The 72089-nt window shown below is 42.1% G+C and overlaps 2 protein-coding genes and 1 non-coding gene across 6 annotated transcripts; 2 read left to right on the top strand and 1 right to left on the bottom strand.

Annotated features, from left to right (window-relative positions):
- The first annotated feature begins 6955 nt into the window (after nt 1-6955).
- On the top strand, nt 6956-7037 carry trnal-aag (transfer RNA leucine (anticodon AAG)). Its single transcript has one exon. It is a non-coding gene; the product is annotated as a tRNA-Leu (tRNA).
- A 27106-nt stretch (nt 7038-34143) lies between these two features.
- LOC137594512 (voltage-dependent calcium channel subunit alpha-2/delta-4-like) lies at nt 34144-66406 on the top strand. 4 transcript variants are annotated; one of them, XM_068314043.1, is made up of 39 exons: nt 34144-34749; nt 36433-36514; nt 37657-37773; nt 38058-38117; nt 39059-39221; nt 39295-39426; nt 39549-39609; nt 40176-40326; nt 40597-40671; nt 41132-41221; nt 41309-41422; nt 41625-41703; nt 41833-41966; nt 42195-42212; nt 42379-42456; nt 42666-42746; nt 42838-42912; nt 43138-43224; nt 43469-43540; nt 43641-43702; nt 43781-43848; nt 44001-44046; nt 44606-44703; nt 44799-44889; nt 45063-45155; nt 45228-45349; nt 45431-45499; nt 56702-56763; nt 58901-58915; nt 59269-59313; nt 59399-59461; nt 62982-63052; nt 63444-63522; nt 63796-63848; nt 64006-64061; nt 64345-64365; nt 64499-64616; nt 64729-65222; nt 65605-66406. In XM_068314043.1, exons 1-38 carry the CDS (start codon nt 34637-34639, stop codon nt 65018-65020), a joined length of 3306 nt encoding a protein of 1101 aa, XP_068170144.1. In that variant the 5' UTR covers nt 34144-34636; the 3' UTR covers nt 65021-65222; nt 65605-66406. The 4 variants fall into 4 exon arrangements, with proteins under 4 accessions (XP_068170144.1, XP_068170145.1, XP_068170146.1 ...); XM_068314044.1 differs by lacking the exon at nt 42195-42212; XM_068314045.1 differs by lacking the exon at nt 64345-64365.
- LOC137593378 (leucine-rich repeat and transmembrane domain-containing protein 2-like) lies at nt 46842-48969 on the bottom strand. The gene is made up of 3 exons (XM_068312036.1): nt 48924-48969; nt 47645-48328; nt 46842-47323 (listed from the first exon to the last, which is right to left on the bottom strand). Exons 1-3 carry the CDS (start codon nt 48967-48969, stop codon nt 46842-46844), a joined length of 1212 nt encoding a protein of 403 aa, XP_068168137.1.
- Nucleotides 66407-72089: the final 5683 nt, after the last annotated feature.

Here is a 72089-nt window from a genome sequence, read left to right as displayed (position 1 = left end):
AGCCAAACAAAGGTCTTCAAGTAGCAGCGGGTCGAGGCAGGACGGACACATGAAAGTTGGAGAGCGCTGGTGGCTCTCAGAGAGACGAAACACAAGCTCGTGTTATTCCAAAACAAAATTATGGAAGGGTGAAAAAAAAAGAAGGAAAGAATGGAAGTGCGAGAGATTTGATGCAACAAAGCCGTGTGTGTGTGTGTGTGTGTGTGTGTGTGTGTGTGTGTGTGTGTGTGTGTGTGTGTGTGTGTGTGGCAGAGGAAGTCAAACCAGTTGGCTGTCAGCTCCATTTGGCTCCTGTCACACTCTCACCATTTCTCATAGAGAGCCATAAGGAAGGCCTCACCATGACCAGTTCCCAGAATGCCTCGGTGCAGTTCCCAACGGCAGCCATTCATCTCCTCTCTCAACCCCACCACGTCCCGCTTCACCCCCCCCACCCCCACCACTCCCCTGAGCCCTCATTTAAACCCATTTAAACCTCACATACGATGGGGATCAAGTGTCCTGTGCAGCTCGACAGGCAGAAAGCAAGGCAGTCTGACTGCCAGGGTTGAGAGTTTGATTCCCACTGGGGATGCAAACACTGCAAACACTCATGCTTAACCTATTGCAGCGTGCTTTACACTGTAAATGTCAGACAATACGTTATGTAACAGAATGAACGGCTCGTCTTACAGGGAGAGATTTTCATGTCATCTCAGCACCTGAGGAACGTGGAACTAGAAAGGTTGAATACAAACGACAGATCATATATTATTGCATCTGGCATGGATGCAGTCTGGCATGCAAACAATTACCTGTGAACCTACAGCTGAGGCAAATTAATTATTTTTCAGTTATATGATTTATATGGTGATAAAATTCAAATTGTATGAATAGTCGATGGAGCTCCTGGGTGTAAAAAATAAAACCGGTTTTAAAACTGCCTTTTGTCTAGTGGCCAGCAGGGGGCAGCATCATTGGTACGACAAAGGAGTCACATTGTAGTGAAACTGAAGGGAAAAATAAGGAAATCGTCTTTAAAATGACTTTTAAGAGACGGATTGATGTTATTTTTATAAATGTTGGTTTTATTCAAAATGCTAACAGTATAAAATAGATGATAAGTAAGAGTATGCTTTAGGATGTGCTTCTTCACTGTCAAGGAAGTCTCTTGGGTTCTTGAAAATTGTCCCCTGTTGTCAAGCATAGCTTTTTTTTTTCTTCCAAACAATATTGGACAATTGAAATTTGACCAGACTTCACATAATATCAGTAAGATTCAACTTCTGAGAACCTTGAATAACTAAAAACTCTGCTGACAGTGTTGAAAAAGTATTAATATCGTAGCAGCATTGGAAGAAGAGTTAAAAATCACTGGAGTTAAGCCACACAGCAATCCAATTCAAGCTGTTATAATTTATATATTTATATATTTTAATGAAGTCAAACAAAGTTACATCTCTGGTCAATGATACATTGAACTGTTTATATCATTAAAATGTTTGAGTTTCGATATCATAAAGCTACACCTGCTGCAGTCAGTGCCCGTTGCTCGGCTCTCTAGCAGCTGAATACCTCAAACGTTTGGTAATGGTGTTTCAGGCTCTTAATCAGACATCAGCCTCAGAAAACAGCAGTGAGAGATTTTCTTTTCCCTGGGTCAGTGGATTTAGACAAACCGCAGGATATAATCCCATTTTCCAGTCACAGACGAAGCTATGAACCCGGCGAATTTTGCCCTCTAAGTAGTGGAGGCGCCGTCCTGCCCTCTGCAGTCCGGCACTCAGCCAGGGCAGGGTGGGGGGTCCCTGGCTTGAACCAACCAGTAACAGCAGGAACAGACCATCAGGCTATCTGAGACTGAGTGTAAGTGCAAGCAGAGAGAGAAGGAGAGTAGTGTGTGGGGTCCAAATGATGAAAGAGAAGAAGAAGCTGGGAGAACCGCTCCAATCGACAGGTTTAGGAATATGTGGACTATTTAAGGCAACAGAATTATCTAACTATCACTTATAGATTATAGCTTCATACTGCAGTTTTATTCGAAGCAGAATGTAAATGGATGAATTTACATTGACAGCCCAGTTAAACTGGTCAGAACCATGAGCTCTGATGTGCTTCTGCCATTCACCTGCTGTCCCAACATCATGTGGTTCGACACTGATTTTGGGTGAAGAAGACTGGATCACAGTTGGTGTTCCAGGTCACCATACAGGTGTGGTTCTGTACAAGACAATCCAATTCCTCACCACCATGAATAGAACATAATTTTCATGTGGAACAACTTCATTCATTAGAACTCTGACTCTGTAATGAGTCAAACGCAAATTGTTGTCAAAAAGATACAAGAACACTACAATCTGATCCTGGAGGCTTCAGAGTTGCTTTCATTGGAAACAAGTAGCCCAAACCCATGGAAACAAAGCCCAGAACTAAACCACCACAAGATACTGGACAGCTGTGTTCAAAGTGAACCAGATCACAATTTGTTTGTGATCTGGTTTCTAATGTCAAGGTAGGTTTTCCAGTCAAATGATGTGAAGTTTTATATACTTGCAAGAAAAACTTCTCTCTCCTCACACATTGAGTCTGATGCATTTCACAGCCCTGCTTCCTGCTGGTCATTTTATACACAGACTGAATGTTACGACTACCAGCAGATATCAAGTTTAATATCTCAACTGTAGGCCTGCTAGGGTGGGGTGTGGGGGTGGGTGGGGGGGGTTTGTTGGTAACACAGGTGGCGTAAGGACTTAGACTGAATGCTGTAATAATTCAGGCTTTTGCAGATCTACAGTATTTAGAAATCTTTATTACTGATACATAGAACTGCTGACAAGAGTAAGTCTCACGTAACGAGGATAAACAAAAAGAACAGTTTTTATTTTTTTTGCGAGAGTTTGTTTTTCCTGCATGCCTCCATTGTGGTGGCACTGGTATGAACTTTTATCCAGTGGCCACTCATAGAAAACACCAACCAAGGGCAGTTTTCATCCAGTAGCCCAACAGGTTTGTAAAAATATAACATCAATACTGGATTCTGGGTAAGCTTAGAAAGTGTGCACATTTTAGTGTAATTGAACCATTTATTCTACATTTTTTTGGACATTCTATTTATAAATTTGAGCATCAAGTGTAAAATGTGATCTTTTCCGCAGCGTTTACAGTCCCAGTCTTTCCCTCGTACTCTACCGTTGTATTAGGTTCCCAGGGAGAGATTGGTCTACCACATTGAGTCTGATGTAAAAAACAAGACTTCCGGGTCGCGTCGTTCCTTTCAGTAACATGGCAGGATCGTTTGTCCCTCGTGAGATTTCCCCCCCAAGACGCTTCCCTCAGTTCCTCAGGCTGACTTGTCCCCCTCAGGTCCTCCACTCTGCAGGGGGTGGAGGTGGATGCTGTGTCAGAAGTGGAAGTGGATGAAGTTTCCAGATGCTCCACTGGTGTTTGGAGTGCTGACACTGCAGCTCTGCTCTCTGTGTGTGTGCGTAAGATTTGTGGTGTGGTTTGACTTCAGGATGTCCTGCTGTCACCTGTCCTCACCAGGGTTCTTCAGACTGTCTTGTCACATGTAATAACCTCCAACGTTTTCTTTTTATTTATTTCTTTCTTTCTTATTCCTTATTATCAGTTTATCAGTTAATCTGATCGATGTTGGGGTTTTTGAATGTGATTTTCCGGCCATGATCAAAGTTTTCTGTCATCTCACCACAATCTCTTGAACCTATAAATGAGCCTTAAGTCCTTAAATTCATGTCAGCTGCAATGATGGAATGTTATTGATTGATTTCATGCACTATACTAACAAACACTTTTAAGGTACGATTACTATTCCCAATTTTGGTGAGTTAACGCTTCTTCTTTTCATTTTGTGGGGACATATCACACGTCACTCCCTGACTTTTAGCTGATAACTTTGAACAGGTTACTAGTTGCCTACCAGTAGCCTACCCCACTGGTCAATATCATTGTCCTTCAGATATTTTGGATTTTTTTTGTTCAGTTTTTTTTACAGATGTAAGTGATCTATTCATCCATAGTTTTCATAAGTAGTCCAGTGTTAGTGCGTCTCCGTGACCTCTGACCTGCTGACTGGGGTACATTTTCCCAGTACAACAGGTGTCTCTCCATCTGTGAAAGAGATAAAAGCTCTGATTCCCTCTGAGCCAGAAATACTCTTTACAAATACTTACATAAACAGCACTGTGATACATTTAATATCTAAAATAACATGGAATGCATTTTTTGATACAGAATAAAAGACTATCAGTAACATCATTAGCATTAAAAACATTTATTACTTTCCTTATGTGCTGATTCGATGCACTCCACTACAGTCTAATAAGATGTATGTTCATACTCATTCAATCACAGCTGTAATGTAAAATTTGTTTAAACTTGAGTAATTCTTTTTTTGCTTTTGGTGACACATTTTAAAGTAAAATGTTCCATTCAGAAACAAAAGTCACTATTTCTTCCCAGGTCCAGAAGGTTCTTGACACCTACATCAGCAAAGACCTCACCTGGTGGCACAATACCCAACAAACCATCAAGAAATCCCAGCAGAGATTGTATTCTCTGAGGAGACGGAGAAAGTTTGGTATGTCAACCAAAACCCTAAGCTACAATATCAAGAGCGCCTCTGTCAAGGTCCAGTACAGAAACAGCACTGCACAAGACAGGAAGGCACCCCAGCGAGAGATCAAGATGTCTGGAGACAGCACACATCCACAACACACACTATTCACACTCCTTCACTGCGCAGTATAACTACATACATGTTTGCTGTGCATAAGACAATAAAACTCTTGAATCTCGAGTTTTGACTCAAAGGAGCGAAACAGCGCCGCCCCACTTGTCATGCTGGTAGACAATAATTGATATCAGTGCTCAAAGGGTGGAAATGCATCATTCAGAGACACCCTGTCACCAAATCAGTAGTGTCCGTCCTTCTGAGGTGAAACCTTCCACCTAGGAGATATATTTGTGTCCTATTGTACTTCAACCTTAACAAATGTGCTGTATGTTACACCACTTAGATTGCAACAATTCATTTATTTATTAAATAAAATCATAAAATCCATTAATCATTTTAAAAATTCAATAATAATAAATATTTTAATGCTCATTAAATGCGTCTTTCTTCTGTGGAATAAGTGAATAACAAGTCCAAAAACTGCTCAACCCTAGTCTTTAATGTCACCGTTCATTTGCTATTGCCCTGAAGAGCTATATTTCTAATTTAAAATGTAGTTATATGATATTCACTAACTGATGTTTGAGTCAAAGATCTTATATGTAACTAATTGTCTAAGTATTTTCAAAAATTGTAAATACTACAAAATAAGTATGTTTTGAGTAATGCTACTGTTCAGTTTAGTGTTTCATATATAAAGCAAGCTTTTTGCCTGCCCTCTCTGGCTGTCTGTTATTATGTAGAAAGAGCTGTCAACTAAAACAGCTAAAACAGCTAAAACAACTAAATATTTAAATTTATATAAATATAAAGATCTTCGTTAATTGTTGTGGATTGTATCCCTCCCTAACAATCATATAGAATCATAATCTGCATGGACAAAGTCTTTATTTTTTTGTCGACACAATATTGTCATTGACCTGGTCATTTTTGTCGTTTCTGATGTTCATTTTATGTCTGAGTTTTGTCAGACATCAAAGCCCTTCCCATAAATGTTATATGGAAGCAACAGTAAGCAGGTCAAAGGTTGGAGTCTCTGTGCATTTCAAGCAGGCATCAAAAATATTCCCGGGTCTCCACTGAGTTCACCGCAACTAAGAAGGAATCGCCAATTAACTGAAGTGTAAATTCCTGCAGAAAGCAGCTCTGCAACCTCAGGACATCTCTTTTCAAGCAGAATGTTATTTTAGGATGGAATCTGGTCCCGGGTCTCAGAGGGCATCCACAGCTCACATTCTCAACCAGAGGCACTCAAGTCTTCAGACTTTATTCTGGGAACAGAATAGTATTTTTGTTTTTCTGACGACTTATTGCGGTGCCGACTCTTCTTTCAGTGAACCGACTCCTCTGGACTTCCTGTTGTGTCATTTTTTTTGTGTCAAGTTGATATCATTATTTATGTTGTACAGACAGAAACCATCTTTTAGAACGTTGTGATGATTCCGCTTTATTTGGCTTCTCCAAATAGTGTTCTTCATTTAAAGCAAGCCACCGTTGTTCCCTTGTTTTTTTTTAATCCAAAAAATGTCTTTCTCTTAGATTTTATGCACTCATTCATGTTTTATACATGTTGCGATTAATTTTGCAGAATCATCATTTTAAATATTCAATAAGGAAATGTGTAAATGTGCACATTAGTGAGGTGTGATTATAGTTGGAACTCAGCCCAGTGACTGAATGCCTCACACATCACAGAAAAATCCTCCAAGATGGCTGACCTGTCAGCAGGCGCCCGACTTCGACCCTGAGTGCTTTGGGCTGTAAGAGGAGAAAATGTGACCCCCTCCTTGATGAAAAGCTCAGTTAAATCTCCGGTGTGCGGTACATATGGCTGCTCCGATTTTAAGAATCTCTCTGTTAACACTTGGCAGAGAAGTGCCTGCGACCGAGTGCTGCCCCGCAAGCTTGGGGTCGCATTATAAATGGGTCCCAGGGGCCCGTTTCCTACTGAGAAGGTCCAAACTTTACCAAAGGGGCCACGACTTCGACTGGCGGGTGCCCTCAAGGGACGTCAGAGTACGAGCCGCCAGGATTCAATCCGGTGAAGAGCTGAAACCCAAGCATCATTGAACGTTTCATCGTCTGTGTGGAGAGTTGTCGCTGTTTGGGAAATGTGATAGTTTAGTGTCAAACAACGGACTAGAGATGTGCAGGAGGACGCCAAGTTCAATGCCAAAGCTGACCAGCAGCAAATAGCCAGAAAAAAGGTCCTGATTTTACCAAAACAAATCAGGCTGAAGCTCCAGCCTTTGTATCATCTTTCTTTGACTGCAGCAAGGAGAAGGTAGTGTGGCCGAGCGGTCTAAGGCGCTGGATTAAGGCTCCAGTCTCTTCGGGGGCGTGGGTTCGAATCCCACCACTGCCAAATTTTTAGGGCTTAACTGATAAGAGGGTCTTCCGCGGTTCGACCACTTAACACTAAATAGTGAAAGAAACTAGTCCATAGAACCTAATTCTTACCAAAAGAGAAAAACTGATGCTTATAACCAATCTTTTGCACCTCATGACTTGCGGTGACGATCCCTGTAAAACAAAAAAGAAGAAGAGAAGAGGACCAAAAAAAACAACAACACACATTCTAATTTCAGCGATTGCTTATAGAGAATACTGTACAACCGCGCTTAATGTCATTTTACCTTTTGAAGCCTCTATTTAGGTTTTTGAATTAAGTTTTGAATGTTGGGCTCACTTGTATCACAAGTCCAATCAGAGATATTTTTTTTATGAAGTATGAAATGTTTTTGAGCCTTAAATGATCACAAATAACTGAAACAGTTTTGTCAGGTTATTGTTCAAACAACAAACTAAACAATGAATCTGTTTGTTTCTGATATCAAATATGGTCACAACAGTTTTACAGCCTTACAAGTTTGGTTGAACTCACTAACTGAGTGGTTTATTGATGAAATCTCTCATCAGCCCTCTTGACCTTCTGATTGAACACGAGCCCAACCGCTTTAAGGTCATGACCCCTTGACCATTTCCGTTGTTTGGCCTTATGGCGTTGATACCACGGAGTCAGCTGGGAATTCAAAGACGCAAAGGAAGAGTCAGCGCAAAAATCACACCAGCAAACTACCTTTTTAGAGCCGTATTTGGGTGAATATTCTGCCTTCATCAGAAAGAGGGATGGAGACTACGATGTGTTAACATTATCCAGCAACTCACATGCTAAATTTGAACTATCGCAGATGAAAGGTGATTGTGAAAGGCGGATTACAAATGGACAGACAGAAAATAATTCCTTGTATTAGAATATAACAAAAACAAGTACCGTCTATCCATAGCAGCTGGGCCTTTTTGGTCCAAGAAGATTAAATTTTCTACTTTGGATTTCATTAAAACATTTCTATCACGGTGTTTACTTTGAATGTCCGGCCATAAAAAAATGTCCGTGGACGTTTCGGACAGACCAACAGAGCCAGCTTGATCAATCCTCTCTGGTGTTTGGCTTTGGTCCGGCTTAAGCAGGTCACGGGCTGACCCGAAGTGAAAGGATCCACTCAGACAGGTCACCAGATAGCACGAGACATAAACACGCCGTCATCATCTGTCTCCTCCTCGTGTGTTTCTCAGTCATTCTGACAGAAATTAGACAGATTTTTAGCATGAATTGTGGGTCGGATTGATACCTGAGCGGTGAGCCTGGACACTGACTCTGTTTATCCTGAGGTGAGGCCAGCAGCCGGACTGAAAGCGATACCCTTACTGACTGTTTACTCAACTGCTGCGTCCTAACCTTAGTACCTACGGTGGCTCCTGACATGATCCACCTTAATACTGACAAATGACTTTCTGACCAGGAAGTCCCGTAAAGGAGAGGGGGTTGTGGGTAATGGATCTCCGAAGACTAGACTAAAGATTTTGGAGAGATCACTGTTAAGTTGAAGTTCAGCAGTCCGCTATCGATAATGACAAAAAAAAAAAAAAAATTCCAATTACGATGTGAGGTTCACCAAATTAAAAGCACTGTGGTTTATTTTGACTTTTACTCAGACGGTTTTTTTCAAATAGCATTCCTTAATCCAGATCAGTGTTTGAAGCAGTGGCAGCTGGTCAGGAAGGGGTGCTAGCTCTGGGGCAATGGAAAAAATCACCCTCAGCAATGGGACTCAGCCAATCAGCAGCTTCATAAACCTACATATGACCTGCACATTAGCCTACTTGACCATTTAAGCTGTCCATGAAACTTCCAAGTAGGACCTGCATTAATGAGTGTGTATCCATTAGGATTTAATTATTATTCCACTTCTGTAAGTTTGCCTCGAGCTCATTTAACAACCTCTCCAGCACTATTTCAATGAAACAGGTGATCTTGTTCACCCTACATGAAACTCCACAAAAGAATTCACATGTTAGATTTCACACCCACATGTCCGATCACCAGCAGAGGAGAAGTGATCAAATATTTTATTTGTCGTCTTCAGAGTCAGTCTCTTGTCCTCTGACACTTTAAAGTCGCTGATCGTCACCTGCCCCTAAAATTTGGATGGTGGCCTTGACCTGGACCTGACCTCCCCCACCTCACTAGTTAGTGTCGGGTTGCTATGTCCAGCTACTGCAAATGAAGCTGGAATAATGGATGAGAACCACATGGAGTGTCTCAAATGATGCCACTGCAGTGTCCATCATCAAAACATTCTTCATTCATTTTCTTATCCCCTTTTTCAGGTTGCTGGTGCCCAACACAACAAACTTACGGGCGAGAAGCAGGGGACACTCTGGGCACGACGCCAGTGCACCGCAGAGCCACATGAAAAACAAACAATCACTCTCGCACACATGAGCAATTTGGAATGATCGTTTCACCTGAAGCGCATGTTTTTGGAGGTGGGAGAAGGCCAGAGAAGAACATGCATGGAAAGAATTTTTTATATTGATCATTTCTATTAGAAGGCTCAGACGTCAGAAAAAGTGTCCAAAATTGATGCACACAGATCAAAAATGCATTAATAATAACATTTAAACTCAACAGTCTGCAGCACAGAGGACACCAACAGTTCAACCTTGAATTTCTGTGGTTGTTTTGCCCACAGTGGGCTGTTTGCTATCTGTGAACATGAATAAACCTCACTGGGAGTGTCAGAGGCATGCACAAATCGAGACGGGGTCACCATTGTTTTCAGTGGATTTGCAACGGTTTAGTGATTTCAGAAGTCCTTCCTGAAAGGTTTGCATTTACAGTTTTTCCATAACAGACCAAACGTGATACGTCACTTCAGGAGATTGACTTCATTCTTTTGCAGCAGTTTTTTTTTTGCGGTTGTTGTGTGTATAAAATAATTTGTGGTTATCGAACCTGACATGAACCCCATAGCTGGCACACTATTGGACTTTAATATAAATGTCACGCCGCAGAATTGACTATTAAGAATATGACCTATTCTTTACATCTCACAATAGACAGATATAGTTTTTGTGACATATACATTTGGACACACAACACAGTTGTGTCCGGTCCCATCAGGCTCTTCACACGTCCAGCTGCTAACTGCAGGATCAGACTCAGAATTGTGTTTCCTTGTTGCTGAATCTATATGGAGTCGTTTCTTCTGCCACAGTGGGAATGAAGGAATGGTGTTTACTGCATAGAGCCAACTGGGCTGCACCACTAACACTCATATAAACACAAGTACACAAACACAAGCCGTACAGTGTGGTGGTTCAGAATCCTCATTTCCCAGGTTACATTAATTTCTGCCTGCATTTGTGAACAAGTAAACCCGACTTAACTTGATCCTCGCAACTAGACATAACCAACTTTTCACTCACACACACACACATAAACACAATGCATATAAACACTTACACACAGGCTAACACCACCCTGCAGCCTCCCCGCCCGCTCCCTCATTGGCCAATTGTGTCGTCACGGAGACAACAGCTGTCTCCAGGATGAAGAAGCTGCTTTGAGGGTGCCAGCCAGTCTGCAGGCCTGCAACTGGAGATTCCCATGGGGTCTCTTATGGCCTTCAAAACACACACACACACACACACACACACACACACACACACACACACACACACACACACACACACACACACACACACACCATGGGAGGATGCCAGGATTAGCGCCCCCTATGGATCTTTTTTTGCTTGTGTAAAGAACATTGTGTTCACGCTTCATGTTTAGTTGTTTGTACATTTACTGACACAAATAGCTTTTATATTAATTGTGTAATAATAGAAGTCACGCTTGAAGGATTTCTTTTTTTTGCACTGAATAAAAATTATTGTTTAGTTGTCTTTCCTTTAATGAATATTGGAAGCATCTTTCATGCAAACAGTCCATGAAATTACATGCCAGAGAAACAAGCAAACACACACACAAGTTCACCATGCAGGAGTCATTGTGAGGTTCAGCGTTGCAACGAAATCCAGCTGAGCTTTGACTGAAACAATACAGGTTTTTTTTTTTTTAAAGTTTTAAAGCCTTTAACGTAAAATAGGAAAACTCTAAATTGAGTTGTTCTTTGTCCTTCATGTGGCTCCACAATGCGCTGGCAACATGTCCGGAGTGTACCCCACCTCTCACCTGTAGTCAGCTGGGATAGGCTCCAGCAACCCCCGTGACCCACAAAGCAGAAAAGTGACTGTAGAAGAGACAATTACAGTCGCCTCTTGTACAAGAAAATGGATGGATGGGAATGAAGGAAGGGTGTTTACTGCATTCAGATTTAATTTTTACTAATAATTAAAACTTTGCAAATTGTAATCCCAGGAAGTAGAATCTGATTTCACTCTTGAACAGTAGGTGGCGGTATGCGCCTCACAATCCACCAGTCTATTAAGAGAAGAAGAGTTTAGGTTTAGGTTTATGTATCAGACAAAGCAGTCAATTAAACAGTTATGCTCCATTGATTTTTCTGCCTTGTAACCAGATGAGTGGTTTTCTCCTCATCTACAATCCAATCAAGCTTCACACGCGCGCTCACTTATCAGGTTATGAAAGGATGGGCTGACATTCTTAAACCACCTGATCGAATGAGACGATACAACAGGATGAAGTAACGTGTTGTGTTCAAAGCTCCGGTTCGACTCACATGTCGACTGCTGAGTCACTGGAGGAGATCTGTGTGCATCGCATGTGTTGTTTTGAGTCGGCCGCAACTGTTGGGACAACGACCCATCTAATCTGCACCTGCTACTGCCCCGGCAAATGTACGTTTAGACACACACACACACACACACACACACACACACACACACACACACACTGAGGCCAATGTAGGAGACAGACGGAGCCGAGAGTCCGGCTGCAGAGCATGCTGGGAAACTGGACATCAGTCATTTTGATAATTTTATCATGGCTGATATGTTCCTCTCTTTATTGTCTCATTCTCTCTCTTCTGTCTTTTCTTTTTTCTCTTCTACTCTTGATGTTCTTTTCTACAAGGATGTGACATCATTTGTAAATTTTACGATTGTTGTATATTTTTATTCTTAAATTAAAAAAAAAAAAATGGAAACACAGGAAGTGACATCATCCATGATAGTTTATTTGATTGCATGACACGTCTTTTTGTTAACATCTTGTGAAGTGAGAGAAAACTGCTGCATTAGTTGTTTAGATCCGACTGTACAACAACCAGACTAGAAATATCAAAAAACCAAATGGACTGGGTTTGTTTGAATGGCCCCTGTCTGTCTGTCTGTCTGTCTGTCTGAGTGTCTGTCTGTCTGAGTGTCTGTCTGTCTGTCTGTCTGTCTGTCTGTCTGTCTGTCTGTCTGTCTGTCTGTCTGTCTGTCTGTCTGTCTGTCTGTCTGTCTGTCTGTCTGTCTGTCTGTCTGTCTGTCTGTCTGTCTGTCTGTCTGAGTGTCTCTCGTCTCATTCACAAAACACACAGACACACTCTCTCACTGTAAGCACACACTCTTGGCTGGATGTTGATTGACAGGCGGGGCAGGTGTGGCTGGTCTGCAGCAGCGTCCCACCTGTTGATCAGTCCCCCTTCGTACCCACAAACACACACACCCCCCTTACCCCAGCACCTCGACCTTTGATCCCGTGACCAACTTCCTATTCCCATGGGCACGGTAACGACCCCTCCTGTTGCCCCTGGCAACCGTGACCCAGGCCGTGGCTGCGACTTCATAAATAAAAGGGAGTCGGTACCGACCCACTGCAGCCCACCACTGCTGTTTACAGCCTCCCGGTCACCAATGACCTTTGACCTGTGAACCCATCTCACCCCCATGCTGACACCGCTGGGGTCCACAGACACTGTTTTTGTACGGTAAAGCGTTCATTTTGTCCTGTAATGATTGAACAACATCATGCAATAATGTAAGTAATGTTTTACCTGCTATAGTTAATAATATTTTGTCTCAGATGTGATAAATGTGATGTCACACTATCACTAACTGAGGTTAAACAGTTGAATATTTATGTTGTTTACCATCTTTTAGAGAGTTTTGGCATTAATCTGTTAAATTTTGTGTCTATCTGTTAATTGAAGACCAATGTTTGTTCTCTACCAACGCCTGATGGAACTGGCTGGTGCTGAATGCTGTTTAGAGAGGTCAGTACTAATAGAGCGATCTGAATATTCCACTTATACCAATGCAGTGATTAGGTCACCTTTTTTTGCGTCAGTAAATATGAAAAATGAAGAAGTCACATAATCTTCGTAAATTAATGAAGCAAAGAGACCTACAGTATGCCTATAGACATAAATATACAAAATATGAGATGAAAAAGATGATAAACTAGAATTTCATTCTGTAAGTGTTTGCTCTGTGAATCTTGTCTATAATGCTGGATCAGAGCTACCAAAACCAATACATATTTTCATCAGAAAACCGAAGCTAAATCCAAAACAGGTGCCAAAATAATCAGGGGTTCTGCCGCCGGCCTCCAGAACCGCCTCGGTGCTCTTTGTCATAGATTTAACAAGCCTCTGGAGGAATGAACAGAGTTGTTGCCCAAAGACAGCAGCGTCATTAATGTCCAGCTCAGATCGTGTCTGTGTTCTGGCTTTGAGTCCAGCTCATAACCGTCCCGACGGTAAAATGGAAAGAATTTCCCTGTGAGCATTAGTCCTCCTCACCGTGCAGAATCGATGAGGTAATTCTTGTTTTTAACAAGCGCTGACTCTACTCTCAAAGCATGAGTCTCTTCTCACAGCGAGTGTAGTAACTGCAGAAAAAAAGAAGCCCCACGGAGAGGCTTTTCCTGGGACTCATGTTCTCAGACTATGATGCTGTCACATACGTATATAGTTCATACAGTGAGGATACATGGAGGCTTACGTTGTTATTCTGTTAGAGCAGCATTAGGGCATTCTCTGGGCCTCAAAGTCAGAAAAACTTTTCATTATTTTTTAGTCAAATGTTCTCCAACCAATCCATAAATTTTATGTTTGGGTCAATTTTAAGTTTTTCCACTTTTGGCCTTTAGTTTCTGTCCTACTTTAATAACTAGTTATTAAAGGTTTATAAACGTTTTTACTAGTGGTCTTATTCAGAGCGAGCTGGTTCAGTTTAAGTCCAGCTGAACGATGTCCATTTCGGTGCCAGGATGGGCAGTAGAACACGATAAAGAGGTAACTAAACTAAGCTCAGCCACACAGCGCTGAACTGCAGAGCTGTTTAAAGTGGTTTGAGTCCAGGGACAAAAACGTCACGGCAGGTTCAGCTCAGTCCCAGAGGGTTAGAGGGCAGTCAGGCATCGGTCCAGACCCGCTTCACCAGACCTGAGCCAGGGTTACAGACAGCCATGACATGCACAAAAATCTCCTCAAACTGTGGGACAATAGGAGAATTCGAGGTCCTAGTCATTCCACCCAAAATCCAGCTAACTATAGAATACAATGAAAGAGATCAAAAAATCCTCGCATCAAGGAAAGTGCAAACAGACCATTAAAGAAATAATATGACTTGATATTCAATGTTTCCTACAAGCTAATCGAAACACCAAATAAAACTCAAATCCTACAGATTCTAGTGCTGGACCCAACCATTTTTGGAGCTAAAAATTGGGAGAGAAGCTTTGGAGAATCTCCATTGTCCAATAATTCCTTTAATTCTATAGCAAGAAATATAATAACACATCAAGAAATGACACATCAGAAGGTTTCCATTATAAAACTGTTGTGTCATAAGTTCAATGATTCTCTAAACTTGATGCTAAAGTAAATACCTTTCAGAGCAGACTCTATCTCTATAAGAACTCACAGAACTCAAAGAACAAAACATTGTAATTCTGGATGAACAATGTAATCTTCAGTCTGTAGTGTATATTTTTGATGTGTAAATATAACTACATTTCTCCCCTCCCGCTGCCACGATCGCACAAATTTCTCCACTGTGGGACAATAAAGGTTTATTATTATTATTATTATATTTTTATTATACATGAAAAAAAATACTGTATACACAAACTAATATTAGCAATTTTATGCACATTAAGGCCATGTTGCCTCCAGTTCCTATCTCTGCTCTAAGTGATGCTGCTGACGGTCACACCATCCTCTCCGAGGAGAGCTTCTGAACATCAAATCTGCAGTTTCAGTGTAAGAACAAAGAAAACACACAGGATGCGGTGTGTTTTTCACCTTTGCTCACATGTTTTTTTCGGGGGTCATGACAATCTCAGTTCGGCACGCTGCGGCCTCGCCGGCCCACAGGCGCTCGACCCTGCGAGGGATTATCCAACCACACCCGGAAAAGACGTGTGAAATTGTGACGGGCACGAAAATAAAATGAAAAAGTTTGCGAGGCTGTGCGTGGAGGAGCGTGTTAGCTGTTGGCACGCACACCGCTGTGTAAGTTGATATGCGAGTGTGTGTGTGTGTGTGTGTGTGTGTGTGTGTGTGTGTAGTTGGGGCTGGTCCTGTCAGTGGACAGTCCAACTGTGAGTCAGTGGGTTTTCAGCCACAGTGATCACGGCTGATAGCAGGTGCTCCGAGCGGGAAACACGATCAGCTCAACACAATGCAGCTGTATGCTTTAATTGATTAGAGTGAGTTTTATGACAGTCAGGCCTCAGGCATGCAGCCGCAGCCGACCATCAGACAGTAGCTCTCAATACCAACATTTGATCACCAAAATCTTCTGGATTGTTCTGAAACAGAAATGATGAAACAACTACGCCGATCATGAAAAGATTTTACTGTCAAATATTAGGAGAAGGTTGCTGAATAATACATGATAATAATAATAATAATAATAATAATACACTTTCAAACAGATGGACGACACCTGCAACGTCAAAAACATTAAGTCCATTGTTAAGAGGTCTACAGATGGACTGACACACATACTCTGAGCGTGGGGTCCCAAAATATGACAGTGCTAGTAACACTAGTGTTTCCTCCTGACTGATGGTGAAACTGGATCAATTACTCTCGTGCAAAACGTTTGAGTTTTTTTTTCTGCTTTTAATGAGGTGTAAAATGGATGTATTCTGGCTGAAAAAGATTATGGTTAATGTGAAACCAAAGCCAGGACAAGGGTGAACATCAGTCAGAAATCTGATTGGTCCAACAATAAAGGTGGACCAATCAGTCTTAAAATATGTAATATATTTTTAAGAAAGCTAGGATACTTCACCGATGATGTTCCAAATGTCTTTGAGGTTTTTCTGCTGCCGTCATCGACGGCAGAAACGATTACAACTTCATCCCCTTGGATCGACGCTGGGAAATAAGAATCTCTCACATCCTCTTAATTCTCCATGAGTCACAACATGCAGCATTACTAGTCAAGAGTCCAGGCACTTCAGAATGTCATCAGTTCATTATGTGTCACCATTCATAACCATATCTTATGTCAGTTCAGTGTACTTTCATCCTCCGAAGTTTGTACTATACACAGGGAAGTCAAAGAAAGAAAAGAAAGAAGGAAAGAAAAAGCACCAAATTCAAAATTTAAGTGTAAACTCAAATTTGACCCTTAGCTCGGTCTCGGGGATACAGTCGTTGCTCGGTCCATCCCTCTGTCCATCTTTCTGGATACATATTTTGTTTCAAACCCCAATTTAATCACAATGAACAACATAAAGTTGTACTAGTTGTGGTGTTATGAGAGTACTGTATGAGCCATCCTCAAAGTTGGACAAGACTGCTTAAAGAAATGTGACAACATGCCAATTTCAGCGACACCGCCACCTGCTGGCAACAGGAAACTTGACTCCTCTTATAAATACCGTAGTTTAACAGTGGTGGTATAGCAGTGACGTACAGTGGTACAGTGGGTAGTGCTGTTGCCTTACAGCAAGAAGGTTCCAGGTTCAATTCCTCATGTTGAATTTGTGTGTCCTTCTCGTGTCTGCGTGGGTTCTCTGAGTTCTCCAGGCTTCTTCCCACCTCCAAAAACAGGTGATATGATCACCCCAAATTGTATGTGTGTGCGAGTCTTTGTATGTGTTTGGTGTGGCACCCCGATGAGCTGGTGTCTTATTTATTAATAGTGTGTGCTGCATCTTGGCTGGATCCAACAGTCTCCATTTGCAGATATTTTGTCCTCCACACGCCATCTTCGTCCTTTGACCCATCACCTCAGTCCAGCTTATCCTGTCCTAATGAAGCTGTACTGGCTGAGGGTCAGCAACCACCTGGAGATGTGATGAGATGCCTCTTTTCCTCCCACTCTCATCTCTCCGTAACCATCTTTTCCTTCTCATTGAACCAATTAGAAGAGCTAAGGAGGACAAACTGTGTTCTGGGACTCAGCTGGACGTGTCAACAGGTCTGTTTTGATCAGGGGATGAGGGCATCTTGGTCACTGAGCTTAAAGGATTCGTGAAGAATGTAAATTCTGCACTAATCTGCCAAGGGGTCAGCGAGGACAAAAAGGAGAGGGGTCATCAAGGGTAAGGTTATGAAGAAAGACTCACCAAAGTCAAGGGTAAAGCCTGATCGAAGAGTAAACCCAATATACATACAGGATATTAAAATCTTCATATACAAATGTAGCAATCGCTTCAGTCTTAAAGCTAGGAAAACAGCGTTCTTGAAGTTCAACCAGTTCCACGCCCACCATGTCATTGATTTGTGTTTTATATAAAAGAATCCTATAGCCTTAAAGTGTTCACCCCTTGACTTGTTACCATGCCGTTACTCTTGCTTCATGACGGCTGACAAACTTTTCCTATGCTGGTAGAAGGTGTCTCTAGATAAAATAAACCCCGAATCTGGCTTTCCACTTGATTTTTTTTTTTAACTTCTGTCTTTCAATGACAAAATCCATTTTTTTAAATCAACTATTCTGTTATTCCGAACATTTACAAACCAAAACTGTCAATAGTCACCCACATAAGTGAGAAAAATCTTTTTTCCCATGTTGTTGCAGGAATGTATGACTTCCAGGGCACAAGTCATAATAAATGTTTCTGATGCACTAGTTTTCTTAAACTCATTGTGAAATATCTTAATTACCTTAATAATTTTTGTTAATTGTAAATTAAATTGTAATTTTTTTTGCAAATGTCTAGCAAAGTGCAAATAGGTTCTTCAAAACACAAAATTGTCCCTGGATTGTCCTGTGTTTTATATTTGCAGGGAGGCCAAAAAATGTTGGCTTTTGATTAACTTCCTTTTGATGAAAGTGTTGAATTTATGTTTGATTCAAACAACTTCTCCAGTCGGTAAACGTGCTGGCGTGCAGGCTGTTAATACTCAGAGGGCCTGTCAGCAGCTTGGGCTTATCCTGCAGGACATCTGCAGTTTATCAAACATACTCGTTCCTCCGTCTTCATCCTCTCTCCGATCTCCTTTCAGCATTAGATAGTGAAAAAATGCACCCTGGTCTACAGCTGGTGGGGAGGACTTGACTTTGAAACGTGAGACAGCTGCGGAGTTGTTTGCGTACCATTTGTGAGTAGTTGGCAGAGTAACATGGGCGACGTTAATTATGGGACGGGTTCAACAAGTGTCCCCAGAGAGCAGGACTTCCTGTTTCACCCGGCCTCTGCTCTGTCTTAACATTCTCAGTGAACCTTTAAAGTGGCTTTAAACTCTGCTGCAGTTGGCCACTGGCTCGACTGGACAGTCATGACCAGACATGCACTTGTTGTTGAGTTACTATCAAATTTGCTGGAATGCACTTTTTTTTGGTGATTCTTGCTTACTTTTTACTCCATTTTTGTAAAAAAAAAAACAGATCAACTGAACTCAAATCATCGACGAGTTATTCAGTAGTTGCATGAAGTCCTTATGGGAAAGACAGACATTGTTGAGGAAATGGCACGGATAATATTTATTATGCTTGATGTAAAAAAGATACACCAACATGTCTTCCCTTACTTAATTTGATCAAGACTAGCAACGTTGTGTTTCCAACAAACAAGCACACGGCCTTATTTATTGCATTTAACCTTATCTAACATCGTCATCACAACCAAATAAAGGAATCCTCAAGTTACTCACAGAATTGTTTCAGCCTTAGGTGGTTTTATAGACTAATTCTACACACAAGATAAGGTTAGACCATTCACCAAGAGTCGCGAGTTGGTTGCATGCTGGTTCAATTCAGAAGATGGCAGCGTCCTGTTGGGGCTGTCAAGAGTTTCAACGTAAAGATGCGTCTATTATTAGGGCTACCACTGATCACAACCGAGTATAGGTTGAGCAAATGTAAGTTCTAGCCATGGAACTCATGTTGAATATCATATACAGTGTCTAGTGCCAGTAAAACAAATTTGAATAAAGGGCCATGCAAACAGTTTGGAGTTTGTTGTAGGTCTACCTGTGTGTGTGAACGGTTGCTCGTCTTTCTATGTTTTGACCCTGTGATGAAGAGGCGACTTGTCTACCTCACTCCTCGCACAGTGACAACTGGGATAGGCTCCAGCGTTCCCTTGACCCAACATGGGTTGAGCTTCTCCAATGGCTACAGGTATAAAAACATGTAAAGAACCCTATTTGTCCTCATTTTTAGTGCAAAAGAAAAATACAACGTTTACTTGTAGTTTTCCTGATTTCTGCCAGGAGAACATCCAGCCAGGAGGCGTTCACCAGCGGCGTGTCAACTGCTGTATGTCATCACTCATCTGAATAACACAGCAGCGTCAGTTCCACACCATCAGAGAGAGAGAACGCCGCTGAGCATGACGCCAATCTCAGTGTGCTGACCTCAGCAGAATGTGGACGCTCTCAGTTTCTTCAGGGTGAATGCTGACGGCGCTGCCAAGCAACAGTCAATATTTTAGCCTCTTAGGCTAATGTTAGCTAGTACACGACTATTGATAGAGGCTGAATCTCACCTCCAGTCTAGCTGGAGTTCATCAGTCACAGCTGCTCCTCCAGAGATCCCCGCAGACCGAGCTACCTCCAGACCCCAATGAAGTCCTGTTATTTTTTAATCTTGTGTTGTGGGCATGTTTGAGGTTAGAGATTGGAGAGAAGTTTCATCTGCATAGATGCTCACTGTGTGAGGGATTAAAAGGACAGTCGGGCCTTAGAAGTCACTGCTGAGCACATCACTGCAAGTTGTTGAGGGTATCTGCTGCAGCAAAATGTTTGCTGGCGGTTCCTTTGCAGCTCTATGAGAATAGATTTCATGATCCTGGTGCACGGATCTGTTTCACCAGTGTGCACCGATGTTTAATGTGTGCGCTCTAGTAGTGCCAAGGTACCACAGCAATGTCACAGGCCCTCTTCCTCCTCCTCCTCCTCCTCCTCTCATTATCCTGTGCAGATGTTCAGCGCCAGGCCCTCACAGTATCAGGTGACCACAAATCTAATTGATATCAAAACTCTGGCGGGGTAAGTCTAAGCCCCTCTACGCTCTCGGGTTACAGGCTGTTATAAGCCTGGCCCGACTTCTGACAGCCACTTTCGGCGTGAAACATGCGCTGTCTTTACTTCAAAGGAGGTGGGCATGGAGAAAAAAGTCCCATCGCCACCTAGGGAGAAGCTCTCTAAAGATTCTACCTCTTTCCAGCACGTTCTGAGCCGTATTAGACTAGATGAGATGAATTACACTCTTAACTTGTATCTGCTAGGGTGGAGGGCATTTGTCTTGGCGCACCATAACAAAAGCATTAATAAGCTCATCGGCAAACAGCGACTTTAATATGGGAAAGTGATCCAAGGCGGGGTATCACAATGCAGCTGAGAGGGGGAATTGGAAGCTTAAGGAGAGGATGTGATGGTAATGACTTTAAGACAACATAATCCTTCCCATCTGGGCTTGGCGATTGTTTGATATTTATGGTCGATGATCAGCGCTAATAGGTTTGTTATTTTCCTATGGGGTGAATATGAATGGAGGGAGCATGGGAAGAGGGTTGTGATTTGTTTTGTTTTCATTTTGTTTTGAGTTCAAACCAGAGATCGGTTTCAGACGGAGACGTGTCTGCTCTTTGTCTCGCCGGTCAGACGCACTGGTAGGCTTTTCTCAGTCTGAATGGAACTCGGATTGAAGAGTCCTACCTCTTGTTCTCCTCTCTGTCTGAAGTTAGGTTGGACAGCAGGGGTTGTTGTCACAGCTCACTGTCTAACCCTGTTAATCTTTTAAACTACATATTGTTTTCTTTTCACTGCAGATAAATATGAATCAACAGGATAAAAAAATTGATGACATTTTTGACTCTCAATTTATGAATTCCAAAATAGTTTGGAATCATTCACACCAGATTTTCTGGTTACTGATTATGGTTTTACAAAGAGTTTCAGGGTCCTTATAATAATACATTTATTATTCATGCCTTTCACCACCATCTTTACCCTCAACATCTAAACAATCACCATCTACAACATCAATATCAAATTCGAAAAGATTGTTATTGTTGTTTATCGAATAAATCTTAATTTTAAAGAAAATGTATGACAAAAACAGTAACCAGGCAGGGGAATTGTTTCCTCCACACCAAAAAGGTGGATGAAATGTTTGTCAGTAACTTAGAGGAGGAAAGACTTAGTAAGAAAGAAAGACTTTTATCATTGTGTAATGATAAAACCTACGATCTATCCACGTCAGCACAAAGTGAGCTTTTGCCGGGGGTGGGGGTGGGTGTGGGGGGCATCAGTGTCCTTGGACCCAATGGTTAGAGTTACATCGTAATTCATTCACCTTAATTTGCCTGCAGTTAGCATTGTTAGCATGCATTTGTGATGTCATAGACAAAGCCATAGCATTGTTACCACATAATACGAGTAACAAATATAGTCAGAAGTTTAGCAAATGTGTAATCAGCTCTCTGCTGGGGGTCTTTGCAGGTTAATATTTTTAGAAATGAACTGAAAAAGTGTGGAAGGAGAAGTACTTGACAGTCTAAAAATGATGGAGTGTGAATTCAGGAGTATTCTGGGATGTTCCCGCTGGGTTCGGTTTTATCTCTGTGGTTTCCCTCGGCTGCCAGCTTGTTGCTGACCCTTGGCCCGCGTGTTTGATGGATGACTTTATGACACTATTTTGGGCCCGAGCGTCACTTAGGACCATGGAGCCCGTGCTCAGGACATGAGACCTTTCTCCGGGTATGTCTTTACAGGAACAGATATCAGGATGAGTTTAATAAATACACAGGATCGTATTGCGCATGCAGAGCATGACAACAGGAGGGGGTTCTAGAATGTTCCAGACCATCATAAACAGCAGAAACACTCACTGCCTTCAGTCCTACAGTCTGGTTTCTGACAAAAAAAAAATTGATTACCTCCTTCTTATTTAAAATAATACATGGAGGACTGAATTTGTTTTGATACTAAATTTGTCAATGAAAAATTATGCAGTCAAATTTGAGGTTTGTTACCGACTATGAGTGGTTTCGATTGGTAGAAAGTCATAGGTTCATAAAACCCAACTTTTTGAAGGGTTATTAAAGTTTTCTACAAGTTTCAAAATAGTACAGTTGGATCGTGGTTCTGGAGATTGCCTCGGAGTTCTACAATGAGTAGTGGATGAACAACTCAAGCTGTTTGGATTGAATCAGGTGCTGAGCAACAGCAACAGAGTGAAAGGGAAAATTTGATCAAAAAGTTAATCTTGCTGGGATAAAAGAAGTAATCGATCACGACATTCATTAAGAAATCTGGGATCAAGGGTGATTCAGGTCGCTCGAAAGTATTCATGACCTAATAGGGTGCAAACAAACCAAATCATGATTCAAGTTGTCATGATTCAACCTGGTGAACATCTATAAACATATTTATGAGTTATTTTTTAATTCCTGATAGTTTTGAGTATCAAAGATAATGATTACTTATAATTTATGTCCCCACGGTCAGCCAGCAGCGCAGAAGGAACAAGTGATTTCACAGGATTTGTCTCCCTGTAGTAGCACATGTGTTTGATGAGATTACAAAATTTTGGAATGTCTTTCATCCATTATTTTGTTGTCTGTCTGCTGGGATCTGCCCTAAAGCCAATAGTAACTTTTCACCTCTAACATGGTCATGAAATGTGATTTAGAATCTCCCTTTGTGTCTTCTCATCGTCACGGCCCATACGATCACTTTTAGCACGGATATTCACGGACCCGCTCCTGTGCCAAAAATAAAATATGAGGCATGACCAGAGCTAAAGCAGTTCAACTAGTCGGGAGTTTTTTGTTTTTTTTAAAGAATATTCATTCATTTTGCTCTCAGCACCTGCAATCACAGTCAGAGGCGTGAAGCAGCGAGGCACAAAGTCCCCTTGAGATTTTCTCCGTGTCATTTGTAATTCATGAATTAAACTACGACGTCCATCTGCTGTACCTTCAGATGTGCGGATCGAGTGTGGATTACGCCTTTTTTAGTTGCCGTTTATTGATAGCCTTAAGAATTTTATTTTTGCAGTTTTTCCACTGATTGATTACATCCTGCGAAGCTGTAATGTAATTGTCAGTCCTTCCGTCTACCAAATATCTTCACAACCGTCGCAGATAGAACGATGAAACAAAAAGCACATCACTCAGGCTGGCAAAGGGGATGAAAATGAGATGATAACCTTGACCTTGAGAAAAGTAGGTCAAGATCAAATGTCAAACTTATGTACACTCAGGAACCGGATTAAATAGAAACACGATGGAAAAGGCCAGTGTGTGTGTCTCAGGAGATATTTCCTATCCTGAGATATTTTTGCACATATCTCAGGAACTGAATAAGATAGAAAGACGAAACAAAAGGCGTTATATTCAGGGAGGCAAGGGGAGGAAAATGAGATCACAACATTGACATTGAAAAACTAGGCCAAGATCAGATTTTCACTTTTATACCTTTTTAGGTACACATCTCTGAAACCTTATGACAAATAGAATTCACCAGTTACATGTTGGATCATGGGTCTTTTATTAAATGAACCTGACCTATGCAAGTAGGTCAGGGTAAAAATTTTTGAATTCAGGGGTGTCGTGGGAAATCGCTTGACTGCCTAGTTTTAAAGTTTAGTTTTGTAAAAGCAAGTTCTGCTTGTTTCTATTAAAGTTGCAATGTGACTAAATAGAGAAGTCAATTTTCTTATCGAGGACATGTTTCTATCGAGATCTTGATCACGACCACTTAATTGTCCCAGAGGATGAAGCCAACCAGCAGCTGTACACACAGTAAGTCAGAGGAGGCTGACATGTGGTCCTCTGGTGCAGACGCCCGTCCAGTTTCCCCAACTGAAAGTCAATGATTTGATTGGACATAGTCACTTATTTTCGTCAGAATTCATGTGCATCAAGTCTTCAGCATCAAATTACATGCCAGACGACCTCATCAACCCCAACACAAATGCACATGCGTGCACACACACACACACACACACACACACACACACACACACACAGACACACACACACACACACACACTCACACAGACACACACACACACACACACTCACACACACAGACACACACACACACACACACAGACACACACACACACACACACACACACACACACACACACACACACACACACACACACAGCTACGCAACCTCTGGTAGTCTCCACCTGCCCTCCTCAGTTTGAAATCATGCACATTGCTGATATGTGCATGTTTGTACTTCGCGCGTGTGTTAGTGTGTCTGTTTGTGTGTGTGTGTGCATGAAGAGGGCTGGAGGGAATGTGTGTGAGGTTCAGGAGTCCATCTTGTTTTTTCATTTGCCGTGCTCCGTGACATTTGTTCCTGCAGCTGAACATGTGCAGGACAATTTCTTGATTCTTCCAGCAGTGGACAGCTGCAGTGTGAATTACACTAAAGCTGCTGCTGTGGGAGGATTAAGCTGATGGAGTGTGTGTGTGTGTGTGTGTGTGTGTGTGTGTGTGTGTGTGTGTGTGTGTGTGTGTGTGTGTGTGTGTGTGTGTGTGTGTGTGTGTGTGTGTGTGTGTGTGTTTGTGTGTTAACCTTGTATAGTTATAGGAAGTGGCTCTCTCTGTGATGCTTTTACTTTCATTATTTGATCAGACTGATTAGATAAGACCAGCTAAAAGATAGTACTGCTAGTATTTCTAGTACTTCTAGTACTGTACATTCACTGACATGTAGGTAGGAGATGAATAACGTCGTGAATGATCCTTTAAAAAATATTCAGCGTGTCCCTATAATTAAATGTTAGATGATGGGAGCCAAAACACCAGGCTAACATTGTAATTCCATAACATTTCATTACAATGCAGTATAGTCGTGACCTCCATCCCTCAGAAACCACCACAACTGTTCATACCTGGGTGACCTCACCGTAACAGCTCACATGAGTGTGGGCGGGACAATGATCTCCTTACAAAAGCAAGTTCAGTTGACTCTTTTTTTGGTGCTTTTTCTTGCTTTGCCTCGACCTGGACGATAAGAACCTAAACAGATATACTTTGATTTCACCTCACTATTAAAAGATGTCAGCAGAATAATTAAAGAATCCTTTGGTTTTCTGTTGGAATCATCAAATAAATGTGAATGTTTTCTTGCGTTATGACCAAGCTGTGATTTTTGGCTCTTTTTGACATTACTAAATATGTTGTAACCAAGTTCCACAACATGTTTCTCCTCTACCTGCTTGGTACGGACTAAGAGGTTTCACCATTTAAAGCAGCATAAGGACAGAACTTGTCTTTTTCTGCTGCTGTTGCAGAAAATTCCCTTCATCCATAAGTCCGCTCTTCCTTTCTGACATCTAACATCCAGCTGACGTCTGTACTGTAAAGGTGAAGGTAACTGTCTGCCTGCTGGTCGACTGCTTTAGGGGTTAATCTAAAGGTCTCTGGATGAACACTTTGAAGTATGGCCTTTCACCAGCAGCAGCGGGCGGCCGCCGAGCTCAGGATTTGTTTTGGTCAGGATTTGACTGAATTATTTTTTACCAGAGAATATATTGATTTCCACAGGAAGAAGTTAAAACCCTTGAAAATTGTGCTGAGTAACATGACACCGCACAGCAGAGAAGGGTTTTCTAGCTATCTGAGGGTCTCTTGTGTGTTAATCGTCTGCCCAATGTGCAGAATCCTAACATTGTGCCAAACTGGAATCCTTTTATTGATAGTCTGAAGGAACGGAGCGGGAGACCTCGGCCGTGCCAGAGGTCTAAAGCCGGTGTGGAGCTGGATTTGTTTTCCTGGAAATAACGTCTGACCTCTGAAGGAAAGAGCTGAGGCTGTTTCTGGATTCCTTTGGTCAGTGTGTGGGTTTGTGGTCCTCAAAATTATTTTGAGAAGCAACCATCAAATCTACAATAAAATCTGGACTAATGAAGCTTTTTGAAAATGATTGTGATATAGGCAAAATTGGCCCAGGAATTTGTTTACCTGTGCGCAATCCATAAATGTTCCTTCTTGATGCTTTGGCAGCAAAGTGTTGGATAATGTTTTGTCACGGTCTGGATGTTGAGTACGGTATTCTCATTCCGGTTTGAACAAACTGTTCTGCAAAAAAGAGTCGAATTGTCGATGTGAGATCTTCAGTTTATGAATGACAACTTCTGAAGCGACAAAAACAACAACAACAACAACAGCAATGTTTGTTCTAATGTAAATGAATAAACCATACTTTTAAGTCTTGCACATGGAGGTTCATAACTTGAGGAACCCATGCCATGTTGCAAACCACCAACAGGAAAATCGACACTTAACACAAACAATGAATGAATGAATGAATTGGATGAAAGTGAATGAACTGGATTAAGATTAAGAATGTATGTATTAGGAATGTATGTATTAGGAACCGATAAGCAGAATCGAAATGAAAACCTCTTGACTGCGACTGATACGCCAAACTTAATTGCTGCAGACGTGTATGCCAAATATCAGCCATTGCTGGGTGTCCTTCGGTGTCTGGCTTTAACATCCAGAGGATCTGACGAATACAAGAAGCATTTTCACAGTGAAACTGAATCACCTCTAAATGCCGCCATTCGTATCTGACCTCTGATTCAGTTTGGAGGAATCTGCATTCCACCAGCAGTGAAAAACAAGCAGAGGAAGATGGACACCATGAGGTCAGAGGCTTTGGGGTCTTTATTGCTCAAAATTTCATCTTACCATGTGTTTTTCAGCACACGCACGACAATTTGGGGGGGGGGGGGTGTTGTTTTCTAGGGGCTCCTCGCCGTCCGTGGGTAACGGGCCCTTTAATGGGGTGTTTTTACACACAGGACAAGTGGCTGCGTCGTGGGTCGGCACGAGGCTGGGTTTATGAGAGGCCACACAGAGAGGTGGAGGGCAAGCAGCCTCGGTTTGATGGAGGCGCCCCCCCCCCCAAATCTTAACTGTGTGTCTGTTTGGAGGCTTTACAGCCTCTGAAAACACAGAGAGAAGACCTTGATATGAGGATCAGGTAGACTGGGCCAAGAGGTGTTGGCGTCTCTGTGATGATGTATAAGGTTTAACAGACGAACAACTGCTGCAGTTACGGATGGTGGAACTCATCAGATCGTCATAACTGGGGTGACCTTTCCTCCTCTACTCAAGACAAACCCCAACAAATACTCACATTCAGGGCAAAAAAAAAAAAGTGCTTTGGTCCTACTCAGTCTCAATCCTACAGCAATCCTCTTACACAGGATGTGTTTTCCAATCAGACATTTCTTAATGAATAAAATACTTGGCCTCACATTTAATGACTCTGATGTTTTTCAGGTAAAACAATCTCTTATAAATGACCTCAGGGCTCCAAAATCAGCAATAGCAGTAAAGTGACAGCTCCAGATGGTGGCACGGTGTTTCAGATGGGACAATGGGCACAAACAGCAACTGCTGGCTGAATTCTGGCACATAAATAATAACCCGACTGTGAGTCGAGTGCCGCTCCTCAGAAAGAAGAGAAAGAAGTGATGAAGACGGAGGAGGCCAGAAGTTCAGTCCTCTGCATTTGCGGTTTGGCACAGATTGATCAGGTCTTTGTTTTTAATCAGACAGATGTTTCTGTGGATATTTCAACACGATATAAACTGAAGTGACGTCACATGTAGAGACATCAGTCAGTTGGAAAATGGCGCACGGTGAAAAAGCTAACACCATGAAGCCAAGCTGCCACAGAAATGCTTTTGAACCTCTATATATAATGCAAAAAACACAAGTATTAATTAAATTCAAACATATCATAATAATGATTATCAATTATAAGTGAACTCATAAATTACTTTTACAAAATCTAAATCTAAATAGCGATTCATCAAGTCAATGCAAAAGGTGTGTTCAGTCCTTCAACCGTAGCAAGTACATATCCCACAATGCCCGGCGGCAAATCGTAAGGTACAGCACAAAATTCAAACCCAACAAACATTTGTTAAACTAAAGAAACCAAACAATGGAGGACATGAACGAGACAGAAAAGACACACATCCAAGCGTTAGCTTTACGTTGCACATATTAAGCATGTTGTTAACTTTAACTTTACCACCCACTAAACCGTCAGAAACGAACCAAAGTCATTGCGTTCTCTGCAAGTTACACAAAAGCAAGAACCAGATGAAAGCACAGTGCAGTAACAGATCAATGACAGCGTCCACTATGTAACAAAGCAGACTATAGAACGAACTGAAGGACTCACCAATTGGCTGCATACCAGGTTGAAACTGAGTTTAGTGAATCCACTTCCCTATAACAGGTCACAGTGGTCACATGACTCACAGCACACCTCTCTCTTAAAGAGACAGACTGTTGCATTTAAGCAATTTCCTCTTCTAGGGATTAATAAATGATTCTGATTCTGAAATAAAAACTAATACTTCAGTTAATGACCTGCATTTTCTCATCAGCCTCAATCATAAGTTATATCAGGTGCTAGTTAGCTTTGCGGCATTCAAGTCCATTACAGAGTCACTGACATGGCTGTCTGTGTCATGTAAGTGGTATGTTGCCATAGACACCACCTGACCTTTGACCTTGGGTTGTCAGCAGGATTTCGCATGATGCTCCAGCTCTGCAGCCAACATGCCAACCTACGCATCAACCAACTCAGGTTCGAGGTTATGACGCGAGTGCTACGTGTGTGGGGCGAGTGTGCACGACATTTATTCTACACCTGCATCCATTCTGTTATTACATGTGATATTGATTTCTTCTAGTTGATTCACAAAGTAACATTGTCATAGGTTTTTGGGTTGTTTTTGATAAATCAATCATGGCAATGATATACTAAGCATTCTTTATAGCCTCACAAGCGATGAACAACTCTTTGGCTCCCGACACAATTGATGTGGCTCAAACCGTCACCTTCTTGAAATAATTTAAATAAGTCCTTTTTTTTTTTTTTACAAATTTTTTTTAAAAATAAATCACCAAAATAATCAACAAATGACTCTGTTTTTTGTGTTTCACATATATATATATATATATATATATATATATATATATATATATATATATATATATATATATATATATATATATATATAAATATAAAATATATATTTATATATACACACACACACACACACATATATATATATAAAGATTTTGGCGATTATTTTAGGAACGCGTCGAGATTTAGATTCCTGACATTGAGGCTTTTGACCACCAACTGTTGTTTTTTTTTTTAGGATGTTGCACTTTTATAAAACTGATGTTTCATCTGCTCACCTGGGGGACCTGCTCTCAGTCTTAGGGACGACCATTCTGGAGCTTCTCTAAAGTATGCCCTGTAAACTAAATAAATCAGGTGACTATCACTGCTTTGTTAGAGACAGACAGCTGCTGCTTTTGATCGGCTGGCCATGTGTGAACGCTACAAACCGCTTGATGCTCAAACTGTGACACACTCCATCTTAACAGGGCGTTTGGGGGTGAAGCAGCTGGGCGACATGCAGCCTAGGAGCGAGGCTTGGGTGGTGGTGCAGTGGTACTTGCCCCCCACCCAACCCCCTACCTCCCAACTTAACCCCCCCCCCCCCCCCCTCCAGATGCCCCATGATGACAGAGTCCCCCACCATCGGCCGCAGCAGGACGCTTGGCACTGACGTGAGCTGTCGGTTCTCCCCGAGGCTGGAGCGTGCCAGGCGACAGCTGCAGGACTCAGAGTCTCTACACAAAACAACCCACCCCCCCCCCAAAAAAAAAACATCCCCATCAACCCTCAAACCTCCATAACCCCCGATCCACGTCAGGCCACGCGGGGCAATGTCCCCCTCAATACGACCATTGTTATGCTCCGGGCTGGCTAAGCCCTACATATCAGAGGGATGAAACCCCCTCCTCAGCACACACACACACACACACACACACACACACACACACACACACACACACACACACACACACACGTATTGCGGTGGTCATAAGTGTGGTGGTGTATGAGCACACGGCTGAGGATGATGGACGGGACTTTGATAGCTCAGCAGCTGTTTGCTGTGCAGAAATGTTGGAATGAAAATCCACCGTCCAGAACAGAAAATACTGCAGAGAAGAAGGAGAAGAAGCTGCGTTTGTGCCACCATACATCAAACCGGTGGCTCTGCATCTGCTGGTTCATTTTGTTTTATGATTTCCCCCCAATCCATGCATCCCTTGGTTGTCATGACGCTGAGCATATCTGAGATGATCTCTTAGGGATGGTTGTTGGACGTAAATGCTGAGATCATGTTAGAGCCAGTCGGTCACAGCGGCACCCCGAGCTAGCTGGAAGAGGTAACAGGGTTTATTCAAGGGGGGGCCGGTGCACCATCAAACTTATAACATCTGCTGACGGTTCTTTATCTGTGGACAGATTTATTCAAAGGAAGGGATTCCTGCCTCCTGGTTGTGGGTTCTCCTCAGACATAATCAACAGTTAACTCCTTAATGCACTCCTTAATGCACACTAAAATTGATCATTGAGAAAAAATTTTCACCAATTTATTCATCTGTGTATATAAATATTTTAGTAAAGAGTGCTTGGAAGTATTCACTACTTTGTGTAGGGCTGATGACATCACTTCCTCTCTGGCTTTCTCGCCCCCAGCTCCAGAAACTCGGTCTTTCTCTGAATTTTTTAAATTCTAATACAAATCAGTTCCAGCACAGGGTTGCTATGAAAAATAAATGTTTCTTATTTTACTACAGTTAAACATAACTTAGTCAGAGTTGACTGTGAACCCCTTGACCTGATCACTCTTCTCCAAGCCTTTCTTTTTGTAATTTATCAAGCTGCAAATGTCAGACAGATATTGAATGAAATTTTCAGATTTCATGATCAGCAAACACATCCAGAAAACGTTTGGTCAGACGGAAAGGTGTAGAAATAGAGCCTAAAATAAAACATGCAGGGAGATCCCAGAAACTGAAATTGATCGGTGTTTACTGAAAGTGAGAGCATCACTTGTGTGTGGGAAGGGTATTATATAACTGACATGTTGCTATGGACACTGACCTTTAACCCCAGGGTGGGTGTCAACAGGATTGCTGATGACACTGTGACTGGATGACTGGCATGTCATGCTACGTGTCACACAACTCAGGTGTCACGGTTACGTACGACTCCTGCTGGGGCGTACTGAGCATGTGCACGAGTTATAAAATAAAACATGAGAGAGTTTACATATTAGGTGTATTCATTACATTACAACCTTTTTGGCTGTTATATTTTTTTTCCAGGGTAAATTAATCTTATTTCATTCCATGCATGCAGATGTTGAGCCTTGATTTAAGTCACTGAGCACAAATGAGTCTTTTAGAACAAACAGCAGCAGAGGCTAAAAATGATCTTCAAATGAACTGCTGACGTCTGGAGGAAAGAGTTGAAGAATAGTGAAATTGACTGAAAGCCTTATGTGTGCTTGCATGTGTATGTCTATGTATGTCTATATGTGTGTGTGTGTGTGTGTGTGTGTGTGTGTGTGTGTGTGTGTGTGTGTGTGTGTGTACGTGTGTGTGCTTCAGTGAAGGAATTGGTCTGATTTATATTCAGCTTTGACACTGAGACCTCACTGTTACTGGATCCTCCATGACACCCTGTGTACCTGGAACCCACCTCCTCAGCACCTTACATCACACACACACACACACGCACACACGCACACACGCACACACGCACACACGCACACACGCACACACGCACACACACTTCTCAGAAGTCTAAGTGAAGAATTTGCTGCTGTGACAGTTTGGTGTGCGTTCAAACGTCGACTGCACTTAAATGAACAGAATCGTAACAATGATGAGTGCAGTTCTGAAATATTTACTATAATTGACTTTTTATTTTTGTTTGCATGCAAGGAGTACGGCAAACAACACGTATCGTTGATCCACTTTGATTAAAAGCACCAGCAGTGTCCAATAGACTATTTAGAGGCTGGAGGCCAACTCATCGTTCACTATGTAGTTTGGTTTGTCCAGCAACACTTCCTTGTGCACTGAAGTCTTTCTCATGAACTCTGAGATTTACGTAGCTTTTCAAGGCAAAGTATTTTAGCAGCAACATGGATTTAATGACGTACTGAAGTGTAGAACATAACTTGTCCACCACGGGGCGCTGATGATCACTAATTCATTCATTATAACCTCAAAAATCCTGCATTGCTTCAGTTATTGGACTCTATGTGTATAGAGGTTAGCACTAAATAGGAGCACATATATGTATTAGTGAATGATATATGCATATTCTGTATATATACAGTAGCTGTTATCAGAGCGCTTATTGGGTCCATTAAATTAATTGATCCAATGCATTATTTCACTAATTCTTGAATAAATTTATTTTAATCGAAACTGTATGATTTGAAATTCTATGAATTTTCATAGTAGTTCCAGCCATCTGACGGTGGGAATTAGACAAGTGATCTTCATCATCGAGGACACCAGCCATCATCATCACATCAGCATGTATTTATTTGTTTAAACACTAGAGGGAGCGCTTGATTCATGGGTTGAGAGACGTTTTCTCTGCTATAAAGATGCAGAACAGATGTTTAATAAAAAATAAATATATTAAATACTTTCCTCCCATTCCTCCTTTTATCTCAGGCTCAAATCAATTCCTGGTTTGTTTAACATAATTAGTGTGTCACAAGGATACAGTTTTGATTTGACTGAATCTACTGTGATCCATTGATCGCTCTTTCATCTTTCCTGTGAAATAATCAATAATTACTGATCTGGGAAACCAACCAACATTCAGTGTGACTGAATCAAAGTACATTTCCATCATCAGGATCTGTGAGTTCATACTGTCTTTTTTTCTTCTCTCTCTCCAAAGACAGTTTCTATTGTCTCTGAATCTTCATCAACATCTTCATCTTCACTGCTCTTTGATCCGGTCTTGTTCATCCAGGTGATGGTAATCCTTGATGGGTGAATGTGAAGCAACTTCTGTTTTCAGATTTGCAGATACTTCACTTCACATCCAAGAGGCTTCATCAGTTCTGAAGGAACAGAATATAAAAAGTTTTCACCTGATCTTTCCATTTCTGTCTTTTGCAAAACAAACCCTAAGTCTAACGAAGTGGTCAAACTGTTCAATAAGAAGTTATTGTTACATTGGTGTTGTTTTTCTGATGAGACTACCATTATAGCCTGTTTCTCTGATGAGGATGAGGAGCTGAGATGCAACAGAGATGATGATGAGCCGCACTCGGTCAACAGCTTTGACTCTAATTAGTTTTTATCAGATTAAATTTAAAGTCCACGTCAATCTGGTGCAGACTGTAGACTGAAATGTGTACCCTGTGAGTGTGTGTGTGTGTGTGTGTGTGTGTGTGTGTGCGTGCGTGTGTGTGTGTGTGTGTGTGTGTATCTCTCTGTCTTTCAGCAGCCAAACTGAACCTCAGGGTTTCTTTCCTTTTGGCTTTTGGGATTGGTGGTAGGAGAGTCTGTCTCCAGAAATCGCTCTAATCCTCTTAGATAAAAGAGAGCCCTCATCCAATCCCTGCTCCAATCCCTCCCCTCACTCCACACTCATCTCTCTCTCTCTCTCTCCCTCATTCTCTCTCTCTCTCTCTCTCTCTCTCTCTCTCTCTCTCTCTCTCTCTCTCTCCCTCATTCTCTCTCTCTCTCTCTCTCTCTCTCTCTCTCTCTCTCTCTCTCTCTCTCTCTCTCTCTCTCTCTCTCTCTCTCTCTCTCTCTCTCTCTCTCTCTCTCTCTCTCTCTCTCTCGATGGGGAAGAGAGGACTTTTTAATCCAAGTGGATTATGTTGCAAATTGGGTGACATTGGAGGCGAGCAGACACAAAACCTGCTGCAGACTGCCTGCTTTATGTCTTCCTAAACACATGGATAGGGAAGGAATTATCCAACTTTTTAGTCCTATGTTTATAAAAAGCAACCTGGAAATACCTGGGACAGCCTTGAAGAGCATGGAGCGCTGACACAGCGGATTTCTCAGAGAAGGACCGGTTTTCAACTTCAACCTGAAGAGCTTTTTGAAGCAGAACTAACATTTTCCTCTCCATCAGTTTGTGCTGGATGACTTTTATTTGCCCCGGAGGTAAAAATAGAAGCAGGGTGAAGATGCAGGGAGCAGGATGTGTTTGTCCAGGCATGACTGCCATCATTCCGAGTCCAAAACTCACTGTTTTCACTGCCGTCATCTCTCTTTAGCCAACATGAGAAAGCCTCCAAACTCCTCACGATCCGCTTCCACGTTCAGAGCTGATCACAGTTTGTGAAACCGCCTCCACAGTTTTTTGAAAAGCGACCAACAGGAGTATCATGTCAGGAGCTCAAAGTGGGAAGCTGTCGGGAACCAGGAAGCTTCTGGGGATTGTGGGATTCTTTTTCCTGTGGATTTCAGCTCAGGCTCAGATGAAGATCCCACCAGACACGTAAGTTGTCTTCTACCAGATCTCAGCTCTCTCCGTCTTCCACCTGTTTCAGGAACAAGTTGTTATTTTTCAAATGATTACATCAGGAATTTGTGATGACTGATGTGTGGGCCTCTAATGGTTTAAAAGTTTAAACAAATCAGAAGAAATATTTCACTATAATGAGACCTTTAATTTTTTAAAAATGAAATGTAATGAGTGCTGAATATAAAACAGACATTTAATTTCCTGCATTTGAAAGGTGCAGACAAACAAAATGCATAAGAACAAAAACAAACAAAAAAGATATTATCTTTAAATAATGATTCATTGTCCATCAAACATAAGGGATGAAGGCTGTAATAAACACACCTTAAGATGTTCATGTTACAACAACTGCGTTAGCACGTTAGCACGTTGGCTAAAGTGTCATTAGTTGAAGAACTTTAGCATATCTTCTTCTGCACTTGCTTATTGACTGAAGTACGAATCAAGTAATAAATGCATTAACATCAGGTTGTAATTCATGCTACACAACATCAATCATACCTGCAGACAAAACATGACCTGTCCCTGTTTTCAGTTGTTCCACATGTGCGGGCCTTACTCCTCAATACTCCTCATGATCTCTTACGATGCTGCATCTGTTCACATCTTTCTCTCTATTAATAAAAACTTTGGATTAATTCCAAATTCTTCTCAATATTACTTTTGCTAATAGCCTAAAAGTTCTCCCTGCAGTATGGAGATGAGTGTTGTTTGATTCTGAACACAGTTCTGTGGTTGGTTGATGAGTCTTGTCTGATTACCTCCTGCTGTGACGGAGCTCCTGTGTGGATGTGATGCTGAGGAGAAACTGTCCTGATTGGACTCATCCAACATAAACATCCTGAGGAAACGCTGTGATCATCTAACACACGGGCTGTGTCCCCTCTGTCGGTTGTGTTTCGTCATGTTTTCATGATGATGTGAGTTTGAGCGGGGCACCTGCAGCTCCCGGCTCTGACCCACATGAAGATCAGATTATCTAAATCTCCTCCATCACCGTCATATCTAAACAGCCTTTTTCTGTTGTAACCAAACGGCAGCAGGCAGCCAAGCTCCAAGCAACTGACCAACGCAGGTTGTCGTGCTGCATGTTTTTGGTTTTTTTTTGTCATACAACTTTATTTAACATGTTGCATTAACAGACAACAGACCATTTCTCTGTTATGCAGAAATACCCAACCCACAATATTTAAGAAAGGTTAAAACATTAACACTTCTTGCAGGAAAGTCCATTCTATTAGCATAAAACAGGCTTGTCTGCTCAGGACGGATCCGGTGGTAAACCTAGAACCTGGTAGCAGATGATCTACGCTGGGGTGAAAGGTGACAGGATCCCCTTCGTAGTGGAAGTTCTTCTAAATTTTCAGTATTATTTTGCCCTCTTTCACAATAAGCTAGTATGACCTGGCTAATATAAAAGAATGGGTTCCCTGTGTGAATGGTTCGCAGCCACTCAATAGGTAATCAATAGGATGAGTGGCAGTCCTAATTTGGTGGTCATCAAATGTGGGACAAGTGACTAAGCACTCCAAAGGGGGATATGTACATAAATAGTGTTTCTGCATCCCTGTTGTGTTGACTGCAGATAATTCCTGATGTTGTATTCCTTATCAATTAGAATCTTCTTTATAATTTTATCCCTTGTGTCTGTTTCAGGGTCCAGCAGTGGGCGTTTGTGATCTCTGATCAGTTTCGAAGCTTAACCACCAAATACTCTGGCTCTCTGCTCATGCAGAAGGTAAACGGAAGAAAGGATTCATTGTGGTGGATCTGTGCAAGTCTGGCTGCACAAAGCAGGAAAGCGTGCATCATAGGGAGTTTTCAAACCCGCAGCTCCTCCAGTGAGGACACCCACACACACAAATATTGCCAACATATAGGGATCAAGCTAATACGCAGTTTGAGCATCGATCCTCCTCTGCCAGCATCAGGATTTGCAGTCTTTTCCGATTTTACACATTCATCTATTTATCTGCCAGATTTAGATTTATTGCAGGACTTCCTCCTGCAGGAAGGTCGAAAAAAAACCGGACACATATCTGCACATAAAGGACATCCAGCCCATTTTAAGCCCATGGGCTTTACCTTTTCTTGGTGTGGATAAAAGTTTTTGAGAGGAGCATGAGTAAATCAGAAAGATAGAATTTTCTCCTGTCAAAAAGCCAAATGAGGAGACGTCCCTTTGGCAAAGATTTGTTGTGAGGGATTGAATCTCTGCACCGTAGCTCAGTAATATTCAAGACCTGTCACATTTAGGCCATGATGCATATTGAAAAATAACTGTCAGACAACACTTGACACGACTCACACGTGCATCAGGTGAATCTGACACAGAAATCAGCTGCTGGGTTCTTCATTCGGACAAGTTGGCTTTAGTGAATGACTTAAGTGAGTGATCTGGAGTGTAAATAAGCAGATAAGGCTGTCTGTCCTCAACGGATGATCCACCTCCTGCTTCTTGATCCAGTGAAATTGACCTCATTACCTCACAGCTCCTCAAAGGGAAAATATAAAACGCCTCCACGTGAAAGCAGCTGATTTAATCCGCTCTAACTAAACTAATCTTTTGGATGGCATTAGATCACTTTTACTGTTTTGCTTTCAACTGCTTCCAATTCTTTCATATACATTAACAGAAAAGTCCTGGAATAAACCAGATTATATACATTTTTATGCTTCGGATATTATTTCATGTCGCAAGTTATTTTCAGCATGGACTTACATTTAATAAATGAAGTCGATGGCTTTGTTGTAAAAATTTCCTAACAGTTGTGATTATTTGCTTTTGGGTGTTAAAACCAGAGTTAGGGGAGTTTGTGTATAGAAATAGAGGCAGATGTGATAATGAAGTGACCCAAAACCTGTTTTAATTTCCTGCAGAAACTGAGGGATGTGGAGTCCATCATTAAGATTGTGGAGCTGGACGGAGAAGACTTGGTGAAGGAATACTCCGATGAAATCGAAAGAATGCTGGGAAGCAAGATGAAGTCGGTGAAGGTCAGGACAAACAGACCTCAATGAGCCGTATCAAATAAACAAGAGCAGCCAATCAGCTGCCAATGAAAGCAATCAAGTGATATCAGAGACAGAATGAAGAAGAAATGGAAGCAACATTAAGTTCTGAAATAACTACCCACAATGCAATCATGTCCAGTTTGGAAATCGATCTCGATACAAATGCTGCATTCAGGACAATCGTAAACTCTGAAACTCTTGACTTTGAGGACAGACAATGTGTTTCACTCAGAGTGACTGACAGAGTTTGTGTTTCTTTCTCCCAGAGGTTAGCGGAGTCTGCAGAAGATGCTGACCTGTACCATGAATTTAACGCTTCCTTGCAGGTACGTGTTCTTTTCTCCAGACAATCGTCATCCACAGCTGACATTTTATGCTATAGTTCACAGCCTGTGTGTGTGTGTGTGTGTGTTCTTTCTTTTACTCTTGGATCAGGGTTTCGGGTAAAGAGGTAAATCCCAGTCTGTGAACTGGTGTGGGATGTGACTTGTCAGCCTCAGGTGTTGTTTGGCTGTTGTCAGAATTCTATGGGTTTGTGAATCCAGGTCAGCAGTGGCTTCAGCTAACACCTGAGTTCAGATCACTGATCCTGTGAGCTAACTGGGTCGACGCCCGCAGCACAGCGGGGTGAAAACATTACAGGAAGACACTGAAGCAGTCCAGGCGGGCTTATTTCTTACACGTTGTAGTTGTGTTAGCCTTAATAATAACAAACTTTAATTGAAATCTCATCCACTCCTATGATACATAGATCTATATTTAAAAAATAATTTTTTAAATTTTTACATATTAGATTCTAGATATAATAATAACAATGGCATAAGTAATGCGTATAATAATGGTTTCAAGATAAGTCTGGTTTGATTCTAGAAAAATCCAAGTGTTGCATCAACAGAAAGTCAGAAGTAGGTGGAAAACAAATAATGATATAAACAGAAAATATTAACTTTTTGGAATTCTGGGCAAATGATCTGAATCTGTTCTTTAACTGATTCGATGATGCCCCCACTTTGCCCTGCCCTGCCTGGGGAGGGCAGGTATTGACCACCAACAGGTCACATGGACGATGGACTACCTCACTAATAGACCTCAGTCTATGACACTGTGGTAATGTCTGCTGTCGTCTACTCAACGGTCTGATGGGGGTGGGGGCAGTGTCAAAATCCAACCCATCATAAATAACCACCCCAACCCCAAGGAATAAAATAATATTCTATACTAAAGTTCTCTTATTCTGAAAGGCTGTGCTCTTCCTGTCTCCCGTCAGTTTGACTACTACAACTCCATGCTCATCAACTCGGGGGAAGACGACGGGACCAACGTCGACCTGGGGGGGTTTTTTCCCCTGGAGGAGAACGAACACTTCAACAACATGGCGGTGAACACGCTGCAGAGCGACATCCAGGTTCCCACCAATGTTTACAACAAAGGTCAGAGGTCATCCCGTACTTTATCAGATCTAGCTCCGCACGTTGGTCTAACCAAAGTTGCTTTTGTGTTCAGATCCCAACATCCTCAATGCCATCTACAACTCTGAGGCGTTAAACGACGTGTTCATCGGTAACTTCCAGAAGGATCCCACCCTTACCTGGCAGTACTTCGGCAGCTCCACCGGTTTCTTCAGAATCTACCCCGGTCAGTTCACTGTTATTGACATTTTCAATTCGGAGGTTGCTTTGTTTTGTGAATATTCTCAGCATCAGAAGGATGTAAATTGTGTTAGAACTGACTCCACCTGTGTTTCTCCTGTCTGTCAGGCATTAAATGGACTCCAGACTCCAATGGTGTCGCTGCTTTTGACTGCAGGAACAGAAACTGGTGAGTTTAGTCGAACAACTTCTCAGATCTACGTGATAAAATGAAGATGCTGTCCTTTCCTGAGGTTCTGTAGTCTTCACAGGAAGGATCCTACAGATTTAAAGACTTTTCCACTTTTTTATTGACATTGCGTGTTTAATTTGTTAACATATGTCGATTATAATAATATTATATTAATACTGTGACAGATTGACATGACAGATTAGTGCAATATGTTAGGAAATGGTAGCGCTGAATGAGACAGAGGTTCTGCAGGCTCTGTGTTGACTGAGCAGTGACCAGCGGGAGTTCTGATCCTCTGGAAAAGACGATAAGCTGCTCCTTAGCCGGGTCACCGGAGCCAGCGTGGCACCATATGTGTTCATGCATTTCTAAATAATGCCTGAGATCTGCATATGTCCCTGAACACGTCATCACATCACACGACCACAGCTCAGCTGGAGTCGCTGCTGCGTGCATCTGTAGGGAGAGAAGGTGGAACTCAAAGCAGCATGTTTGTAATGACGTGGTCTGAATGTAACATGACAACATTCTCCATGGAAAACTTCTCTCCCTCCCGTGTTCAGGTACATCCAGGCGGCCACGTCTCCCAAAGACATCATCATCATGGTGGACATCAGCGGCAGCATGAAGGGGCTGAAGATGACCATCGCCAAACACACCATCAACACCATCCTGGACACACTGGGAGAGAACGACTTTGTCAACGTCATCGCTGTGAGAAAGACGCACAATCTATGGTTAAATCTGTTGTTTGATTTGTAAAAATCCTGAGGATACACAGGGATGACATAGCAATGACCCAAATTCATTCATTCATTCATTCATTCATTCATTTATTTTCAATACCCACTTCTTCCGCTTGAACCGAAATAATCAAAACCATTTTTCACATTTGTGAATCCGAAGCCAAATCGAGTGAAAATTTATTAAAGCGATTGTGTAAAAAGTTTTGTTCGACGCCATATTTCCCTCCTCCGGTTGCAGTACACGGACTACGTTCGCTACGTGGAGCCCTGCTTCAAAGGAACCCTCGTCCAGGCCGACTTGGACAACAGGGAAGTAAGTCCATTATCTGCTTCACGGAGGCTTTAAGAGTTAACCAGGCACCACACAGGAAGTACCCTAAGATCATCAGCAGATCAACCTCTTGCCCTACTTCCTGGAGCACAGCTCAGCTCGGAGCTCTGTGTGTGTGTTTGCACACAGGAGCTTCATATTTTTGGAACATAAGGACATTTTAGCAACACTTTTACAGATGACATTAGAATTCATGTTAGACTTACTGAAAAGGACAGTTCTCCAAAAGCTGTGGTTGTTCTGGCATCATTCAGAATAACCAGAACATTGTTTCTCGAAAGACACATGGCCTTTAGATTTTATAGGTTTCATGATTTTTTTTTTGTTGCCACAAATCCAGTTTGTGCAGGAGACAAATACTTCGAGACCTGCTCTCATATAAGTGTATTTACCTTTACAATACAATCTCTCTCTGTGCCACCCTCCTCCCCCTATCGCTCAGCACTTCAAGCTGCTGGTGGAGGAGTTGCACGTCAAAGGAGAAGCAAAGATCAAGAACGCCATGAAGGAATCATTCAAAATCCTCAATGAGGTTTGTGTCGTCTGACAATCACGGGAGACTCAGATCCACTTCAGCTTATAATTATTAATGCGTGTGTGTGTGCGTGTGTGTGTGCAGGCAAGGGTGAACGGTCAGGGCAGCATGTGTAACCAGGCCATCATGCTGATCACGGACGGCGCCATGGAGGACTTCGAGTCCGTCTTTGAGGAGTTCAACTGGCCTGAGCGACGAGTGAGAACCATTTTACATTCGTTCACATCAATCGAACATGAACACTCCTGCACGTTTGGGTTCACGGTTGTTTCTTGCTTAATAAACGGCAGCTTTCAGTTCAGCTGCGTAGCAAAATGTAGCTGGAAGTAACACAAACGGGGGCACCAGATAGCAACACAAACACACAACCAGGTGTCAACAGGTGAGCTTCTCTGTTCAGGTGCGAGTCTTCACCTACCTGATTGGCAGAGAGATGACCTTCGCTCGAAACACCAAGTGGATCGCCTGCAATAACAAAGGTCAGCAGTCTATGTGTGTGTGTGTGTGTGTGTGTGTGTGTGTGTGTGTGTGTGTGTGTGTGTGTGTGTGTGTGTTCAACTGTTTTCCTCATGTAGCCACACACTGTCCATGCATGTGTGTTTCCTCAGGTTACTACACACACATCTCCACACTTGCTGACGTGCAGGAGAACGTCATGGAGTACCTGCACGTTCTCAGCCGACCAATGGTCATCAACCATGACCATGACATCATTTGGACTGAAGCCTACATGGACACCGTGGTGAGGCGAGGCAACCAATCAGAGCGTCACGTTTAGAGTGTTTGGCTTTAATTCATCAGAGTAGTTTCTTTTAGGGGTGAAATACTCCTTTAAGTCCACAGCGGTATCATCGTCTTCATCATCACTGTCACTTCATCTTCACCTTCATCCATCTGTCTGCTTATTCCTTTTGGTTTTGGACTCATTCTCCCATGATCCTCTGGGCCTCTCCCTCCATGGCTCCGACAGCTTCCCAACACCAAGGAGGTAAAAACGAAGAGGAAGCCGTAGCTTTAGACGAGCTCTCAGCTCTTTATCTGTGGGACCAGAGTCAACCTCCAGCCGCTCTCACAACTTTGTTCATCACTATTTTAGAGGAATATTTCCCATGATCCATCAATGATGTGTTGTGTTGAACGTTTTTGTGTCTCAGCTCTTCACCACCAAGGCTCAGAGTCTGCTGCTGATGACCTCAGTGGCCATGCCCGTCTTCAGCAAGAAGAAGGAAACGGTCAGAGTCAAACTCAAACACACGACAGTGGTGATTCATCATGATAAAGTATGTGATGTTATTTTTAGATATGTTGAGTAGCGCCGGGGGAGATGAAGAGATTTATCATGAGGTTAATTTAAATAAAAAGTCCATCACAGCATGGTTGTTGTATTAAACATCACAAATCAAGTGAGATTGAAACCCCGGTTTTGGACCTGTCTCTCCAGCTGTCCCATGGGATCTTGCTGGGGGTGGTTGGCTCTGACATCCCGTTGATGGAGGTGATGAAGTTGGCCCCCAGATACATGGTGAGCTCAGGCCTGTGTCATACCTGTTGGTGATGCCCTCTCTATTTGAATGATGTCACTTCTAGCGTCCTTCCTCCTTTCTCGTCCACAGTTGGGAGCTCACGGTTACGCCTTTCTCATCACCAACAACGGCTACATCCTGGCTCACCCTGACCTTCGACCTCTAGTGAGTCCCCTTTCACTGCTGCATTCAGTATTTTTACCTCAACAGCTGCAGAAGTTGTGATTTACTGGCTGTCTAGTGAAAGTCAAACGTGTTACTGCTTGTGTGCTCAGTGTCCTGGTGGGTGCATTAAGGGGGAAGGTATTAAATATTTAGAAGGACAGTTATACAGTATTCCCCTTCTGACTCATACACATATAAGCAGCACCAGTGTCTTCTGTCCTACAGTATAAGGATGGAAAGAAACTGAAGCCAAAGCCAAACTACAACAGCGTGGATCTGTCTGAGGTGGAGTGGAAGGACAAAGAGGAGAAGGTCGGTACACGAGATCCGAGGGCCTTAATTCCCCACGTTGACACATATGTCCTCTGGAGCTCCCTTTATAAAGGAGTCCCATTATCACCAGGCTGATCTGGATAAGATAAGATACACCAATATTGATCCCTGCGGGGGGATTTTAGAATGACACAGCAGTTCATCGGATGAGGTAGCAGCACGAAGAATCAAGAATAAACGTGCGAAACGTCCCTGTTGATTCCTTTTCTTTTCATACTTGTAGCTGAGAACGGCCATGGTGGAAGGAAAGACCGGCAGAATGAGCCTGGCTGTCACAGCATCCGTGGATAAAGGGGTGAGTGTGGAGAATCTGAAAACACTATAACAACATATCCGGTTGATTTATGGTACATAACCATAACCCAAAAAAATGGGGTTCCATTCTCCTCCAACAGAAACGACCTCTGTACCTCACCAATGACTACTTCTACACCAACATTGATGAGACACCTTTCAGGTAAATGAAACCAAACCAAAAATCTCAAACCCACCACACTGATATGTTCATGTCTCACTGTTCTTGCCATTCTTGCAGCTTTGGTATGGTGCTGACGAGGGGTCACGGAAAGCTGATGTTCATGGGAAATGTGTCTGTTGAGGAAGGTAGGATCTCATTCTTCGATCCAGTATTTGTGGGTTGGTATTGAATCAGGTAACCTCAGCAATACCCAGCAGGCTCTCAAGCTAAAATTAAAGAATGTAATTCTGTATGTTTACATTGGTAATGAATGACGTGTTTGTGCCTTTCTCTCCAGGTCTGGATGATCTCACCTCCCCTGACCTCACCATCGCCTCTGAGTGGTGCGTAAACACGAGTGACCTTTGATCCTCATTCATATCATGGGGTTTATTTAGTATTCACTTATATTAATAATAATTGTGTTGTGTTTCCTTTTCCTAGATTTTGTAAACATAAATAGATACATCAGATGTATTAGTGCTGCATAAACATCTGGATCTGTTGTAGTGTTTTACCATGGTTTATACATGGGTATCCGATTTGATTTGACAGGATGAGAAGACAATTCATTAAATAAAGATGTAAAAATAACAAGGATAAAAAACTTTAAGAAGCTTAAGAACACAAGGATGAAAGTTGGGTAGCTGTTTAAAAGGAGGTGAGACTGGTCTACCAGCAAATGCCTTCAAATCATAACAGGGACAAGAGAGGTAGAACAACACCACCTGTCGGCAGAAAGGGAGAACTGCAACCAAAAATCCCGATAATACGCAAATGAAGGTTCAGGTTATTTCAGCATATCATGACAGTCCTAATGCACTAAATACCATGAACAATGACAAAATGTTGAATCAACACCCACTGAAAACCTGACACTGCTAATAAACCTGCTTTCCTCAGGACTTACTGTGAGACGGACATCGATCCCAGCCATCGGAAATACTCTCAGCTTCAGGCAGCCGTCCGCTACCTGATGGGGAAAGAGCCGGACCTGGAGTGTAGGTCTTTCACGTTCAAACCATTTCCCTCTTCATTCATGATAATAATGATGATGTATGACCTCGTTGTTTGGCCCGGCCTGTTGGTTACCTAGGCGATGAGGTGCTGCTGCAGCAGACGCTGTTTGATGCCGTGGTAACAGCTCCAATGGAGGCCTACTGGAACGCTCTGATGCTCGATGATAGGTGGGACTAGATGTTTCCATGTAAACCATAAATGGGTCAGTTCTACCTAAAACTGACCAACATCTGTCAGCTGAGATAGTTTTGATGTTTGGTTTCTCTGAACTTTGCATGAGACCAAACAACTTTTCTTCAGATGATAGACTTCCATCCTGTGTTTTTCTGTTTGTTTGCAGGGTGGAGCCGGGGGTCGAGGCAGCGTTCCTAGGGACCCGTGCCGGCCTGATGAGGGTCACCAGATACGCTGGTGTGGAGACCAGAGTGGCAAAGTAAGACTCAGACCAGATCACCTGTTGGTTTAAAAGTCAGACGTTGTCTGAAGTTGAACTTTCACTCAACAGAAGGTTTCTGACTCCAACCGATAAAGACAACTTATTCACCATCGATCATTTCCCTCTATGGTACCGCCTGGCTGCGGAAAACACTCCTGGAAGCTTCCTGTATTATGTCATCAACGATAAAGGTCCATCTTTTAAACCATCATCATTTATGTATTTTGTTACCATTAAATGCATCCCTGATCAGCGAATCTTTCTCTCTACAGGAGTGAAGTACATCGTAGCTACAACAGCCGTGACGGTGTCATCTGGAGGAAAGACGGCCACAGCAGGAGGTGAGTCACTATTCTGCAGCTCTGATTCAAAATACTCAAGTCTGAAGTTTGAGAACTGTGACTTTAGATTTCTGATTTCTGATTTCGCTGCTCTGATTTCTGTCTTTGAATGAGACATGGCGGATAAGGCATGGCTGGTTTTCTGTTCGCTCTATTGTTCATTAGCAGTGGTAGAGATCCATGGAGGTCCATAATCGGTGCTCACAGGTATCAGCTGGTATCTCACTAATGATATTACTATTATATCACCAAGGCACACTTCATACAACATTTGGTAGATATTTTGTTGCCTAACTTGCTTATGGAAAATGCTGTGTTTTGATTTTTTAATGGATGCAGGTTATGTGGTGTTGCTATGATGACCAAAGTTTTTGAGGACGTAAAAAAACAGCTAGAAAAAAAAAAAGTTGATTACTTTCAAGGAAGTAAATGGCTTCTGACAAGTAAAATTAATCCGTAGATTTAAATCTGGTTTTTGTTTGTTTGTTTGGTTGGTGTTGGTGTTGTTTGGACGATCTGGTTTGGGATTTGTGGTGAAGACTGACTCGGTTGTGGATGTTGTTATTTTCTGTGGTGTTATTAAGAAGTAATAAATCCGTAGATAAATATAGAGTTTATTATCCTCGGCATGATAAACAGTCCTTGAGTTGATTTCAAGACAACGTTATCGCACATGGAGCATTGGAGAAAATAAATTAAAACACATGGTGAGTACAATACATGTGGGCTGATACCATTGCTCACATTTTTATCAGCATCTCACACGTTGCTATTCTGGGAATTATAGTGTCTCAAGTGTTTGCCAAGTAGAGTTTGGGAGACGTTGGATTGGAGACTTCCAGCTTCTCCTCTAGGTGGCAGCGCGTCTTTAATATTATCTGAATGCAGTAAAGTTCTCTGTAATGAAGCCCAAAGAAGTAGGACTCTGACTTTGTCTGTTATTTTGAGTGAATTTGGGGATGACAAAGATAATGTAAAATATACATAAATGATGAAAAAAAGAAACAATCAACAGGAAAACTCACTTCCACAGAGTTGATGACGTTTGTACATTTGGAGCTTGTGCTTATGGCTCAGATACACAAATATACAGATGGCTCAAACATAAATAGCGTCAACGGAAAGTGGAAAAGATAGGTTTGTATTTCTAAAGAAAAGAAAACACCAGTTGAAGGAAGTCAAGGGGCAAAAATGCCAAACAGCAGTTTTAGGGAAGTTTAAAAGCTGGCTGAGAGATGAGCATCCATACCTAAACCGATGGGTTTCCTACCAAGATCTGTCATCTGTCATCAGTGATGAGAGCTGAAGAGCAGTCAGAAGTTTCTGGAAGGATCTAGTGAGGTCAGAAGCTGCTGATTCGATACCCGTGCACAATGTCGCAGGTCTCTTTGGGTGCTTTATCCTGTGGTGAGGATGGAGATGACATCTGACCATCCTCCAGGTCTGTTTCAGGTCCGGATTCTGCCATTAAAGGCTGGCCGCGGTTCTTAATCTCCCTCTGGTACCGCGCCATCAGCGAGGCGTAGACACAGCCGTAAGTCGCCGCCACCACCATCATGACGCACACTGTGCCGCAGATCACACCTGCAACTATTTGCGTGCCATGTGCACGGCGGACGCTGGCCGGTCTGTAGCGCTGACGGACGCATTCCTCGTTGCTGATGATTCGTCCAGGTGGGCACGGAGGCCGGGCGCCGTAACCCGACACTCCTTCTTTGGTCTGACTCTGTGAGCAGTAGCTGAACATCTCTGCTGGGATGCTGCGGATGTCCCTGCCCTTCAGATCTTCTGGGTGACTGCACTGCATGGCATCTACCAGCCCATCTATAAAACGGATGGAGAGGGGAAAGAAAAGTAGAGAGGGTGGAGGGAAGGATGAAGCAGGCAAAAGTAGGTAGAAAGAAGCAGGCAGAGGGAAGGGAGGATTGAGAGACATTGGGGTTAATGCGTTCCTGTTTTTGCTCAGGATACATCCATTTTGCAGAGCGGAGATTAATTGCTTTCATTAGACATCTTTTGAGTTCGAGACTCAGAATACAAAATGATTAGCTCCAGTTTGGTCTCACAGCACTTCAAGCTAACTGCGAAATCCATCAACTTCACAGTATCTGACATTGGAAGAGGTCTGCTAACTGCTCTGCTCACCCCTGTAAATCAACCACTCCATCCAGTGCTTGAAGTCCCTCAGTTTGCAGTCACACTCCCAGGGATTTCCAGCCAGCTGGAGATGCCGCAGCCCCATGAGGGGCTCAAAAGTGGCTCTATCGAGGGTCACCAGCCGGTTACCAGCCAGGGACAACCAGTTGAGTCTTGGAACTGCATCCAGCAAGCCCTTGGGCAGCAAAAGGAGGCCATTGTGGGACAGGTCAAGTCCTCGCAACCGCCACAGTCCTCTGAAAACATCCTTGCTCAGGCCGACTCTCCTTTGACTTTCATTCAAGTCCTGGAGGACCTCTGTGCTGTTGTTGGGCGCAGAGATTGCTAAACGAATTCCAAGGTAGTTAGAAGAGAGGTTGAGCCAGCGCAGTCCGCCTAATACCGAGAAGGCCCCGGGTTGGAGAGTAGAAAAGTGGTTATGGGAAAGATCCAGGAGCTCCAGGCTGCTGAGGTTGGAAAACTCAGTTGTACCCAAGGAGGAGAGGTTGTTCTGGTGTAGGCGGAGGATCAGAGAGTCCTGGTCCAGCAGTGCTAAGATGGGGGTCACAGACAGCAGACCGACAGCAGAGCAGTCAGTGGTGTTACCAAAGCAGGTACAGACACTAGGACAGCTGTGGATCGAGCCCATCAGAACCAACAGAACCAACCCTAGACTGAACAGGGCTGCACGAACTGCAAGAGGAACAGAACAACATGGGTTAAAACTCAGACATTTTAAATTAATTATCCAAAAGGATTGCTAAACAGAGCAGAACCTCCCTGCCCCTCCTTTAGCTCCGTTAGCGGGTAAATGGCTAACTTCTCTCTGGCTCATTTCAACATGCTTTTGTCTTGCCCCCCATTGGTTTAACCAGCACAGCATATCTGAAAGGTCCTGCCAGCCTTTTGTGACTGAGCGGACAGGTGGTCAAGTACCATGGGAACATTTCCTTGAAATGAATTGTTTTAATCACCAGACAGTGGTGACAACAGCCTGAGGAGACCCAAACACGTTGGGCTTTCTTGCATTTTCAGTCAGGAAGGCACTTGATGCCTTTTAAACACTGTAGTAGTTTGTGATATGTCAGGGACACATAGAGGAACTTTAATCTTTGGCTTTTCTGACCGGACTTTGTGGAGAACACCCAGCAAACTATTAAGAACCTATATTGATTTATACCTATTAGTGGCCCATAAATCAGAAAATCTTTTCTTACCAAATTGTGAAATTGAAGAGAAAATTCACAGCAACACTGCAACATTTATTCCAGCTTCAGTCCACACTCACCCAGTCTCTCCATGTGACCGTGTTCATACTGGTTGAGCTGCTTCATGTCTGTCTCACGGACGCTTCTGGATGTCTTTGCTATCTGCCAGCTCACACCAGCATTCAGCCGAGGACAACATCCTGGAAGACGGGAAGGAAAGAGACGAGAAGTTAATGCAGTTATTTTCAATGTAGATTTTCATTTGTTTGTGTTGTTCCCTTGTGGGCACACTGGCTTCCTCCAAAATGCATTTATATAGTTGCAAATATAATATAAAATATTGGTAACTAAAATTGCCCATAGATTTTCTGTAGAGTAAATCCATTTTTTGCATCACAGCCAATCCAAATAGGTCGTGTCAGATGTATCAGCTGAGCTTGAGCAAAGACAACAGTCAGAAGGTTCAAACTCTGGCTGTGACCTCATTTAAATTACAGATAGCTTAATTCCCCACAGTTTTTTTCATTTTTCTTACACACATTAAATGTTAGGGAATCTCTAGATAAATTGAATGTGACTTAAGTTCCTCTCGCTTCACCGCTGGACTGCAGAGGATAATCCTCTCTGAGCTTTGTTTAGACGTTCTCTGCTCTCTTTCAGCTTTCACTCTTCAATTTCATTCATGTCGCCGTTAGAAAATAAAACCTCTCCTCCGACGTTCACGCTCAGAGCTCGCTGCACGACACATCTGGCGCAAGAAATTAAACCAATGATTTTCTCAGCACGAACTTCTTTCTCAAACCTCTCGACCATCTTAAAGAGCGCAACTTGGTGCAGATTAAGGGGAGTACTTCATGTGTGCTGATTAAAAAAAATAAAACAGACAGCGCTGATCTACAGTATATTGTCCTTATGGGCCAGAGTTATCCTAAATCCTTATTCTTCCGAGAACACAAAAGGAGCTTCATGATGAAGTGGAATAATCTTCTGTTTTCATCCAGCAAAGCCAACACTAGAGGAAGTCACTTCCAGCCCGTGTCTTCTGAACACCCACACACAATCCCTGTTCACTGCAGATGCAGCACAGAGTCAGCATTGTTTCATACAGGCTATCAGGATTTATTTGAATCTGTTTTTTTTTTTAATGACTTGTTTGCATTTAATCCCCTTTCTCTTCCTCCTCTTGAGTTTGGGTCACTCAGTTAAAGGGACGGGTGGAGAGAGAGAGAGGGGAGGTGGGTGTGATGGGAGTTTGATGAGAGATAAAGCTGAAGTGGAAAAGAAAAGTGCTGTCACTCCATCATCCATCTGTAGCTGCTATAAAGAGCCAGAGTAACATCGCCTGAAGGTCTTTCTTTTGTTGCAGGTCTTTCTTTTGTGAAGTCGGTACAAAGATGCCAGTCACTCTGCTGTGCACAGCATGATGCAAGAAGGTGTCCTCAGGCTACAACCGGCATTACAAGAAAGGAAAAATTACAATGCAGGTAGAGGCGAGTGATGATGGAAGGACACACGAAGAGGCAATTTTGTGATTCTCATAGATTATTTGGCAATTCGTCATCAAGAGACCTAAAATAGATTGAAGTCCAAAGCTTTATTTCTCAGATCATCAGTCATAATCAAATCCATGCCCGTTGCATCGAAGGTAAAGCCCGAAGTGTCAGGCTTAGGTTTTTTTTCTCCAAGTGAGAACATTTGTTTCTTATTTCACAGCTTCAAAAGACGCGACCTCTTGCCAGAAAACGAGTCACTTCTCTCAGTAATCGAGGTAGCGAGACGTGGTCTGATGCGGGCCTGATCGTGCTTTCACTGCTGCCCATTCTCAGAGACGTAGTGCGTCCTCCTCACATCGGATCAGCTAATTGGCTAGTTTGACGATTCGTAGTGCAGGTTTGGTTGGCCCAGGTTTATCGGTTGTCTCTTTGATTGTCTTCAAGCTGCAGTAGTTTGCTATGATGTGCTTCTCCGCAAAGATATAGAGACTCCTGTGGATTTCCTCCTGAGAGATAAGTTCCACTTGGATATGGATTTTTGTGCATGAGGGTCACTTAAAGATAAATTTTAGCTTTAGAAAAATGAGGGGAAAACAGGAAAATCAGTTTGACTGTGTTTTAGTGAACGCTCATATGTGTTAACTTCAATCGACTGGAACATTTTTTTATCCTGAAATAATGAGGACCTGTGGGCTTGTTCTGTGTGGAACATGTTTTATTACATGGATGAACGTGCTAATATGCAAAGCAAGGCACCCAATAACTCGAATCAGATGTGAGTGACAGCTGTCAGTCACATCAGTTCCACTACAGCAGCCTGTAAGAGGATGTAAGAGCAGCTTGTAAGAGCTGGTCCTCTATCTTAGTATCTTATGGAAGAGATGACCTCTGACCTTAAATCACTGTCCCCGAGGTGGAACAGCAGATGGATGTTGAATCACGTTACGCACCGTTGAAAAAAAAACAAAAAAACAAACTAGGAAGGATTTACAGAAAAACATGATCTCGCTTTACATAAATCCTGCAGATGGAGCTGGAAAAATAAAGACGTTGAAGTCCTTTGCAACGTCTATGTCAGAGGATTTGCTCTTTGAAGATAATGTAAACCACCAAAGCGCTCCACACACTCGCTGCTGCGTGGTTACACAGACATACTGGAGGGTGGAAGGCCGAGAACCAAACACAAAAACAAACTTCGGGGTGGTAATGTCGTCTTCTATTTATCAAGAGTTGAAGTTGCTTCTGGCTGCTTTTCTACAGCCTCCGTCTCTCTTCTTATTCATTTGTCTCGCTGAGCACACCGTGCTCTGTACTATTTGGCATCTTTTCCTTTTGTGGTGTGACTTTTAATAACAGCGCATAAAACACTGAGGCTACGTGGTCGAGGTTGAGTTTATCGGATTCCCCTAAACTCAGACGTTTAAACCAGAAGACAATTTTTGCTTTCAGAAAATGACCAAAATGATAAATTATCAAAATCAGTTTCGATCATTATCAACCTCCCAATTATAAAACAGTACAGAATGTGGTTTATTTCTGTAGAGTTTAAGGTGCAAGTCATCATTGAAAAGACTCGTGAAAAGCACCATCAACCAGATTAGACCCTGCCCATGCAGCAGCGGTAGATCTCAGATTAAAACTGTAATTTTTAATCCCTGAGCGGAGCAAACGCCTGTTCAGTAGTCCAGATGGTATCAGACCCAATGGTCCAACAGAAAGAATAGAAACAGCCCTACCGCTGACAAGTCTGGTTCTGTTTTCACTGCTGACATCATCAGACATCTGTTCCTTCAGCCGGCTCGTATAGTAAATACACAACACACGCTTCCCACAATAGCAGATAAACGTTTATTACCACTGTGTTCACTCTGAACTGATGACTTCATCTCTCATCGAAGGGGCTGATCCGTCTGTGTGTTTGCCTTTACATCTGATATCCCATGCTGGCTATTATGTTAGCTACTCACTAGTTAATAGATGGCAACAATCATGACACACGCTGTGGGGAGGCGAAGGCCACCTGAGCATCTTTAAACCGATCAGAGTTGATTTAACAGGTTCCAGTAAAGATTGTTTCTTCCTGGCGTTGGCCTGTTTAGTTAGCGCTGCGTTGCACTGGGCTGCTGATTGGACGCCGTCCTCTCAGCTTCGCCCTTCCTCAATCAATTGCTAAACCAACAACGGGAGTGTTCTTCAGGCGGTCCAGGGATTCGTACTAGTAGATCTTTCAGGTTCATTGTCTGTGTTCCTGTTTCAAGGCTTTTGGGGCTTTTCCCCCCCGATTTATACCTCTACCTTTAGCTTTGGAGTCCTGCCAATGTGATGTTTTCCCGTTTCCTGTGTTGCATCTTTCTGGTTTTCTGGGCTCTAACGTGGCGTCCCAACGGCTGCCTAATGGCCTCTGACAGTCGGCCTCGCCCTCCCTCCTGTGGCTGCACTTTTCCTCTATACTGCCTGAGAAGGAGGCAGCGGAGCGTTTGGTCCAAAAGGCCAAGAGCACAAACACACTGCAGCAATCCACACCGAGGCAGGATGAGGAAGGAAGCACAGAGACACAAACTCACACACCATCTCCCTCCTACATGCTTTTAGACGCTATTAAAAGCACAGATATGCACTTGTGCAGTCCGTGACCAAAAAACGTGTGGACAGCAGAAGATTTCAGCCGTTATGTGCTCACTGAACATTTTATTTCCCCTCCTATGATTTGAGTTTATCCCTCCAGATGTTGGGTCCGGCTGCAGCGATCACCGATAACTAATGGCTGATCGGATCTCACAGTCGTGAGGGGCCGCCGGATGAGTTTGAGGTCAAAGCTGTCACGTTCAACTCATATCTCACGGCCGAATGGGATATCCAACTTGGGAATCTTGGAATTGTGTCTCTGCTTTCTGGAAACGATTCCTCCGGGTTCATCGGTCCGTGACCTTTAGCACACACCGGGGCAGTTTGGAGTTCTGTCAAAGCATCAATGGGTGTCAGCGAGTCAAGTCTGAAAACTGATCCAGGTATCCAGTTAGGAGGCGTCCTGCCCTTTTCACTTTTGGAGGGTTTTTTTTGGGCATACCACACTGGTAGGAGACCCCCCCATGGAGGGATCACCTTTACAACAATTTACCAACACAAGTATTGATTGAACATAAACTTTATAGGCTATTTAGGTCCATCTATTAATCATTCTAGTCACTTTCAAGTACAGTTAAGTATCCAGGAGTATCCTGATGTATGTAACTGTACGGTACAACGCATTAGGGTATCTTTAAACACACACAGACACACACCACTCACCATCTGTTTTGCTGCTTCAGCCTCCAAACAGAGAAACGAGACAGAAATCTTCCTCTTTACCTTCATCAGCAGTAGTCAGCAAAGAAAGTGACACTGACTAAGGAACGGGCAAAGAACTCCAAGATCTTGATGTGTCTTTCGAATGTGAACCCAGAACCCGGACCTCTCTTTGAGGGCAGAAAGTGTTCTTTTGCTCAAAAGCTTGACTCCTGGTGAAAACCTGAATTTGAAGCCAGAGAGACCGAAAAGAAAGTCTTCGTCATCATCCTCCTCCTCTTCATCCACATCGCTGATCTGTCGGCTCTGATCGTCTCAGAGCTCCGTCCCACACTCGTGCAGCCTGCCGACTGAGGATGAGCGAGGATGTGTGTGTGTGTGTGTGTGTGTGTGTGTGTGAGAGAGCAAGAGCGAGAGAGAGAGATAGGATACATTCTGCCACTGAGCTCCCACTAATGGTGTGCGTGTGTGTGTGTGTGTGTGTGTGTGTGTGTGTGTGTCTCTGTGTTGTACTGTTTGTATAATGCATTAAAACAGACTTTGACAGAAATAGTAACACCGCTGTGTTGCTGCTGCAGGCTGGGCTCTGAATGAATGGAGAGATACACTCTATGAGAGAGAGAGACTGTGTATACTATCTGTATTATTGTTTCGTATTATTGTATGAAGTCGACACACAACGCCGCTGGGATCCGTTCATCTGGTTCTTAATGACGACACGTCTCTTTATAAGACGCCTCCGACGCTGACACATCCCATTATTTACCCGCAGCAGCGTGTATTTGTTTTGCTGTGATTGAACGGATCCATTCTTCCTTTCATTTGTTCGCCCCAGACATTGTGCTTTACTTTATCTTAGTTTTTAATTAATTTTTGGAGTGAACTAGAATATTGTTATCTGCTGCTGCACAGGATCTCCCATGCTGTTGCTATTGTTACTCGTTGCTTGCCATCACAAAGGAACAGCATGCAGTTAAAGGAGTTCATCACAAAGAATTACATGGACAGGATGTCTGCATTGATTATTGATCAGGGTCTGCTAAGTCTATTATGTTTCTTAATATATAATTTAATTAAATGTGTATTTATGAAAGATTGAAGCAGTTTTGTCAAGAAACTTCTTTTCAAGACCGGGACCGGTAAGAAATTTGAAGTTTAAAAAACAAAACAAAAAAACCCAAAACTTTTATGATCCTTCAGAACATAAATTCAATGTAAATTAATAGATGGAAACAAAAAAAAATGAACGTGAAAGTAACATCAAATTCTGCTTCTTGACTTTACCTGATGCAAGTATTTGTAAGAAAATGGAAATAATAGAATTAATACTTGAATAATCACCTGGTAGAAAAGTGTATTTCAAGTTTTTGACATGGTCATTTCACTTATTCCGTAAAAGGAGGCATGTGCTGACAACGTATACACAATGAAATATTTATTTGTTGGCGTCAGGTTAAAAGTAGAATAAATATGCCAAATGCGCGTTGTCCTGGTGCCGACGTTTTCCTGTTCGGACTGCAGACTGCAGCAGAAACGGTGCAGCTGCAGCGCTGTAGGACGACAACAGGGATGCTGACGAGGGAGGAGGGAAAGTAAGGTTGAAAGGACTTCAAAATACAGAGCAAAGCTGTGTTCCACCGAGACTGCAGAGAGAGAATGGAGACGGATGATCTGAGGGACCCAAAGGTCACAAGTGTCTCTGAACAGCAGCGTCATATTTCTTCCTTCTACTCCAGGAACACACGCAGAACTTGGAGACGTCCCATTTCAAACCTATTGAATGAACATGTTAAAGCTTGATTTTCGTGCAATCTTTGGCATCAAGGCGACCCCATGAGATAGATGGATGAAGAATGATGTACGCTCTGCTCCATACTTGTGATTTTAGATTCAATGTAAGCCAATACCAAAAGTTCAGAATTAATTTTGAAGTAATTAATTATGGACTGTTTTGTTTTTTTCCTCAAGAAACACATTTAATATTTCATGCTTGGATATTTTTTTTTCATTAATAAAATTCAGTTGCTACCAAAATAACAAAGCTAATTTATTTATTTGGCTGTATCGAAAGAGAATCCGTAAAAAGCTCGAAAACACGGAGCCTCAATGTGCAAAAAAAAAACAGCAACTCTGCTCTTCCAAAAACACAAACACAAAATACAAAGTGAGCTAAAATAAATCTTCATTTATTAATTGTAATCAAGGTAAAAGTTTGAAATAATCAAGATTTTAATTTTAGAATCATATTGCGTCACCGACATATTCAATAATAATGACTCATCAGTGATGGATTCACATCAGCGGTAAAGTTTGTTTTGTCTCATCCAACTCTCTAACCAGTTTCTAAAAAGTTGCAATAAAAAGCTCTTAATGAAACGTTAAAATGAAGCTAAAGCTAAAAGTCCTAAACAAAAATAATCACCAAGGGTTGGAAACAAAGGAAAGTTCTCAGGATCTATTGGCATTTGGTAGAAAAACGTCTTTGACGTAGAATTGATTCCACAATCCATTCTAGGCAGCACCTACCAGCTATTTTTGTATTCATAAATTGCTTTCTACTCCACCTTTGTCTGCTCGTGACATCTCTTTTATGCTCCTAAGGCTAATATTTCCTGGCTTTCCATTAGCAAATGTCTTTATCAGGTCAAGTTACAAAGAGAACGTGAGATGCTGTGTAGTTAACTTTTACCCAGCATCCTTAGATCGTACCATTGTTCCATTAAATGAACGTTGACTTGATTAAATTCTAATTTCACGCAGATTGTCAACTGGATATCAGCTGCTAAACTTTCTCCCAAATGCTTACACTGCACTTTATTGCGATAGTCAGTGTAATAGAGGTGCTACAGTATTTTACTGAAGGACTGAGGTGTCATTACCAAGTCTGCAGGGAGCGCACACGCCATTAGGCTCATCGGCGCTCATACTCCTTCATTAGCCTCAGGACACAACAGAGGTGAACCCAGGGATGAATTGATTTCATGTCCTTGTCCGTTCTTCCATAAACACAGAAAACTGTTGACTCCATCTTGTCCTGCGTTTGTCTTTACCACCTCTGTGTGTCTGCTTTCTATTTTTAGCTATCGGGGTGCAGATGTCCTTGGACTGCCTGGAAAAGAGGTTCTGGGCCATCGCCAAGCAGGTGACCAGACGACTCGTTCTCACATGTTTATAGGCTGATCAACTCTTGAGACACGTCAGCACCTTTCTGGATGTTCATTTTAAATGGTGAAAATCCACTGATTACCACAATACCAAAGGGTGAATTTGTTCAAGTTACAATTTAGAGTTGATTAAATTATACATGCAAACAAAGTCGAGCCCTTCAACATCTGAAAACCGTGTGATTAAAAGTAGAAATTCAACACAGCGTTGTTTCTTTATGATTAACATTGGATATTATTTCAAATGAAGCTGAAGGCTGTGCTGAGCTGTAACGGTACGAATGTCAGGTTTTCTGCCCAAAATTTGACAGAATAAAATTTTGATGGGATGTGGAGGACAAATTGTACTATTGGAACAATTGTGTTGCAGAAAAAATGAACTTCATAGTATAGTAGTACGGCAGTTCCATAGTTCTCTACTCATCATTCTGAATGGTGCAAAACATTTTCTTTTTCACGTTTGAGCTGAAAGGCTTTGCTGTGCTTTGAAGATAGAACGCAAATGAAAGAGGAATAACCTTTATTGTTCCCTGTTTGTAATCGTGGTGTGATCTGGAGTCAGGAGGCGCTCATCAGATTTTGAGTTAATGACCATGTTTCCAAAACTCTGCATTGAGAATTCATTTTTTCAGTTTTCCATTTGTTACAGTAGGAACCTGATAACCGTCAACAGTTTAGCAACAGTAAAGTAAGTATTAATGTTAGCCTTCAAACAGTGCTGTTGCTGATTTGCACAAGAAGGTGTATGTAGTGCAGAAACGACAGAAGTTGCAAAGAATTTCCCCAAGAGGGACGAACAAAGGACTGATTATTATTATTATTATATTATATTATATTATATTATATTATATTATATTATATTATTATTATGGTAGCCACCACAGAAACTGAAACTTAGCTTGAGTGCAAATTAAACGCATTTTTCCAACAAATAGAAACCAAATAAATCTCTGAACAATTCAAGTGTAACCTGTTTTCAATGCCCTGGTGGTGACAAAATTGCTCGACTATTATTGCTCACTCGTCTTTCCTTCAAGTGTCAGCAAAGGCAAGATTATTAGCTGCGGCTCAAGAGTGCAAATATCCATGTCATCACAATTGAGTTTTCTGTGGAACATCAGTACAGATTTATTGAATGTTTGCAAGCTGATCCCTAGATTCAAATTCAAATAATTCCATCGAGACATTAGTACCGTTTGACTTTCCATAACCAACTTGAGCCACCTTCTTTTTGCATCTGTATGAGGACAAACTTTGCTTATTTTTATTTTGACACCCCTAGAGGTGAGAGTTTAATAAAAGGAAACTTGCCTCTACATTTTTGTCCACCCTATGTTTGTGTTGACTGATTTGCGCTGAGCTTTATAGCCTCTCTGGGAGCCGATCATGGGTACAGACTTTTAATCCTGTCATAAATGTGTCTGCGGATGTAATATAAAGCAGACAGCATCAACGCTCTCGCTCATTCTCGACCGCCACAGGTTTTTGACCTTGTGAACGTCCCCCTCGGTGTAGCAGAGCTGCGGCTGAATGTGTGCAGATGTGATGCAGAGGGTGACAGCGTGGATAACGCCATTAATGAGAGCTGACAGCTGTAACAGGCTGCTATAATTTATTAACTGCTGGCAGAAGCTCATCTGATTCCACAGACATCAACAGACAGCGGTTACATCCGGTAGCCACCGATTTAGTCTGTGTAGTTTATATAAATTGCTTCTCGTTCCATTAAAACCAAAAGGCAATCTGAAACAAGGCAACATCGCTCAGCCGGAGGAGTTTGTATTGTGGAGGCTCTCATTGGATATTAACAGTCTGCTGTGTTTGGTTTTATCTTTGCTTTATTCTGCAGCACGACTCAGGTGTTTTTATTGTCATAGTCTGCTGCCTGAGGAAAATGTCAATACAAATCTGCTCTGTGAACCAAACAACAGTCGTATTTCCATTAATATTTATGTAGTGATATTCAAAGACACACTCTTCCTTCCACACAATGATTTTTAAAAAATTTATTTTCTTCTTTATGATGTTAAAGTATTTGTGTTCATTTCTTGTCATTTTGAAAAAAAAGTTGTGCTTCTTCATTTTTTTTCCATGACTCTCCTTCCCTGCTTCTAGCCCAGCGACACAGACGTAAGTGAGCGCCGATTGTACATTCAAAACTGATTTGATTCACTGTGTAATCGAATTACAGCTGGTTTTTGCAGCTGACGTTACAATTAAAAATAAAGCTCATCCCTTTTTATCACTGCTTTTATGTAAACCGCATCTATGAACTCATGAATCCAGTTCCTGCTGGTGTGAATTTTCAGAATTTGAAAAAAAATGTGGCTGTAGACTTTTTTTTGTGTGTGATTGCTTGCTGTCTTTTGCTTGAGATGCAGATATCTTGACTCTTTGTTTCATAAATTCAACATTTATATCCTGAAGATCACATTTAATGTTGGTCTTGTGTACAGTGAGCCTCTTCTTCCTCTCTCTTTCAGTGTTCAACCATTGAAGGTGTGTGTCCTCTCAGCTGCGAGAGTGATGTAAGTGTCCTGCTCACCACCAAACACCAGTACCTTCCTGTTTAAAAATATAAACCCACATTTCTTCCTTCTCCCTCCTGCTCAGGATCTCAACTGTTTTCTGGTCGACAACAACGGCTTCATCCTTCTGTCCAAGGATAGGAATGAGGTAAGATGTTTGCCCTGACGTGACTCTGATCAGCATGAATGAGAAAAGGAATGGAAAGCACACACACACACACACACACACACACACACACACACACACACACATTAAAACTCCACGGGTTAATTAAATTTGAACTTAGCGTGCAGTAGCCTGGTTGGTCGAAAGTCTATTTTGAGACAGGAAGTGAGGAAGGATGGAACAGCCAGGATGAGTTTTGGTGTCGTCTCGCTGGTGTCTCTTTTCAGCGTGTTCATAAACAACATCTGGATGGTTCACGGGATTTGAAGACCTTTTCTGTCTTAATCTGGGTGGAGTGGAGCATTAGCAGTGAAACGTGGCGGCTTCTCCACCTGCTGACCTCATCTAAACGTGGGCGGAGCCTAACCAGAGCCTATGAGCTGATGTGCGTCAGGTTGAAGTCTCTCCACTCCATCAGTCAGTGATTCTCACCAAGCCGTTGAACCTCTAAAGAAGGCCAGATGTAACTTATAAATGTAACTCAGTGTATTGTAAAATAAATGTCACTACTCCACATTACAGCTGCACAGAAAAAAATAAATGTTTGCTTCTTTGTTATAATATAAATCCTGTTAATTTATCAGTTTATTAAACCCACAGAACTCCATCAATCGAGGTTCAAACTATCCAAGGGAATAAAGAAAAATAACATCAAACACAAGTTAGAACATTAACTTAAAATGGGCTTAATTACTGCATTGTGGGAAATGTAGTTTTTGGTCAAAGATACTTTCATGCAGACCTTTTATGCTCTCAGGGCCACATAAAATGATGTGGCGGGCCACCTTTGGCCCGAGGGCCTTGAGTTTGACACATGTGCTTTAAGGTGTAACAAACATGTAGAATACACCTCAGCATCACTATTAGCATTAGCATCAGAGTTTCATCTGATTGGTTCTAGAAGCCAGAAACACCTCCACACATTGCAGCTATGGGTGGAACCTTATCAGTGACTTTATGTTGGTCCATCTGACAGCTGCTGTTTAGCAGAAACTCTGCCTGTTCAGAGCCATATTACTCAGGATTAATCCAAAGACTGCCATGTGACCAGAAACACACACACACACACACACACACACACACACACTGACACACTCTCATATCCACACCCAGCTACCCTCCTTCCAGAGCTTCAGTTATTTTCACTGGGACTCAAACCTGTGATGTTTGTGTGGTGGGACCGTCTGTGTAGCAACAGCTGTCTCTGCTTCAGCCAGATTAACATTAAGGGCCCTTCTGTGACCTCTGTGAGGATGTCAAGGTTAAATGGACATTCAGCTTGAGCTCCAGATGAATGTGAAATCCGCAGCCTGTCATGAACTGGGATTGCTTTTTATACTAATGTGTGTTTGCGAGCCTGTGAACAGAGAACTGAAGATGTTGTTTGGAACGCCCTCAATTTTTTTTTAAAAGGCCCTTAAATGTGTTTGTGTGTGTGTGTGTGTGTGTGTGTGTGTGTGTGTGTGTGTGTGTGTGTATGTGTGTGTGTCCGTTGTCAGATAATTTTCCAACCTGTTCCGTTGTAGGTCTCTGTCTATGTACAAAAAACCCAAAAAAAACCTTAATCAATACAACAATATAGTACAATCTGAGTCTCATTAAAGCGTTGTTTCTATTCACATATTTGGGTGTGTATTTTCAAGTATTACATTAGAAAAGGTTGATCATTCAGACATCCTTCCTCAGGTTTTGAAGAAAGTTTTTTATTATTGCCTAAGGTGAGCTTTGACTTTTCTTGGAAAAGGGTAATGTGTTTAATGGGCGATAGAAACACCTTCACCAGATATGCTCTTCTTCCTTCTTCTTCTCTTCCAAAGTTTAATGTCAGATCACCAGGACTTAAAAATGGGTTAAATTTTGCTCTTATCATTATCACCAAATACGACAGGTGTCAACTAATCAATCAGGACTAGGATCTGTCGGACGGCACGCTGAAGCTTATTATAAAAAAATACTGTCAGTTTAAACAAAAACAACCATCACAGCCTTCATCAATGCAATTTATTCCAATAATTAAATCATGATTTTCAGAAAATAATTCATAACTCAGAGGCCTCCAGTATAGTTGAGATTGAAGAGATTATATCCTTCATTCTCTGCCTTTCTCTTTATAAACGATGGGAATTTCTAACACAAAGAAATGTCAGCGGTGAAATGTGTCAAGAAGTACAGCAGAGCAGCAAGATGTTCTGTTGTGGAGTCAACTTAAACGAAGAATTCTCTATTATAGCAGCTCCTTTTTCATTATTTGCATGTCTCCTGCGTTCCTGGTAGTCTTACTAAGCAGATTCTACGACAAAGTGCTGACTCAGCGCTTCGCTGAGCTCCAAACTTTACGGAAAAGTTTGTTGAAATACCCAGAAAACTCCCCGGGGTTTAAAGGAAAAGTGATGTAATGGTGCAGCTCGAAAAAGAGTTTCAGGGCACGGTAAATATTTTATCAGTGGAGAAATTAAGTCAGTTCTGATGAGAAGAAATTAATCAGAGTGAGGACGTGTGGTGGTTTGTTACGGCTCCTGTTAGCTGTTTGCTGAAATGTGTGTTAGGCGTCTCTGCTGCTCCTTTCCAGACACGTCTAACCTGATAAGAACAAACTGCTGTAGGATAATGTCCTCAAATTAAATCCCTCGTCTCAGATTTTTTTTTACCATGAGTGGCTTCAGAAAGCTGAATTATATCTTTCGTACCTGAAGACGCCTCTTGGATTAGAGGTGAAGCGTTATCAAGGAACCTTCTTAAAGTTCAGTGGATTGCTTTAGACAACTTTGGGTAACTGAATATCAATGTTTTTTCCTATAATATGGTGCTCCATTGTTTGTTTCTGTCCACTTATGTTATTTATCAGCAATGTTATTTATCCAGCGATGTACTGATTATGTCAAGTTTAGCATGTTTTGTTTCCTTCTTAACAGTTTATTGGGATCAGTGAAAAGATATTTATTTTTTGTGCAACATTCCATCATTTATAATGGTGAAATATTAGCATCCTGCATGAAACTGAACGATTTAATGGAACATCTGACACACAACCAAGCATACTTAGCACTAGGTTGACATGTGCCAGGAGTTTGACTCCGGCCCTGTCCAGCATGTTTACCCTCTGCTGTAGGGTCAAGTTTCAGGATAAGCAGGATGGAATTTCTGAGGCTCAGCAAACCGGCGAGTCCTCCGAGACCGCTTGGAGAATCCTGTCCAGGACGAGCTAAAGTAGTCGCGGATGCTGGGCCAAACCGCCGGCACATGTGCAGGAATAAGAAACCCTCTATTAAAATTATTCAAAGTTTTTAGTCAAAAGACTGTGAAGTTAATGTGCTTCATTGGAACAGGGTGGACGAACACAATCCAGACATGAATTTGACGGGGTTTGGTTTTCGATCTATTGTGATAACTCATGTTTGTGACGTGTTCTGACTGATGACTTATATCCACACTGCGTCGGTAGACAGAGATGCTTTTATGCGGCTGACATTTAATAAAACTTTATTGACATCGTCTTTTGCAGGTGGGCCGTTTCTTCGGTGAGGTGGACGGGTCCGTCATGGCGTCTCTGATCAAGATGGGAATGTTCAAAAAGTACGACTGCTGGATGTTTTTGATGGTGATGATGATGATGATGATGATATTACTGATCTTGCCCTCAAGATGTTTTATGATACCTATCGTTAACCCTTAAAACTTTTAACAGTTTGGCCAATGTGGCTTTTTCTTTAACATTTCTTATATATGATCAAACAAAACCAATTTCAGAGTCAGTCAAATGTTTTCATAAATCCGGTAACATGATGAGGGGAACTTTCTGAAAGGCATCTTGAGATACATGGATGTAGAAAAGCTTCTCTTCTAAGTAGCATGATGTCCTCTGTTGCTTCACCTGTAAGTAGATTTGTGAACTTTGAACCCACCATGTGACGCAGTTAAACCCGTGACCTTCTGGATTCTACTTCATGTACGTGTCTGTTTGCAGAGTGTCGTTGTTCGACTACCAGGCGATGTGCAAGAACCATCATCATCACCACGCCAACAGCGCCAGACCCCTGCTGAGTGTGAGTCAGTTACTTTTTCACAGAGTACTTCTATTAGTTACTGCACAACTGCAGCTTTAGTTACTGTTGCCATGACAACGTAGCGGCCGTTAAACACCTGATTGTTTCCTGGGTTTGAATAATGTTGAGTCAAACCAGGAAACAGAAAATAAGACTTCATTTCATTCATACCGACATAATCAAAGCTTTTTCTCAAGCCGTGAAAGTAAATCGATAGCAACACTAATTCAGCGTTCTTTTATAAAACTGCTTGTTTTCCTGTTGTGCCTGCAGCCTCTCTATGGCGTTGCAGCGTTAATGAGATGGTTCTTCTCCAATGCGCTCATGTAAGTGTCAGTTGATCAGTGAGCCTTCAGCATCCTCGCTTCTCCTCTAGCGAGATGTTCGGTCCTGAACAACGTTTGAGATCAAATTGAGAAAATTTATTGTTAAAAATTTGCGTTTTCAGTTTGAATGCAATTTTTGTCGTTGGTCTCCTTTCAGGTTCTTGCTGGACTTCAACCTCTGTGGTCTCTGGCACTCTGATTATTTTGTGGACGGTAAGAAAAGAGACTAGATTTAAATGGTTCTCCAGTTCACCTCATTCATTTTAATGCCACTGCCTTTTCATCTAGCGCCATCTTCAGGTTAACATTGGAAACTCATGTCCTGTAAAGTTTGCCGGACATTGATGTCCTGTTCTTCATCACCACCTGTGCTCTTATCTCTTGTTTCAAAAATGCTGCCTTCCTCTTCCTCATCATCTCCATCCTCATCATCATCTCCATCCTCATCATCATCACCTGGGTGTCTCTTGTGTCTGATCCATCTTTGTCCATTCAGCTAAGGCTGGCTATCACACTAGTGAGTAAACACATCTGCAAGTGTGGGTCAAAAGTAGTGGGAAGTTCATTAGGATTAGTTCTCAGTGTGTGTGTGTGTGTGTGTGTGTGTGTGTGTGTGTGTGTGTGTGTGTGTGTGTGTGTGTCCGTCTCAGGTCATAGGCAGAGGAAGGTGGAGCCCTTGCAGCCTTGTGACACCGAGTATCCTGGCTTCATGTATGACTCGTCTATTAAAGAAGCCAACAGTCTCATTAAGTGTGGACGCTGTCAAAAGTACGTCACACACACACACACACACACACACACACACACACACACACACACACACACACACACTGGTGCAGTAATTGAATGCTGACTGCTGGGGTGTGACTTGTCGTTTCAGGATGTTTGTGGTGCAGCAGATTCCTGACAGTAACTTGGTTCTGGTTGTGACGCAGGCCGACTGTGACTGTTCTCGTCAGTATGGACCCATCCTGCTGCAGCCCAAAGAGATCAAATATATCCTTCCTCTACTGATACTGAACAATGAACTGTCGCAGTGCCCCCTGCTGGAGACAAACAGTTACTGCAGTGGGGATCCAAATGTCACATCCGATCAGGTTTTGTCAGTTTATTTAAGAAAAAGAATTTCACAGTGGAAGTTCCTCGGTAATGCTGCTCAGATAACTTGTTGATCGATTTTAGGATCAAATAGTTCAGATATATATACAGTATAATAATGTTGACATTTGGTGTCACACCAGGTTTGTAGATACAAAAAATTTCAGCAATGTTTTTATTAACAGCAGTGAACATAACGCCACCTTCAAGTGCAACAGGATGAAATCCCAGAAGGTGCGTCGGCGTCCGGAGTCCTGCCACGCCTATCACCCAAAGGTCAGCGCTTGACCTTTAAGTGCCACCACATATTCAGTAAACTCTATGAGATGATCCACATGCAGTAGAACATTCATGCCTCTAGTAGTATGTTGTAGAAATGTATTGTCACTTTAACTTGCACCTTTAACCTTTTGTTAAAACAGCACTGAATTACTCCAGTAGATGTAGTGAGTTACTTTCCACCACCAGTGACTACAGGTTTAAGTATTGACCAGCTCACTTGACCTGCTGAGTCGTGTAAAAACACAAGTTAAAATACAACTCGACATGTTTTTTAACCGTGATAACCCTAACCCTAACACCTCCAAACTCATTTCATCCATCCACAACCAGCAGTCGTGTGAATGTCACTCACACTCGTGTTATTATTCTCCAACAGGAAAATGCGAAGGACTGCGGCGGTGCGGCGGCCATCTCCCTGTCACTCTCTCTCTTCTCTCTGAATCTGCTCGTATCGCTCATCCACGGCTGGACGTAAAACTTCCTTCCTCCTGCTGTGCGGACCAGCTTTGCAGTGGACTTTAAAGGGCTATTACACTTTTAACCTCGACTGATTTCTTCTCTCTGAAGTGAACTAAAAAGGGATAAAAACCGAGCAGTTTATCATCTGCTGGAGAAACAAGACTCTGATGGATGGATTTTATGGTGCAGCTTGCGCAGAACTGTTGCCATGACACCCAAAGATTGTCACCTCTTTGTAGCTTTTGATACTGGAAATAAATTGTACACAAGTAAAGTTTTGACAGTCAGCATTTCATTCACAGTTTGTGATTTTTTTGAGACAAGATAAATCCGCTATATCAGGTTTACTTTGACCTATGCAATGATTTCCAGAGGAGTCACTGTTGTCATTTATTACAATTTACAGAATATATTTGTAAATTAAAGATGATTTAAAATAATTTTCTCCAAAGAAATCATTTAAATAGTTAGTTGAAGTGACTTTTTTTTATTTATTTATTTTTTTTAGTAAAAAGGACAATAATTGACACAAACAGCACCCGGACTCACCGGCAACTCTGACTAAGGAGCCGGTCGCCATCACACAGGATATTCTCAAGGTTTTGCCAATCCATGAGGAGGAGGATTACTGCTCCACACCGATTACTGATTGTGTAAAAATGTTTATGCCTGTTGTTACACCTGACTTATTTATGTTGCTCACATTTGCTGTCTTTCTGCTGCCCATAACTTTTTGTTACTGGTTAAAATTAAAAAAGAAAAAAAGAGAAAAAACATGCAAAGTTTTCATACAACACAACCAAAATTACCACCTCATGCGTGTAAGTCCACTGTGATAGGCTCCAGCAACCCCCGTGACTCGCATAAATGGAGGAAACGTTACAGAAGCTGAACAAATGGATGAATGAATTTTACTGAAGCGACTGGTATATCAGGGTTACTAACACATAACTAATACATGTAATAACCCGATTATGTTATACAATCATCAGCAGAACAAAACCGACTTCAAATCAAACATCAAGTTTTCTTCCAATTTATCAGGAAGGTAGACTTCAGCTGATCCCCAAACTCAACATTTATGAAATAAATGTGACTCCTTTAAGATTTGAGAGTGAGTTATATACCCACATTTCAGGAAAAATGAACAACAGTTTGTTGCTTTGCTGTTTATGTTCTCCATCTGAGTCGATCGCACACGTGAGCCGACGGTTGTACACAGCCTGGCGGTCCTTGTGAGGAACGTTTCTGACCAAGTGTTCACTAAAATAAGTAATTCATGAGCTTTAAGAACTTTAATAATGATACTTGCTTTATATCCCAACATCACTCCCTTCTCCATGTCTGTCTGAAAAACTCCAGAGTAGTAGAATTGTGTTTTAAAAAGCTGAAATGATGTCAGTCGAACATTAAAATCAAATCAGGCGTGCTGAAGGGAAAACGTGGATGAAACTAATAACTGAGTGGATTTAGTCTTTTGAATTATGAACCCCAGAGGAATCAAAGTAAATCGAGGGCAAGAAAGACTAATCTGTGCAAAACTCAGAGAACAGCCCCAGGCTGTGTGGAACTTCAGCCAGCATCGATCAGTCTTCAGTCGATCAGTAGATGTTGGGTCTGAAGCAACTATCAAGCAGCAAAGGTGACGACATGTTTACATCCTTCTTCTTATTTATTGTGATCAAAAACCAACAGCATATCATCACTTTTGCAGGAAAAAATGCAAACCGATTCAGAGGTAAAACTCACAGATTACTATTAGATCATACATCTGTCAAACAAGCAAGCGTGTCCTCACAGGCTTACATTCTAATTTCAGTTTTCTTGCCAGCTCTGCTTTCTGCAAAATTGCGGCTTCAACAACACATCGATCCTCCCTTTCCAAACATGCTGCCTGGCTCTACCTTGGCACATACTGTATGTCTGAGACAGATGGAAGCCCAAGCTACCTGCTGGATGGTGCGTCTTAAAAAGGTCAAAAAAGAGACAACATTTAATTTCCATGAAGACGATGAAAGTGCTTTCCATTACCTTTCAGGTCAAATTTGTTTATCTATTTGCAGCGCTGCTTTAAGACCCTATAATCGGTTTCTCTTCATGATGTACTCTTCGTCTTTAAGTATTACTGAAACATAATCAAGGACAACGTTCTGCAAATTTGTTGTTAAAGCCATTTGATTTCATATAATTCGTCCCAATGAATGTGAAACTGTTAATTTGCTATTCAAAAGCTTAATTATGAGGAAGCTTAATCTGGAGATAGACTTTCAGCAGCTTAATGGAATTATAGTGAAAACTAATAATGATAGAGAGGAAAGTAAAGCAAATATATAAAATTAACTCCACTCCACTGATCTAGTCAGAAACTATAAAAAGACCTGAAACCACAGAGACTTTTAAAAACATCTCTCTAGATGTAGCGACATCCAAACCAATAAGTCGCTGAGAGGCTGACGACGGGGCCTTCCTTTGTCAGACGCGCTTCCAGGCAAAAATCACCACGATACATAAAAATACGTTTAATCCTTTATTAACGAAAAAAGAATAATCAACTCATAAAAACTGTTCACAAACTCATAGAAGTGACTCACAAAGACGTATCGATGAAAAACATTGCGTGATATGTTGCGTGTTTTGCGTGTTGCGGCGGTCAACAAAACCCACTTATTCCTTCAACGAGATCACAAAAAACAACACCACAAACATGCTTATGTAATCAGTCGGCTGTTGATTATGGATTCCACCTCACAAAGAACTGTGTGAAGTCCCTCTTCATCCAGATTTTGCACATTCAAAGTAGAATTTAGGACTTTTCTCACCAAACGGATTAGCTGCTCCCAAGATCCTCCGTGATGCGAACCAGCAGGGGGGTTAAAGGTCCATTTAATTCCTTTCTGAAGAAGTTCATTATTGATCTGAGACTGGTTCCACTGTTCAATGGCTGTTCTCAACTCACGCTCCGCTCCAATGAAATTTGTCCCATTGTCTGAGCGCAGTTCCTGAACTTGAGCTCTTCTTGCTATAAAGCGTCTGAGTGCATTTATGAAGGAGTCGGTGTCCAGTGAAGTTGCCACTTCAATGTGAATTGCACGTATAGCCAGACAGGTAAAGATAACACCATATTTCTTCACAACACTCCTTCTGCTCTTCACCTCAAACGGTCTAAAATAGTCCACTCCAACATGAGTAAATGGTGGCTCATCTGGAGTTACTCTTTCAACAGGTAGATCTGCCTTCTGCTGGAACAATGGCTGAGCGTTTTGTCTACGACAGATGACACACTTGGATAAAACGCTCCTTATAGCTGTACCAGCCCCAGTAATCCAGTACCTCTCCCGCAGTTTGGCTAGCATGTGGTTACGGCCGCCATGTCCCACCTCTTGGTGAATATGCCTCAGAAGCATGTCTGAGATATGGAAGTCTTTAGCCAGTATTAGGGGATGTTTAGCCTCCGCGGGCATAGATGATCTACTCAACCGACCGCCAACTCTCAGAACACCATCTTCAACACGTGGGCAAAGTTTGTAAATGTGGCTATGGCCCTTAACACTTAACACAGTCACAGCATCACTCTCTTCTCTGGCCTGTACAGCATTCACAGCAGCAGCTTTCTTGATCTCAGGGTCATCTGGTGGAAGCTGATGAACGTCCTCAGGACTAACAGGCCATATACACTCAGGTTGGCAGAGAAAATGCGGACCCAAAACCCATGTTAGATTCTTGAGGGATGCACCCACTTTCAAACCTCAAACATTCAGATAATATGATATATGTTAATATGTTCCCAATATGTGAATATGTAAATTTCATATGTTGCAGATGTTAATATGTATGTATATTATTTAACTATTTATGTTTGACCCCCCCCCCCCCCCGCTGCCACGATCGCACAAATTTCCCCACTGTGGGACAATAAAGGTCTATTATTATTATTATTAGAGGCTACATCGGCTGGGTTGCTTGCAGTGTCAACATACCTCCATTGAAAAGACTGAGACCTTGAGAATTTCTAAAACTCTGTTGGCAACAAAGACTTTGAACCTGGAAGTCTCATTCTTGATGTATTTTAGCACAGAATTGCCAAGTTCCATTTGCAACTCTCTCCTCCACGAGACATCAATGCGACTTGCCATGGTGGCAGCAATGAGTTCCACACGAGGGATGGTAACCGACTTAAGTGGAGCTACCCTAGCCTTTCCCATGAGAAAAGCACTGTGTACTTGTGAGTGCGTGCTATGTAACAGCAGGTAAGTCACTACTCCGTAGCCATCTTCACTTGCGTCACAGAAATGGTGAAGCTGTGCTGTAGTTGTTTCTCCAAAGTCTGGTGGTTTCAGGCATCAAATGATGTTAAAATTCTCTAAACTGCACAGTTCCTGCAGCCAAGTCATCCATCCATGAGCAACTGATTCAGGTATGATGTCATCCCAGCCACGTGATTTCCTGCACAGGTCCCTGAAGATTTTCTTGGCAGGCAACACAACAGGGCTCAGGATTCCAAGAGGATCAAAGATGGAGCTGACAGTTGAAAGAATTCCTCTCTTGGTGAGTGGTCTGTCCTTAATGATGATCTTGAACTTAAAACTGTCAGACTGAATGGACCATTCCACACCAAGCACTGTCTCCAATGGTAGCTGATCCTGATCCAGGTCCAATCCTTTCGTGTCCTTAGCTCTGTAACTTTCAGGTATTACAGTCATAACCTCACGTCTGTTGCTTATCCATTTCCTAAGCTGGAAACCTCCCTTCGCACAGATGGAGACAAGGTCATGATAGAGAGATACAGCTTTGTCTTCTGAAGGCACAGACACCAGACAATCATCGACATAGAAGCAATGTAGGACCCTATCAATCACCTCTTGGCTGAACTGTTCTTTATTATCTTCTGCACATTTCCTGAGAGCAAAGTTGGCGCAGCTGGGAGATGAAGTCGCGACAAAGAGATGCACCAACATCCTGAAATCGCTGAGTTCTTGATTTAAATCTCCATCAGGCCACCAGAGAAACCTCAAGAAATCGGCATCTTCAGCTGGCACCCGTACCTGGTGAAACATGGATTCAACATCTGCCATGATCACCACTGGTTCCTTTCTGAATCTGGTCACCACCCCAATCAATGAACTCGTCAGATCTGGACCTTGTAGGAGCTGAGCATTAAGAGATGTTCCTTGGAAACTTGCTCCACAGTCAAAGACAACTCTTATCTTCTTCTTTGTTGGGTGGGGGATATACCAGACCTTGCCATTGCAGCATTCCAACTCCTCTTCAGGCACCTTTTCTGCATAACCTTTGGCAACCAGATCATTCATAAAGGCTGTGTAGTCTGAACGATGAGCCTTAAGACGTGTTGGAGAAGCAGTAGAAACAGTTGACTTTCTTCCAGTAGAGGAGTTTTTGCTTCCCACATTTCATATACTGTCACTTGCTTGTATGTTGTCTTGAATGTCCTCTGTCATGATTATGGACACAGCCTGAGTTGGTGTTTGATGTTCATCCTCTGTTGGATAAGGAAACACTCCTTCTCTCATTACAGCAGGAGCCGAATGTCCAAAGTTGATATTTTGTTGTGGTTCTTCAGATTCACTTAGCCACTTTTTAACCTCTTCTTCGAATGCGTTACTGTATTCCACGATGCTGGCAAACCATTGGTTTTGTTTGCTTTGTTCATCCTCATGCAGCAGAGGAATCAACACATTATGTGATGTAATAGCGCTGTCACAAAGTTGAATTAAATTCTCAAGATGAGGTTGAACATGTGAAACATTTTTCCTGCTTTTCATAAGTGCTTTCATTTCAGGTATGAGCCCTTTTTATTTTATTCACTGTGATTTTATGTTCATGCTGAAGTTTTTCAATTTTATTTGCCCAGGCTTTGGCTGTGAGTTTAGTTTCTCTTCTGCCACACTCCATTTCAACACCAGCATTCGTTTTACTCATTTTCAGAAGTTTCACTTTGACTTTTTTTTTCAGTTTTTACCTTTTCGATTTATATTTATTTTATGTTATTCAATATATTTTTTGTGCATTTAAACCACATCCACAGACAAAAAAAAGGGGGGTTCATGCAGTCATCATCATCCCACACAGCAGCAGCGCAGCAGCAACGTCAGAGCGACAGAACGGAGGTTCATGCATTCATTACATGGAGATAAGTTTGGCATCAGAATGAACAACGATAATGATAACACTGATGCACCGAAAAATCAAGTCACCAACACGCCATCGTTCCCAATGAACAAACAGCAGTCAATATGGAAGCCGCATTCCTTCCATCAATATTCATCCTCATGCGTGCATCTACAGGTGTGGCTCACCTGGCTGTAGTTCACTTTGCCAGCGGCTCCAGATCTGTTCAACAACCAGCTCCTACCTCCGGAGTTTAACCCCGATGATGGTTGTTGG

The sequence above is a fragment of the Antennarius striatus genome, chromosome 4 (genome assembly GCF_040054535.1).
Source record: "Antennarius striatus isolate MH-2024 chromosome 4, ASM4005453v1, whole genome shotgun sequence".
NCBI lineage: Eukaryota > Metazoa > Chordata > Actinopteri > Lophiiformes > Antennariidae > Antennarius > Antennarius striatus.
Note: the sequence above shows the minus strand (reverse complement) of the source record. Positions and strands in the feature narration are given on the sequence as shown.

Coding starts and splice junctions, on each gene's coding strand:
- LOC137594512 (XM_068314043.1), top strand. CDS start 34,637: ATGTCAGGAGCTCAAAGTGGGAAGCTGTCGGGAACCAGGAAGCTTCTG. Junction 41,222..41,308: donor CATTCAAAATCCTCAATGAG/GTTTGTGTCGTC, acceptor GTGTGTGTGCAG/GCAAGGGTGAACGGTCAGGG. Junction 44,704..44,798: donor GAAAGAGCCGGACCTGGAGT/GTAGGTCTTTCA, acceptor TTGGTTACCTAG/GCGATGAGGTGCTGCTGCAG.
- LOC137593378 (XM_068312036.1), bottom strand. CDS start 48,969: ATGAAGCAGCTCAACCAGTATGAACACGGTCACATGGAGAGACTGG. Junction 48,329..48,923: donor CGGTCACATGGAGAGACTGG/GTGAGTGTGGAC, acceptor TTCCTCTTGCAG/TTCGTGCAGCCCTGTTCAGT. Junction 47,324..47,644: donor GGAGTGGTTGATTTACAGGG/GTGAGCAGAGCA, acceptor TCCGTTTTATAG/ATGGGCTGGTAGATGCCATG.